The sequence below is a fragment of the Solanum lycopersicum genome, chromosome 2 (genome assembly GCF_036512215.1).
Source record: "Solanum lycopersicum chromosome 2, SLM_r2.1".
Classification (NCBI taxonomy): domain Eukaryota; kingdom Viridiplantae; phylum Streptophyta; class Magnoliopsida; order Solanales; family Solanaceae; genus Solanum; species Solanum lycopersicum.
In genome coordinates this window covers 51,527,478-51,591,290 of record NC_090801.1, presented here as the reverse complement: position 1 = coordinate 51,591,290, position 63,813 = coordinate 51,527,478, and the positions used below count along the sequence as shown (strand labels likewise).

General features: G+C 31.7%; 5 protein-coding genes across 5 annotated transcripts; 2 read left to right on the top strand and 3 right to left on the bottom strand.

The window, feature by feature from the left end:
• Nucleotides 1–6,411: 6,411 nt before the first annotated feature.
• LOC138342311 (mannan endo-1,4-beta-mannosidase 1) lies at nucleotides 6,412–8,116 on the bottom strand. The gene is made up of 5 exons (XM_069294646.1): nucleotides 7,767–8,116; nucleotides 7,451–7,645; nucleotides 7,259–7,381; nucleotides 6,976–7,178; nucleotides 6,412–6,905 (listed from the first exon to the last, which is right to left on the bottom strand). Exons 1-5 carry the CDS (start codon nucleotides 8,082–8,084, stop codon nucleotides 6,551–6,553), a joined length of 1,194 nt encoding a protein of 397 aa, XP_069150747.1. The 5' UTR covers nucleotides 8,085–8,116; the 3' UTR covers nucleotides 6,412–6,550.
• A 17,833-nt stretch (nucleotides 8,117–25,949) lies between these two features.
• MAN1 (mannan endo-1,4-beta-mannosidase 1) lies at nucleotides 25,950–27,483 on the bottom strand. Its single transcript, NM_001247646.1, has 5 exons — nucleotides 27,166–27,483; nucleotides 26,850–27,044; nucleotides 26,658–26,780; nucleotides 26,375–26,577; nucleotides 25,950–26,304 (listed from the first exon to the last, which is right to left on the bottom strand). The coding sequence occupies exons 1-5, from the start codon at nucleotides 27,481–27,483 to the stop codon at nucleotides 25,950–25,952; spliced, it is 1,194 nt and encodes a 397-aa protein (NP_001234575.1).
• Nucleotides 27,484–34,828: 7,345 nt separating this feature from the next.
• On the top strand, nucleotides 34,829–36,639 carry LOC101252250 (protein C2-DOMAIN ABA-RELATED 2-like). The gene is made up of 3 exons (XM_004233427.5): nucleotides 34,829–35,470; nucleotides 35,962–36,057; nucleotides 36,206–36,639. Exons 1-3 carry the CDS (start codon nucleotides 35,360–35,362, stop codon nucleotides 36,497–36,499), a joined length of 501 nt encoding a protein of 166 aa, XP_004233475.1. The 5' UTR covers nucleotides 34,829–35,359; the 3' UTR covers nucleotides 36,500–36,639.
• Nucleotides 36,640–41,976: 5,337 nt separating this feature from the next.
• On the top strand, nucleotides 41,977–45,177 carry LOC101251949 (protein C2-DOMAIN ABA-RELATED 1). The gene is made up of 3 exons (XM_004233426.5): nucleotides 41,977–42,155; nucleotides 42,460–42,555; nucleotides 44,504–45,177. The coding sequence occupies exons 1-3, from the start codon at nucleotides 42,045–42,047 to the stop codon at nucleotides 44,795–44,797; spliced, it is 501 nt and encodes a 166-aa protein (XP_004233474.1). The 5' UTR covers nucleotides 41,977–42,044; the 3' UTR covers nucleotides 44,798–45,177.
• A 10,965-nt stretch (nucleotides 45,178–56,142) lies between these two features.
• LOC101252553 (probable calcium-binding protein CML18) lies at nucleotides 56,143–56,902 on the bottom strand. The gene has a single exon (XM_004233428.5). It carries the CDS (start codon nucleotides 56,728–56,730, stop codon nucleotides 56,293–56,295), a length of 438 nt encoding a protein of 145 aa, XP_004233476.1. The 5' UTR covers nucleotides 56,731–56,902; the 3' UTR covers nucleotides 56,143–56,292.
• Between the last annotated feature and the right edge of the window lie 6,911 nt (nucleotides 56,903–63,813).

Sequence of the window (63,813 nt, the reverse complement as noted above, 5' to 3'; positions counted from 1 at the left end):
ATTCTCCCATCAGAGTGCTAGAATGGATGCCAATTACAATGATTTGAATCGTGACAAAAAATCACTTCATAAATAAATATTTTAAAATTAAATTATTACTAAAATAAATGTCAATATTCTTTTCTAAATAAATTAAAAATCATATATTGATATTAAAAGAGTAATATTATATTATACCAAATATATTTACTTAGTGAATATAATTATTTATGGTCCATCGATTAAATAGATAACTTACCAAAAAAAAAAAATTTGGTTCACTTTTTTTTTTTGGTGGCATAGGGTGACAAACATCTCTGGCAATGGAAAGGTGACAAAGTAACGACAAGAATGCCAAAGTCCCTACCAAAGTTATCGGTGGGTATGGGCTGGCAAAATTCCTTTGGTTTTCTTCTAACAAAGTTCACATGACTTAATTTACTAATTTAGAACATCAATCAAAAAAACAAAATACACCCAATAAGAGAGAGATCATAGTGTAAATTATATATAACATAGAGCAAGTTCAATTTGTTGTAACACGATAAAGTATTTTGTAATTTATGGTGTGATCAGGATATAATTATATCTCTGTATAATAAACCTAATGTAGGTCAAATTTTTATAAAATCAGGCAAATAACGAGAATTTATTGTTATTATGAGACCTAATGATCCAACAACCAATTAGAAATTGCACCAAATTAGGCATTAGCAATGTTACTTTAAATCATAGTACATGGTACTAGTTTTTTTTTTTTTTTAAAAATAAAATTTAGTTGCCTTTTTACTTAATAGGCTACATAAAGATTGATATGGCCAGCTCGTTCATTAAATTTTGTGCACTTTTAAGCCAAGAGATTTAGGACAATGGAAAAAGCTTGTCCATCAAAAGTTCAAACAGTGCGTATAAGTAGGTCAGCTGAGGTTGAAATTATTTTAAAGCTATTATGGTCTGGCATCATTAATTCATCTTACTTATTGAATATTTAGTAGAATCAGTACAATAATCGTTTGGCGCAAGAAGATAGAAATAAATAGTAATAGGATGAGAAAATAATAATGGGATAAAATTTTTGTATCTTGTTTGGTTGTCATGTTGAGATAATTTATCTCACTATTTATATCAAAGTGATGAGAGAAGTAATCTCATATGCATGATGGAATAAGTTATTCTAATATTGCAGAATAACTTATGTTGGGATAACTTGTTCCCAACTAAACGACAATAATCAAGCACACGTTTGAATTATTTTTTTGTGAGTTTAGTATTTAACTATTAAGTATTTTGTATTTTTATTTGAACTATATATCAAGAAAAATCAATATATTAATATACACTTTAACTATCAATTGTTCAGTGTTTCTTCATGAACTATCACAATTGTTCATGTAGGGAAATGGAACAAACTGATTGTTACGTTGAAGTATGTTTTAACATATAAGTTATGATAGTTCAAGTAAAGAAAAAAACTGACAATTAGAATATGAAATTCGTGAAAATAAATAATTTAAATGTATTTTTGAGCATTAAATCATACTTACTAGCTACTACTATAAAATTAAGGAGATGACAAAATAATAAAAAGCCATAAACTTGTCGCTCATAAAACTAAGGACTATAAATTTCTCAACTAGAAATGATTTTTCCCGTAAACATATAATTACCATAAACTAGAACAGACCCAACTAATAGCAAACCAACAAATTAAGATCTAAGTTTGAGTCTTGAAAATAATATTAACGGTACATGATAGGAAATGTTTTATCTTTTAAGTGAAACTTTATGTCAAATCAAATATCGAATAGCCAAAATTTTAGAAATAAGCATAATTTAATTAATTTTTATTTCATCAAAATCCTTAGCTTTTCTATTAAAAGAAAAAAAGAACGCAAATAACTCGAGGTTGGGATGATTAATAATTATTAGTGCCCAGGACCACTTGAATATCTGTAATAGGTATTATTTATTTATATTAATTAAAATAATAAATAGTAACAAAGACAACACCAAAATTTGCCACACATTATTTATGTTTATTGGTGATTGGTCTATACAGCATATACGATGCTTTAGTTGGTGAAATCACACACATGAATGTTTAATGATACTCGTAAATCTCACTAATCAACTCTTAGAACCATAACAGCAATTGTACGTGACAAATTAAGAGTTTCTAAATAATTCAATGTGTAAATCAATTATAATCTATAGTTGGTGTCAATTATTAACATGTGCTAGATCTATTATAACCATAAATCGGCCAGCATAATTGTGATTTGTGCAGTTAGTTACACATCCATTCAGATATACAATAAGTTCTGAATTGACACAACTCTAAAATATAACCAAACTTCAATTTTAATTATCTGCTTAAAATTCTCATTTTCCTTTTTTTTTTTGGTAATGAAACTATGAAATCGTAAATATGTGTTGAGACATAATTAATTTTCCTCATAGAATCAGACAAAGGTTTTGAAATCAAATACCACTGTAACTTATATCAAAATTTTTGAAAAAAGTTAAGTCTACATGCCTAAATACAATTATTTAATAATAAAAGTGTGTTCTCCACTTTAATAATATGTCATTTAACGTAAATTTATGTAAATTAAATAAATAGGCACATGTATATATATATATATTTATTTAGCTCTATACAAATTTAATTTACCTTTAAAATTGAATAACGATAAATATTGAATGAGACCAAGTTATATGACACAGTTATAACGCAAACAATGAAAGAGGGAAATTCGTTAGGCCCACGTAAAAGTGGTGCGGATAAATTTGCTACCAGTTGCAAACATGTACTACATATTCTATCCCACTACCCTCACTCCACAAACACATTATAGTGAGAGAGAAACTCCAAAACAAACTTTCATCCAACTCTCTTTTAATCCATGGGGACGACTGATTCGATTTACCGCCGGCCGGCGTCTCAATTTTACAGCTGTATGTCGCCATCGTGTATTCCGGTGCACGACGAATACTCGCGCATAAATGAGTGTCGCCGGCGAGATAGCAGCTGCCGGAGAACGTGGAGAAGATTGTTGAAGAAATTGGTGAATGAAGGGAAGAATGTGTACGGAAAGAAGACTTTAACATTTCATTATGATGCAGTTAGTTACTCGCAGAACTTCGATGAAGGATGTAAAACTGATGATTATCCTCCTCCACGTCATCATCAAGTTTACAGAATTAATGTACAGAAATAAATGCAGTTTCTTTTTTTTTTTTAAACTCAAGTGAGCATAAAATTAATTAGTATGTGTATAGTATCCTTCAACAATATAATGCAAGCTTTGGCTGAATCTACATCTTCTTTTCCTTTTCGAGTTTCTGTCAGAGTGGATAAAAGTATCACATTTATTAGAAATGGACGGCGATTTTCTTATATGAATCTGAATTTTTTTTTTCTGCTGAGCTAATTTTTATTCGAATCATAAGCAGCATCAATTGTAGATCTAGAATTCAGAGATCATTAGTTGAATGATAAATCAAATACTTCTAATTATGTTTGATATATTTTAAAATTATGAGTTCAGAATTTATAAATTGTGAGGTTAGGTACATAAATCAGGAGCTACAATTTGTGAAGTGTGGAATGTAATTCATTTTGACTTCAGATAATGATAATTAAAAAAAAGAAGTCCATTTTAACTAGTGTTATCCCTCCGCCGGAAATAATAGTGACAAACATAATTTATTTTAAAATAATTTAATAAAAGAAAATCATCAACTGTTATTATTGAAATATTTTATAAAATATTTAATATTTTTATTCAGGACTATTTTTTTTTAGTGTTTCAATTAGTAAAAGTATAAAATTTGGAAAGCATTCCAGAAACTAGCCTACTGTCACGTGCAAGCAAACATTCTAGAAAACAATATAATGTGAAAACATGTATGTAATAATTTGACTATCACTATCAAAAAACAATTTTTACCCATAATAATTAACGAAAAATGTTAAAATCATTATCACGTTTAATTAATTATCATTAGGTTTCATACAAAATAGTTAACTACCTAATAATGAGCTTAGTGAATTGTTTTAGATATAATAATAGCTCATTGTATGTATACGAAAATGTCTGAGAATAGTTTCTTCATCATTATCATAAAAATTAGTTGGAGTAATTATAACAACAAAATAATGGTTGTTTTGGCCACATTATTCAGTAGTCGCTTTTACTCTAAGTTTTTCCTTATTGATTTTTAAAGTCACATCTCACAAAAGTAAATAGAAGTGTATGATAATTAAAAATCTGCTTTTCATTCCAAGCACATCTCTTAATATAACGAATTTCTTATATTTGAAAAAAGCAAGATTCATAGTTATTGATAGTATTGACATGAGGCAAATTAGTTTGGTGATTTTTTGCCGAAGATATTTTTTTAAATCTTTTTATGTATTTATATATGTGAAACTCAAGTTTTTGAACTGGTAAGATGAGTGGCAGAGTCGGAATACATGTCAAAACTTGTTAAATATACAAATTAAATAACATCACATTTTAAGTTTGTGTCTGAGATTTTGTGTCACATATATAAGTCACCAAAATTTTCATCATAAATTAGAGTATAGTTTGTATCGATGGTGATATATAATATTTAGATAATGTATAATATGAGCTCACTTTGTTACTACATGAGCCCTGACAACAACAGTGCAACGCAACATTAATCATATAGCCTTTAATTTGTTGGACTTTTCTGTTATGTTGCTGATTCGTTCAAACCTATAAGTCATTTCCCTTTATTTTTGGCATTGAATTTCACCTGTAAAAGGTAAAAAAAACAGTTAACGCGTTAGATAAGTTAATAATGATATTTTTTTGGCATATTGATCGATTGCACAAAAGCTGGATAGTATTCTATTGTAACAAAACACCAGAATTGACACTTCCTCATGGAAAACATTCATCATACGATACGAACAGACATTCTGAAGTTAAATCAAATGTATAAAAGAAACAAATATTGTGTTGTAGATTGTAAACTAAGGAGACAGACTTACCAAGAGTTAGTTCCAAATTTTGTTGATACATTAGACTCCCCTGATTGAGTTGAACATAAATTGGAATATATACTTGTTATCTATCCTTTTTCAGATCCCTCTTTTATGTTTTATCTATACTTGTTTCTGAGCTGATCGAAGACGCTCTATCGATTTCTACAGGGAATTAAGTCTGTTACTATGATTTATTCAGCACATTGGATGTGTGGACTGCTAATCTAGTCCCTGACTTTAGAATGATCTTGTTTAAACTGTACATGTATTTTCTTGTATACATATTTATGGATCGAGCTGAAAGTAATATGTAAGAGTTGAACTTATAAGTGTTGCATACCTTAAGTTCTGATACTGGGTTGTGCAATTGCTGATATTCGACTTTCCTATTATTGTATCGTTCAACAATTGATTACATACTGCCATTTAAAACACAGAAAGAAAAAAAATGTGATCAGTAGTACTATTTACATTTCATGTACACATCTCCAGCAGTTGAAAGTAACAACAATCTCAAGAGGCTAGTTACACTATTAATTTAAAATCTAAGTTTATGATTCGTAGAATGCATGCGTTCACTATCAGTCAATGGACACAACAAGAATAGTGCAGGAGAGTAAATAATAAGGACAACACAACACAAGCAGTTTACGTGGAAACCTTCTTGCACAAGAGAGTAAAACCAAGATCTGTCACAGAAGATTTTCAACTGTTTCCACTAATCTCTACAAGGAAAAGTGAAACACAGTTACAACCAAAGTGAGGAAAAATTATTAATCTCACAACTAAGTAATAACTCTATTACTTAATGAGCCTAAGCAAATACCAAACTACCCACTAAGTTATCCGTCACATATTAAGACTTCTCTAAACGGATACCGCACCGCCCACTAAACCTCCTAACTCTTAGATGACTTAGAATTTGGACTAAGCAACAAACAATGCTGCCCACTAATCCAGTTAGCCTTGAGTAATTTAGATTTTTACAACAGAAACAAATATTTGAATCCTTTATAGATACATTTTCAATGTAAGCACAGAAAATGTAATCCTATGACAACTAGATGGCTTGCAGCTCTGTCATGTTAGGTTGCTTTTGAGGATGATTCTTCTTGAAAGTGAGTCTTCGCAAGTGTTCTTGAGAATTTTCAAGGTGCAAAAACTAAAGTTGTGCCTATTGGACATAATCTTTGTGAATAATAGTCGTAACCTTCGAGGTCATACCATTGACCGAAGTTTTGTCATAGTTTGAGACTGTGCACCAATCAATTGTACTTTTTACCGCCTGACATTTGTTTATAAATAACAATGACAAATAATAAAGACAAAAGGAACTACATCGTAGAGCAACTGATGCAAATATTATTAACATTATTGTTAAACAAAAGGCCATAAAACATAACTTTCTTTTTGAAATAATTTATTCAATTACATTCTTGAGTTTAATCAACTTCAACATGTTTGGTGATACTATTATTGATGGATTTAGGATCACTCAAATCCACTTATAAATTGATAATTTCATAATGATGTTTTCACTTAATTCACTCATCAATTCAAAGAACGAGCCAAAGCTGTCATGACATGAGCTTGGTCAGAAATAATTTGTGTAGTTGAAGGGGTTTGTCCCAAAACAATGCAATAGCCATCATCATAATTCTCCATTCCATGTGCCATTAGTTGCCAAACTAAACTTCCTGCCATTGTTCCACCTTCTTTTGCCAAATTGTACACATTTCTATATACACTACTCATAAATATATCTCTTGATCCTTGACCTCTACTAGACTTTCCAAATTCAGCAAGCACTAGAGGTTTCTTTAATATATTTCTTGCATCTTCCCAATGACTTGTTATCCACTTTTCCATCCACACCAACTGTGCATCATCGCTTTGTCCAGACACCCTATAAAGAAACATATATTTAGACCAATATATAATGGAAACAATATGTGATTCTTTAAAATAGAGATTACCATTGGTCAGTGTATGCATGGATAGTAGCAAAATCAATTTCATTGATAAGATGATTACTAATGAAATCTGTTCCAACTTGATAACCAGGATTAACTGACTTCCTTTCAGGAATTGAATCACCATAAAATCCCTCCATTCCAACCTCTAACAAGTGTTTGTTGTCTAATGACTTCACAAAACTTGCCATTTCTTGAACCCAACCCTATTAGTCAAAAACGTCAATCATATATAAATCGATATTTTTAAAATTTAATTAATTAAACTTGAATAATTGGGGCTTACATTAACAGTTTTTCCTGAATAGTCAGCTTGATCGCGAGGCTCATTCATGAGTTCCCATGCCATAATTGTCGGATCATCTTTGTAAGCAACTTTAGTAATACTATTCAACCTTGTAACCACTTTCTGTAACAATTTCATAATATCATTAAACTGTGAAAAAAGTTTGTTTATAATTAATTACCCCATATATACCTCAATGTGGTTCTTCAAGTATTTTTTGAGCATAGGATGAGTATAGAATTCATCGTCATTACTAATCTGAGCTCCTGCATTTCGTGCCCACCAAACATATTGAGCTTTTCCTCCAAAGTCGTTCCATTGATTCACAAAGCTCAAGATTAAACGAATACCATATTTCTTAGCTTCCGCGATTACAAAATCCAAACCCTAAATTTAGAAACAAGTATATCAAATTAAGGGACTCACATGCATGCATGCGTAACAACGCTACAATGTAAAAATCATTTCTACTATAATAATAATAATAATAATAATAATAAAGCTCTACCTGAAAAACACGTTCATCATAAATACCAGGTGATATTTGTAATGCTCTATCACCTCCATCACTAAAAGCCCAAGTACGACAAACAGAAAGACCAGCAACAGAAGCATCTTTAAGAACTTCAGTGACTTTGTACCTCTCAGTAGGGTCAGCAGCAACATGCATCAACCAATATGAGTTGAAACCATTGAATAGAAAAGGAGATCCATTGAGTTCAAAATGAGAATCCTTAACTCCTATAAACCCCGAATTTGCTTCACAAACAAGAGCTAGGAACAAGAGAAAGAGCCCACAAATGCAACTTCTTCTTGCATAAGACATTTTGTAATTTGTATAGTGAATTATAGAAATAATATGTTACATGTCACCTTTTATAGTGTCTTGAAGATAAGGAAATTTACTAAAAATAGCAAAACTTGCAAAAACTAAAAAAAATTTCCTAGTGGATATAATTGGATATAGAAAAAATTGTTTTTGTTGTTAAAAGGTATGATGGGATGTTGATAGTTGATAGAAAAATTAAGGCAGTTATTTAGTTTAAGATAGAAAGATAGGTCTGTTGAAAGAATTATAGGGTAAATGCAAAAGAGAAATATGAAAACATTAATTGATTGGTTTTTAAGGTTTGTTGAGAACCAGATTTGATGATGAAATAATATGGAAACGTGTACTCATATTATTAATATATTTAATGCAATGAACTCTTCCATAAATTTTAATTTCAAATACAAATATTACCTCTATATTATTGACTCATAATACTTATTACATAGTTTACAAATACATAAATTTTACTTTTAAAAAATTGAAGATTTCATGCATGATTTTTCGATTAAACTTTAACTGTTTGACTCTCAAAACATTAAAAGTGTCGTATAAATTGGGATAGAGGGAGTAGTAATAATGAAATACCGAACCTCATATATTAAATATCAATTAGTTTGATTCATGAAAAACAGGTTGATTTTTTAAACTTATTTTCTAGTCCCTAATTACTTGTTCATTTTTTCTTTTTAGTTTTTTCTAATTATTTGTCTATTTTGACAAATTAAGAAATGACAATTTTTTTTGCCTATTACACCCTCAATCAATTACAAAAACAATTACAAATACAAAGCAGGCACACTTAAAAAGTAGTAATATTGGAATATGGAACCACATATACTGAAAGAATAATTGTATAGAATGACAAACTAATTATGCAAAATAAATATAGTAGCTATCTTTTGATTTATTTGTGTTTCATAGCAATCACTCTCCCTCTCGCGTTCGCATCCTGTCGCTGGCCTCTCTTGCTTTATACAATAGAATTGTATTAATTGTGTTTTTGTTTGTATAAAGCAAGAAAAAAATTATATATATACATATGCAAATACATATATCTCCATCTTATACACTTATAATTATGCAATACAAATATTTCCCTGCCCAAGTCTCTTTTGCCTTTCTCTCTTTCTTGTTTTGTACAAATTCAAATTGTATATAATTTCTTTCTTTCTTGTTTTATACAATTCAATTCAATTATATAATCCCTGCCCAAGTCTCTTTTGCCTTTCTCTCTTTCTCGTTTTATACAATTTGATTCAATTGTATACAAATTTAAATTTTGTCACGACCCAAATCGGGCCGCGACTGGCACCCACACTTACCCTCCTGTGTGAGCGAACCAACCAATCTAAACCTTAACATTTCAATATAATATCAACGGAAAATAATGCCGAAGACTTAAACTCATTAATAAAATCAATAACTATTATTATCCCCAAGATTTGGAAGTCATCATCACAAGAACATCTATGATCAAAGTACTAAACTAAGAGTATTCTAAAAAGCTAAAACAAGTAAAAGCTAGTCCATGCCGGAACTTCAAGGCATCAAGACGTGAAGAGGAAAATCCAGTCCAAGCTAGAAGCATTAGCTCACCCTGATATCCGGAATAATGAAGACTGGCTAGAGTTGCGGTTGAGTTGAAGATAATGACACGTTTGCTGCACTCCACAAATAACAAAGAAGAAAACATAAAAGTAGGGGGGGTCAGTACAAACACAAGTACTAAGTAGGTATTATCGGCCAACTCAAAATAGAAAACAGTATATACCAAGTAATATCATAAAATCAACTATGATACTCAACATGTAGCATTTACAATTACCATAACCCTTGGTTACAACACCAAGCTCATCAATGAGGAATCACGCCTCCTCATCATACTCATTTGGGATTTAGGTTCATTAGATTGAGTATATTAACATCTTTCAAAATTCATTATCTTTATTCCTCTCGTGTTGGTACGTGACACTCTGCTCCTCAATATACTATCCTGGTGTCGGAACGTGACATTCCGATTCTCATTCTATCCTGGTATCAAAACGTGGCACCCGATCCATATACTATCCTGGTGTCGGAACGTGACACTCCGATCCTCATTCTATCCTGGTACCGGAACGTGGCACCCGATCCATATTCTATCCTGGTGTCGGAACGTGACACTCCGATCCTCATTCCATCCTGGTGTCGGAACGTGACACTCCAATCCTCATTCTATCCTGGTACCGGAACGTGACACTCGATCCATATTCTATTCTGGTGTCGGAACGTGACACTCCGATCCTCATTCTATCCTGGTACCGGAACGTGGCACCCGATCCATATTCTATCCTGGTGTCGGAACGTGACACTCCGATCCTCATATACTATCATGGTACCGGAACGTGGCACCCGATCCCCTAATCTCCTTCTATCAATTCATTCAAGCCTTCTTTCTTACCAAGGCATCATCAATCTCATTATTTTAGTTCATCACACCTTCTTTTATACCAAGGCCTCATCATTAACAAAGAGATTAGGGTTTTTCAAGATTTGGGATTCAATAACTTCATCATGCTTATATAATCACAATTATATAATTACATTCATGCAAGCATACAAGTAAGCACATAGCAGGGTTTACAATATTATCAATACATATCATTCGCTATTAAGAGTTTACTACGAATATCGTAAGAGAAACCATAACCTGCCTCCACCGGAGATTAGTGATCAAGCAAGCAATTTCCCCAAGATTTGTTCTTCGTTTTCTCTCTTCCTCGTTCAACTTTCTCTCTCTTTCTCTTGTTCTTTCTATTTTCTTTATTCAAACCCTCTTACTTTTACCCTAATTAGTATATAATTAAGAATAAAAGATGGCAATAATAACCCACTAATTAACTTAAGGTTACTTCTTTTAACCCCCAAGTAATTGAGTTATTAATATAAACCCACGAAATATATAATTATAGCAAGAAATAGTCCAAAACGCCCCTTTAAAACTTAACCAGAAATCCGACTCCGACTGAGATTACGCAACCTGTGACGGCCCGTCGCACCTGCGACGGTCCGTCATGCAGGTTCGTCAAAGACTCAATTTCCTTAAGGAGTCTGTGACGGTCCGTCGTACCTACGACGGTCCGTCCTGCACTTCCGTCACGACGTTCAGAGAATCGTTCCCTGTACCAAATTCTCAAGAGTTGAAGTGTTTTGAAACGATAGACCACGACGGTTCGTCGTGCCTATGACGGTCCGTCCTGCAGGTCCGTCACAGAGTTCAGAGAGTCGATTTCAGCACCCAAATTTCAGAATTTCTAAGTGTTTTGGGACGAGACACCCTCGACGGTCCGTCGCGCCCATGACGTTCCGTCGTGGGTTCCGTCGTCTCAGCCTGTTTTTCCAGAAATAAAATCTGCTGCTCAAAACGACTAAACAGGTCGTTACATTAGATACCTATTTACCCATCGTTCGTCCCCGAACGATCACAAGAAGGAAAATAAGGGCGAAAAGGAGTACCTGAATCTGTGAACAGGTGTGGATATCTTTCTTGTATATCAACTTTCTTCTCCCAAGTGGCTTCTTCAACGGATCGATTCTTCCATTGAACTTTGATGGATGCAATCTCCCTTGATCTCAACTTGCGAATTTCTCTATCTAGAATAGCAACAGGCTCCTCCTCATAGGACAAATTCTCATCCAGCAAAACTGAATCCCAACGGATAATGTAGTTTCCATCCCCATGGTATCTTTTCAACATCGACACATGAAACACCGGATGCACTCCGGACAGCCCTGGAGGCAAGGCTAATTCATACGCCACCTCCCCTACTCGCTTAAGTACTTCAAATGGTCCAATATACCTTGGACTTAGCTTACCCCTTTTACCAAACCGCATCACCCCTTTCATTGGCGAAACTTTCAACAAGACTTGTTCACCCTCCATGAACTCTAAGTCTCTAACCTTTCGATCTGCATATTCTTTTTGCCTACTTTACGCCGCTAGAAGCTTTTCTTGGATAGATCTCACTTTCTCCATCGAATCCCTCAAAAGATCAGTACCCCAAGGTCTAACCTCGAATGCATCAAACCAACCAATGGGAGACCTACATCTCCTACCATACAATGCTTCAAATGGAGCCATATCAATGCTTGAGTGATAGCTATTATTGTATGAAAACTCTGCTAAGGGTAAGAAATTATCCCAATAGCCACCAAACTCTATCACACACGCACGAAGCATATCCTCCAACACTTGAATCGTTCGCTCAGACTGACCATCGGTCTGAGGATGGAACGCGGTACTAAGGTCCAACCTAGTACCCAATTCGGCATGCAATGTTTTCCAAAACTTAGAAGTAAACTGCGTACCTCTATCTGATATGATGGATAGTGGAACCCCATGCAATCGGACGATTTCTGAGATATAGATCTTGGCTAACTTCTCGGCATTGTAAGTCACCTTGACTGGAATAAAATGAGCAGACTTAGTTAACCTATCAACAATCACCCAAATAGAGTCGTACTTACCCATCGTCTTTGGAAGACCAACCACGAAGTCCATTGCGATTCTCTCCCATTTCCATTCCGGAATGGGCATTCTCTGAAGTGTTCCTCCGGGCCTTTGGTGTTCATACTTTACTTGTTGACAGTTCGGACATTTGGCAATAAAATCCACAATATCACGCTTCATTCTACTCCACCAAAAGTGTTGCTTTAGGTCACGGTACATCTTGGTTGCACCCGGATGTATAGAATACCTTGAACTATGAGCCTCTGTTAGAATAGTGTTGATCAAATCATCGATGCGGGGTACACATACCCTTCCCTTAATCCTCAAAACACCTTCCTCATCGATTTGTGCTTCCTTAGCCTCTCCTCGCAATACCTTATCTTGGATTCTGCGCAGTTTCTCATCATCAAACTGTCTTCCCTTAATCTTGTCAAGAAAGGAAGATCTTGCCTCCACACAAGCCAACAATCCTCCCTTCTCATTTACTTCTAATCTCATCAAGTCGTTAGCTAGAGTCTGAACCTCTCTAGCCAATGGACGTCTAGAAGCTTGCAAGTGAGCTAGACTTCCCATGCTTCCCGCCTTTCTACTTAAAGCATCCGCTACAACATTCGCCTTCCCCGGATGATATAAAATGGTGATGTTGTAGTCCTTCAGTAGTTCCATCCATCTCCTCTGTCTCAAGTTCAAATCTTTCTGAGTAAAGACATACTGTAGGCTACGATGATCCGTATAGACCTCACACTTAACCCCATATAGATAGTGTCTCCATTGCTTTAAGGCAAACACTACCGCGGCCAATTCTAAATCATGAGTTGGATAGTTACGTTCATGTACTTTTAATTGTCTTGAAGCATAAGTAATCACATTCTTCTCTTGCATTAGCACTGCACCCAAACCCGAATAGGATGCATCACAATAGACAATGAAATTCTTACCTTCCACTGGCAAGGTGAGAATTGGTGCAGTAGTCAACAGAGTCTTGGGCTTCTGAAAGCTTTCCTCAGACTCATCCGACCATACAAATGGGACATTTTGCTTAGTCAAGTTCATCAGTTGGGAAGCAATAGAAGAGAATCCCTTGACAAATCGGCGGTAGTAGCTAGCTAACCCAACAAAGCTCCTTATTTCTGACACATTAGTAGGTCTTACCCAATTCTTCACTGTCTCAATCTTAGAAGGATCTACCATCACCCCATCCTTCGAAACCACATGCCCCAAGAAGGACACCGCATCTAGCCAAAACTCACACTTGGAGAATTTGGCATAAAGCTTTTTCTCCCTCAACATTTCCAATACCATCCTCAAATGCTCTTCATGTTCCTTCTTGCTCTTTGAGTATACCAATATGTCATCAATGAATACGATCACAAAGAGATCCAGATATGGCTTAAAAATCCCGTTCATCAAGCTCATGAACGCAGCTGGGGCATTCGTAAGGCCAAAAGACATCACTACAAATTCGTAATGCCCATACCTAGTTCTAAAAGCAGTCTTTGGCACATCCGTTGCCCGTATTTTCAATTGATGATAACCGGATCTTAAGTCAATCTTAGATAAGACACAAGCACCTTGTAACTGATCGAACAAGTCATCAATTCGAGGAAGAGGATACTTGTTCTTTATGGTTACCTTGTTTAGTTGTCTGTTGTCTATGCACATTCGAAAACTCCCATCCTTCTTCTTCACAAACAAAACCGGAGCATCCCAAGGAGATGCACTTGGTCTAATGAAGCCTTTGTTCAACAACTCTTGAAGTTGGACTTTTAACTCTCTTAACTCCGCGGGAGCCATTCTATAAGGGGGTATAGAAATGGGATGAGTACCCGGTTCAAGATCAATACAGAAGTCAATATCTCTATCTGGTGGCATACCAGGAAGATCTGCAGGGAACACATCCAGAAACTCACGAACCACCGAAACTGACTCAATCGAAGGTACTTGGGTAGTGTCATCCTTGAGATGTGCCAAGAAAGCTAAACACCCTTTACTAACCATTTTCTTAGCACGAAGAAAGGAGATGATACGCGCCGGTTTGGAAGTGTAGTCACCCTCCCACACTAACGGATCTGTCCCAGGCTTGGCTAACGTCACCGTTTTAGCATTACAATCCAAGATCGCAAATTGCGGAGAAAGCCAAGTCATACCCAGAATTACATCAAAATCACCCATTTCTAAGATAACCAAATCTACATAAGTGTTGCTCCCCATAAAGTTCACCAAACAAGACCTATATACCTTCTCAACTACCACAGACTCACCCACCAGAGTAGAAACACGAATAGGCATATCAAGCAATTCACAATGTAAATCAATACCATTAGCAAATGCGGAAGATACATATGAAAATGTAGAGCCAGGGTCAAACAATACAAAAGCCATGCAATCACAAACTAGAAGATTACCTGTGATGACAACATCAGATGTCTCCGCCTCCGATCTCCCAGGGAAAGCACAACAATGGGCCCTTTCGTTTGTTTGTCCATTGCCCCAACCATGTTGTGATGTAGTGGCTCCAGTTTCCCCATCACCCCCGCCATTTTGGTGACCACCATTACCTCGACTACCGCGTCCTCCAAAATGACGACCTCTTCCATAACCACCCCTACCTCTAACATTTGGAGGTCTGTAACTCTGTTTTGGACAATACCTCTTAATGTGTCCAGTCTCCCCACATCCATAACACTCTCGGGGTTCAAGCATAGGTCTCTCAGAGAAGTGTTGACCGGTCTGAGGTGGACCCCCAACTACAGTCTGTAGTGAAGACTGAATGGGTCGAACTGAGTAACCTCTGAAACCCTGTCCTCTAGAGTACGAACCATTAAACTCACCTCCCTTTCGAAACCTCTTTGATGTCGGTGCCATGGTGAATTCATCTGGCTTCACTCCTTCCACTTCTACCACGAAATCTACCACTTCTTGGAAGGATTTTACCGTAGCCGCTACTTGTAAGGCTGAAATCCGCAACTCTGACCTCAACCCCTTCACAAAACGGCGAATCCGCTTTTTTGGACTGAAACAAAGTTGGGTGGCATATCTGGATAGTGCACGAAACTTAGCCTCATACGCATTGACCGACATCCTACCTTGCTCTAGGCTCAAGAACTTATCCCTTTTCTTATCCCTCAAAGTCTGGGGGATATACTTCTCCATAAACAAGCTAGAGAATGAGGCCCAAGTCATAGGTGGTGCCTCGGTTGGTTGACACTCAACATGTGACCGCCACCACATTTTGGCGTTCCCTTGAAACTGATAACTCACGAACTCAACACCAAACCGTTCTACGATACCCATCTTGTGTAGTAGCTCGTGACAGTCAACAAGAAAATCATAAGCATCGTCAGATTCAACACCCTTGAAGACTGGAGGTTTCAATTTCAAGAACTTACTGAAAAGTTCATGTTGATCATTTGTCATTATAGGCCCAGTAGTCAGACGTGGAAACGTGCCTATTTCCAATGGAACATCCATGTGGGGAGCCGCAGTAGCCGTATATTGTACCTCCGGAGCCTGAGGTGCTGGTGCAGAAAATATTAGAGGTGTCTGGCCTTGATCAGATAACCCGCTAAGATAAGCAAGAACGTGATTGATCATCTCTGGGGTAGGTTGGGGTGGCAATTCCTCATTTTGCGCTCGTTCATTTTCCCCATCCTCCCCTTCTGTCGGTGGAGGAGTCACTGCCCTAGTATCAGATGGGCTAGGTGCTTGTCCTCTCCCCCTAGAGAACGTCCTCCCACGACCTCTTCCACGGCCTCTTGCCGCTACTCTTCCTCTAGCTACAGCCCCAGTGGCTGGCTCAGACGCACCCTGTTCCGCCGGTGCTGGTGTTGGCGCGGTTTTTGCTCTAGTTCTAACCATCTGCAAAATAGAGTGAAGATGGTCAGATACCAATTTGTATCACCTAGATACCAATTGGACCCAAGTAATAGCACGAAAGAAAGAAAGAAAGAATGGAATTTTCCTAATGTCTTATAGCCTCTCATAGAAAAGTAAAGGCGTCCCCATACCGTTCCTTAAGACTCTACTAGACTCGTTCTTGTGTGATGAGACCAACGAACCTAATGCTCTGATACCAAGTTTGTCACGACCCAAATCGGGTTGCGACTGGCACCCACACTTACCCTCCTGTGTGAGCGAACCAACTAATCTAAACCTTAACATTTCAATATAATATCAATGGAAAATAATGCGAAAGACTTAAACTCATTAATAAAATCAATAACTATTATTATCCCCAAGATCTGGAAGTCATCATCACAAGAACATGTATGATCAAAGTACTAAACTAAGAGTATTCTAAAAAGCTAAAACAAGTAAAAACTAGTCCATGCCGGAACTTCAAGGCATCAAGACGTGAAGAGGAAAATCCAGTCCAAGCTAGAAGCATTAGCTCACCCTGATATCCGGAATAATGAAGACTGGCTAGAGTTACGGTTGAGTTGAAGATGATGGCACGTTTGCTGCACTCCACAAATAACAAAGAAGAAAACATAAAAGTAGGGGGGGTCAGTACAAACACAAGTACTGAGTAGGTATCATCGACCAACTCAAAATAGAAAACAGTATATACCAAGTAATATCATAAAATCAACTATGATACTCAACATGTAGCATTTATAATTACCATAACCCTTGGTTACAACACCAAGCTCATCAATGAGGACTCACGCTTCCTCATCATACTCATTTGGGATTTAGGTTCATTACATTGAGTATATTAACATCTTTCAAGATTCATTATCTTTATTCCTCTCGTGTCGGTACGTGACACTCCGCTCCTCAATATACTATCCTGGTGTCGGAACGTGACACTCCGATCCTCATTCTATCCTGGTACCGGAACGTGGCACCCGATCCATATACTATCCTGGTGTCGGAACGTGACACTCCGATCCTCATTCTATCCTGGTACCGGAACATGGCACCCGATCCATATTCTATCCTGGTGTCGGAACGTGACACTCCGATCCTCATTCTATCCTGGTGTCAGAATGTGACACTCCGATCCTCATTCTATCCTGGTATCGGAACGTGGCACCCGATCCATATTCTATCCTGGTGTCGGAACGTGACACTCCGATCCTCATTCTATTTTGGTGTCGGAACGTGACACTCTGATCCTCATTCTATCCTGGTACCGGAACGTGGCACCCGATCCATATTCTATCCTGGTGTCGAAACGTGACACTCTGATCCTCATTTACTATCCTGGTACCGGAACGTGACACCCGATCCCCTAATCTCCTTCTATCAATTCATTCAAGCCTTCTTTCTTACCAAGGCATCATCAATCTCATTATTTTAGTTCATCACGCCTTCTTTTATACCAAGGCCTCATCATTAACAAAGAGATTAGGGTTTTTCAAGATTTGGGATTCAATAACTTCATCATGCTTATATAATCACAATTATATAATTACATTCATGCAAGCATACAAGTAAGCACATAGCAGGGTTTACAATATTATCAATACATATCATTCGCTATTAAGAGTTTACTACGAATATCGTAAGAGAAACCATAACCTACCTCCACCGAAGATTAGTGATCAAGCAAGCAATTTCCCCAAGATTTGTTCTTCGTTTTCTCTCTTCCTCGTTCAACTTTCTCTCTCTTTCTCTTGTTCTTTCTATTTTCTTTATTCAAACCCTCTTTCTTTTACCCTAATTAGTATATAATTAAGAATAAAAGATGGCAATAATAACCCACTAATTAACTTAAGGTTACTTCTTTTAACCCCCAAGTAATTGAGTTATTAATATAAACCCACGAAATATATAATTATAGCAAGAAATAGTCCAAAACGCCCCTTTAAAACTTAACCAGAAATCCGACTCCGACTGAGATTACGCAACCTGTGACGGCCCGTCGCACCTGCGACGGTCCGTCATGCAGGTTCGTCAGAGACTCAATTTCCTTAAGGAGTCTGTGACGGCCCGTCGTACCTACGACGGTCCGTCCTGCACTTCCGTCACGATGTTCAGAGAATCGTTCCCTATACCAAATTCTCAAGAGTTGAAGTGTTTTGAAACGGTGGACCACGACGGTTCGTCGTGCCTGTGACGGTCCGTCCTGCAGGTCCGTCACAGAGTTCAGAGAGTCGATTTCAGCACCCAAATTTCAGAATTTCTAAGTGTTTTGGACGAGACACCCTCGACGGTCCGTCGCGCCCATGACGTTCTGTCGTGGGTTCCGTCGTCTCAGCCTGTTTTTCCAGAAATAAAATCTGCTGTTCAAAACGACTAAACAGGTCGTTACATTTATACAGATATACAAACACATAAAATGGAATTGAGAGGCTAACAACAATTTAAACTAATGAGAGACTAACAACAATTCGTACGAATGGCTTGCCAACGAAATTATATAAGTATAAAGTAGAACCAACGAATTATACAATTGCTTCTCTGTATATATATATAGTGAAAAAGACATAACTTTCAGTTGTATATGTATAGCGAATTATACATATATATGTTTGCTATGGAGCGCAATTATGTAAACTTTGCTATAACAAACAAATTTGAATTTTGTGTTTGCTATAGGTGAAAGTTACCCTATATAAAATTATCAATTAGTTTGATTCGTGGAAAACAAATGATTTTTTAACCCTATTTACTAGTCTCTAATTACTTTTCAATTTTTTCCTTTTTAGTTGTTTCTAATTACTTGTCTATTCTGACAAATCAAGAAATGATAAAAAAGTTTTACCTATTATACCCTCAATTAATTACTTTGAAAAAGGTAGAATTTTTGAAAATCTTAATTTTTAATTTATCAATTTTGTAATTAATAGGGGTAAAATAATAAACTTACTAAGTCAATAATTATTTTCTTAATAGGTGTGGAATTCAAAAGTGAGCAAGTAATTAGCGATAGAGAGAGTAGTATTTGGTAAGAAAGCAAAAAAAAAATTGTTATCTCAAAAATATATCAGGGTGTTGGTGGGTGGGAAAGATGCTATAAAAATAGAATGTTACTTGCATGTTTGGCCATGCGATATGGTATCATGATCCAAAATCATGATATGGTATCATAATATGAAATTAGGAGATGAAATTGAAGTGGACATGCGATATGAAATTTTGGTGTTGTATATTTTCTCATAAACATAAAAATAAAAAATCGTATAATAAATTATTACCAAGTTATTTGTTCTCCACTTAAGTAATTGTTTCATCAATATATTTGAGTAAAAATGAAATACCTATCACGGGCTCTTCAAGATTTTTTTACTCAACAATTGTGAAGTGAGAGTTAAAGTGACTATATATTAGTGAGAATCAGGGGCGACTTAACGTGATTGGGGGCCTAGATCGAAATTTTAAATCGGGGCCTAAAATATAAACAAACTTTATATACGTATTTATTCAAAATTTATTTTTCTTAGACTATTTAGATAAAGATAATTAGTTATTTAATATTATTTTTTCAGTTATTAGTTTTAGGTAAGATTTTATCAACTCAACAATGAAAAACATCCTTCCAGTGAAACAATTATTATATGAATTGTTAACATAATTTTATAAGTAATAAGCTGATAAATATTAAATATAGATAAGAGTTAGAACCATAAAATTTGACGCAAGAAGTTGATGACTTGATATATCCCATTTTAATATGTTTTGAGTAATGTTTGAAACTAAAATTTAAAAAGAAATAAAAAAAAAATTTAACTCACTTTATTCAACACTCTTCACTATTAATTTTCATTTTTAACAAAGTACAAAAGATGTTAAAGTGGGTAAAATATTATTTATTTTAAAAAATTATACTTTTTATCTAAATTGTCAATTTTTGGAGAATATTACATCACATCTCATGATATGGAATCATTAAACGGAATCAGCGTAAAATCGCATGTCCAAACGCTGATTCCATCTCGCGGTACCATGTTGTGATACGGTATCACATGGCCAAATACCTACTTTTAGGACTTGTTTTTATTAAAGTCATTTACCTCATTTTAATGGAACTTATTTTCTTAGAGAAAATATTTTTCAAAAATTTTATTCAATGTGTTATGCCGTATTTTTATATATTTGTAGAAAAATTAATTTTTGAAATGTTCTAAGTATAAAACAATTTGTGAAACATACTTAGAAATGAGTCTCCACTTAATTTTTTAAAGAAATTCAGAAAACATAATTTAAAAAGATTTTAACAGATTACATCTTAATTTAGAGAAAATAGGTAAGAAGTTCTTATTTATTCTTCAAGAAGGATTTTTAAGGCATCTAAAGCGCCCGATAACATGCGATTATCGTACGACTTGGTTAAATATTTTTTAAAATTATTTTTTAGGAAACATGATTCAATATACACAAAATAATTTATAATATTCGATTATATTGCAAGAATAGTTAAAAGAATAATTTTCTTTTAATTTTTAAGAAAATTAGACCTTAATTGAAACAATTTGAATTGATTAGAATTTTAACAAAAACCAAATTTATTAGAATTACTCTACTCATTTTTAAAATAATAATTCAAACCAGTTATGTTAATTTTTGCAAAAAACCATTTTAGATTAATTGAAGGATAAATTTTTTGACTAAATACATTTAATGAAAAGCATGAGTTGATAAAAGAAAATAGGAATTACATTAAAATAAACTAGCATAAAGAATATAGTTCATCTTTTGGAGATTTTGATCGGGTTACTTAAAGTTAAGGTTAAATAAAAACAAATAAATATCACAATTAAATAATTGGAAAAGGGCCTAAAATATTCTTAAAGTATTGGAAATGGTACAAAATTACTCTTCATCCACCTGTTGGCATTGGAAATGGTACAAAATTACTCTTCATCCACCTGTTGGCTCCAAAATACCCTTCTCACCCACCTAATGGGTCCAAAATACCCTTGTCATCCACCTTTTGGTTCAGAATTGACCACTTATTTAACGGTTTTATATTTAAACTATTTAAATATTTTTTTTAAATACGTGGCGCTCAACTATTTGTTATAATTTAACTTATTAATATAATTTATAAATCAATTCACTACCACCCATTATTAATTAAACCCCTCTAAATTAATAAATCCGTCACATTATTAATGCAACAACATATTAGCTACTACCAATTGAGTGTTTTTAAAAATTTGAGGCGAAAATATCTATAGAAGTAAATTATCATACATTCAAGTGTCTAAATAAAATTACCGATAAACTTAAAAGTCTGACTATGTTTATCTTAATTATTCTACATCTCAATTATGTGATGTTACTTCATAGTTAACTTTTATTTAAATAACATATTAAAGGTTTTAAAACAAATAATAAATATTTATAAAATTATATTTTAAAAAAATGCATGAATTAATTCGGGATGTATTACTTCTTTACCTTTAATCATAAATTTCTCATTCAATCTTGAAAAAAGTGTCCTCCTAAATAAGCGGCTCAACCTATATTTAATTGGGGCTTCGATTCAGACTCGAATAATTTTGAATGTTATTTTCAGAAATCTTTAATTTCATCGTGTTTTAGTAGTGTTTATGATGATTTTGATATTATAATGGAATTATTAATTTGGCTTCGATTCGGACTCGAATAATTTGTCTCTTTCTCATTTTATACTATACGATTCAATTATATAATCCCTGCCCAAGTCTCTTTTGCCTTTCTCTCTTTCTGGGTTTATACAAATTCAAATTGTATACAATTTCTGTCTTTCTCGTTTTTTACAATTCGATTCAATTGTGTATAAATTCAAATTTTATAATAATATACAAACACATACAATTGAATTGAGAGGCTAACAACGATTTATACTAATGAGAGACTAACAACAATTTGTACAAATGTCCTTCCAACGAAATTATATAAATATGAAAAAGAACCAACGAATTATACAATTGCTTCGCTGTATATATGTATAACGAAATAGGCATAACTTTCAGTTGTATATGTATAGTAAATTATTCATATATATGTTTGCTATGGAGCGCAATTATGCAAACTTTGTTATAACATACAATATGAATTTTGTGTTTGCTATATGTGAAAGTTATCCTATATTAAATTATCAATTAGTTTGATTCGTCGAAAACAAATTGATTTTTTAAACCTATTTTCTAGTTTCTAATTACTTTTCAATTTTTCCTTTTTAGTTGTCTTTAATTACTTGTCAATTCTGACAAATCAAGAAATGATAGAAAAAGTTTTACCTATCATACCCTCAATTAATTACTTTGAAAAAGGTAGAACTTTTTGAAAATCTTAATTTTTAATTTATCAATTTCATAATTAATAGGGGTAAAATAATAAACTCACTATGTCAATAATTATTTTCTTAATAGGTGTGATATTCAAAAGTGAGCAAGTAATTAACGATAGAGAGAGTAGCATTTGGTAAGAAACCAAAAAAAAATTGTTATCTCAAAAATATATCAGGGTGTTGGGTGGGTGGGAAAGATGTAATAAACATAGAATGTTACTTGTCTGTTTGGCCATGCGATTGGTATCATGATCCAGAATCATGATATGGTATCATGATATGGAATTATGAGATGAAATTGATTTTTTTTAAATATGCGATATGAAATTTTGGTGTTGTATATTTTTTCATAAACATAAAAATAAAAAATTGTATAATAAATTATTACAAAGTTATTTGTTCTCCTCTTTATTAATTGTTTCATCAATATATTTGAGTAAAATTAAATACCTTTCACAGGATTTTCAAGATTTTATTACTCAACAATCGTGAAGTGAGAGTTAAAGTGACTATATATTAGTGAGAATCAGGGGCGGCTTAACGTGATTGGGAGCCTAAATCGAAATTTTAAATCGGGGCCTAAAATAATAACAAACTTTATATATGTATTTATTCAAAATTTATTTTTCTTAGACTATTTAGATAAAGATAATTAGTTATTTAATAATATTTTCACAATTTATTAGTTTTAGGTAAGATTTTATTAACTCAACAATGAAAAACATCCTTTCAGTGAGAAAATTATTATATGAATTGTTAACATAATTTTATAAGTAATAAGTTAACAAATATTAAATATAGATAAAAGTTAGAATCATAAAATTTGACGCAAGAAGTTGATGACTTGATATATCCCATTTTAATATGCTTTGAGTAATGCTTGAAACTAAATTTAAAAAGAAATAAAATAGAATTTATAACTCACTTTATTCAACACTTTTTCACTATTAATTTTTATTTTTAACAAAGTACAAAAGATGTTAAAGTGGGTAAAATATTATATATCTTTAAAAATTATACTTTTTTTTATCTAAATAATATATTTTTGTATAAATTTTTTAACTCATAATTTATTCTTGATAAAATTTGGAGGCCCCTAAAATTTGGGGGCCTAAGGCAAAGGCCTTATTTGGCAATGCATAGAGCCGACACTGGTGAGAATAATAAATTTTATGTTGGTTATAATAATAAATTTTAAAAAGTAATGATGTGATTATAAATTTTATTTACATGTGAAATAAATGGTTAGTAAATATAAATGTGAGGTTGTTTAATTTTAGCAAAATCTAAATTCGTGGATCAATTTTTCTATTAAAATAACTCAAATCATGATATGGTATTTTTATATGATTTCATATGATGATTTTTGGATAATATCACATCACATCTCATGATATGAAATCATTGGATGAAATCAGCGTAAAATCGCATGTCCAAATTCTATCTCGCGGTACCATGTTGTGATACGATATCACATGGCCAAATAACTACTTTTAGGACTTGTTTTTGCTACTTTAGCTAAGAAAGTCATTTACCTCATTTTAATGGAACTTGTTTTCTTAGAGAAAATATTTTTCAAAAAATTTATTCAATGTGTTCTGCGTATTTTTATCTATTTGTAGAAAAAAATACTTTTTTGAAATGTTCTAAGTATAAAACAATTTGTGAAACATACTTAGAAAAGAGTCTCCACTTAATTTTTTAAAGAAATTTAGTAAACTTAATTTAAAAAGATTTTAACAGATTAAATCTTAATAAATTTAGAGAAAATAGGTAAGAGGCTCTTATTTACGCTTCAAGAAGGTTTTTAAGACATTTGAAGCGCCTGCTAACATGCGATTATCCTACGACTTGGTTAAATATTTTTTTTTTGATTATTTTTTAGGAAACATGATTCGATATACACAGAATAATTTATAATATTCAATTATATTGAGAGAATAGTTAAAAGAATAATTTTTTTAATTTTTAAGAAAATTAGACCTTAATTGAAACAATTTGAATTGAAATGCAAGTGATTAGAATTTTAACAGAAATCAAATTTATTAGAATTACTCTACTCATTTTTAAAATAATAATTCAAACCAATTAGGTTAATTTGAGCATAAAAACCATTTTGGATTAATTGAAGGATAAATTTTTTGACTAAATACATTTAATGAAAAGCATGAGTTGATAAAAAAACGGAATTACATTAAAATAAACTAACATACAAAATATAGTTCATCTTTTGGGGATTTTGATCAGGCTATTTAAAGTTAAGGTTAAATAAAAACAAATTAATATCACAATTAAATAATTTATGAGTAAGAAAGAAAAGAAGGATTTGAGACCTTTCTTGAGCCTGCTGCAACCAAATTTGGTTTCAGGCCTATTTCTGCCACTGAAACCTGTGTATACACAAGGTGTATACTGATGCATACACTAAGCTATCCCTCAGATAATTTAGATTTTTTTAAGCGGATATCACATCGCCCACTAAATCACCTAGTTCCTAGATGACTTAGAATTTGGACTAGCAGCAAACAATGCTGCCCACTAAATAAGTTAGCCTTGATTGATTTAGACTTTTACAACAGAAACAAATATCTGAATCCTTTATAGATCAGGAATACATTTTCAATGTAAGCACAAAAAATATAATCCTAAGACAACTAGACGGCTTGCAGCTCTGTCATGTTATGTTGCTTTTGAGGATGATTCTTCTTGAAAGTGAGTCTTCGCAAGTGTTCTTGAGAATTTTCAAGGTGCAAAAACTAAAGTTGTGCCTATTGGACATAATCTTTGTGAATAATAGTCGTAACCTTCGAGGTCATACCATTGACCGAAGTTTTGTCATAGTTTGAGACTGTGCACCAATCAATTGTACTTTTTACCGCCTGACATTTGTTTATAAATAACAATGACAAATAATAAAGACAAAAGGAACTACATCGTAGAGCAACTGATGCAAATATTATTAACATTATTGTTAAACAAAAGGCCATAAAACATAACTTTCTTTTTGAAATAATTTATTCAATTACATTCTTGAGTTTAATCAACTTCAACATGTTTGGTGATACTATTATTGATGGATTTAGGATCACTCAAATCCACTTATAAATTGATAATTTCATAATGATGTTTTCACTTAATTCACTCATCAATTCAAAGAACGAGCCAAAGCTGTCATGACATGAGCTTGGTCAGAAATAATTTGTGTAGTTGAAGGGGTTTGTCCCAAAACAATGCAATAGCCATCATCATAATTCTCCATTCCATGTGCCATTAGTTGCCAAACTAAACTTCCTGCCATTGTTCCACCTTCTTTTGCCAAATTGTACACATTTCTATATACACTACTCATAAATATATCTCTTGATCCTTGACCTCTACTAGACTTTCCAAATTCAGCAAGCACTAGAGGTTTCTTTAATATATTTCTTGCATCTTCCCAATGACTTGTTATCCACTTTTCCATCCACACCAACTGTGCATCATCGCTTTGTCCAGACACCCTATAAAGAAACATATATTTAGACCAATATATAATGGAAACAATATGTGATTCTTTAAAATAGAGATTACCATTGGTCAGTGTATGCATGGATAGTAGCAAAATCAATTTCATTGATAAGATGATTACTAATGAAATCTGTTCCAACTTGATAACCAGGATTAACTGACTTCCTTTCAGGAATTGAATCACCATAAAATCCCTCCATTCCAACCTCTAACAAGTGTTTGTTGTCTAATGACTTCACAAAACTTGCCATTTCTTGAACCCAACCCTATTAGTCAAAAACGTCAATCATATATAAATCGATATTTTTAAAATTTAATTAATTAAACTTGAATAATTGGGGCTTACATTAACAGTTTTTCCTGAATAGTCAGCTTGATCGCGAGGCTCATTCATGAGTTCCCATGCCATAATTGTCGGATCATCTTTGTAAGCAACTTTAGTAATACTATTCAACCTTGTAACCACTTTCTGTAACAATTTCATAATATCATTAAACTGTGAAAAAAGTTTGTTTATAATTAATTACCCCATATATACCTCAATGTGGTTCTTCAAGTATTTTTTGAGCATAGGATGAGTATAGAATTCATCGTCATTACTAATCTGAGCTCCTGCATTTCGTGCCCACCAAACATATTGAGCTTTTCCTCCAAAGTCGTTCCATTGATTCACAAAGCTCAAGATTAAACGAATACCATATTTCTTAGCTTCCGCGATTACAAAATCCAAACCCTAAATTTAGAAACAAGTATATCAAATTAAGGGACTCACATGCATGCATGCGTAACAACGCTACAATGTAAAAATCATTTCTACTATAATAATAATAATAATAATAATAATAAAGCTCTACCTGAAAAACACGTTCATCATAAATACCAGGTGATATTTGTAATGCTCTATCACCTCCATCACTAAAAGCCCAAGTACGACAAACAGAAAGACCAGCAACAGAAGCATCTTTAAGAACTTCAGTGACTTTGTACCTCTCAGTAGGGTCAGCAGCAACATGCATCAACCAATATGAGTTGAAACCATTGAATAGAAAAGGAGATCCATTGAGTTCAAAATGAGAATCCTTAACTCCTATAAACCCCGAATTTGCTTCACAAACAAGAGCTAGGAACAAGAGAAAGAGCCCACAAATGCAACTTCTTCTTGCATAAGACATTTTGTAATTTGTATAGTGAATTATAGAAATAATATGTTACATGTCACCTTTTATAGTGTCTTGAAGATAAGGAAATTTACTAAAAATAGCAAAACTTGCAAAAACTAAAAAAAATTTCCTAGTGGATATAATTGGATATAGAAAAAATTGTTTTTGTTGTTAAAAGGTATGATGGGATGTTGATAGTTGATAGAAAAATTAAGGCAGTTATTTAGTTTAAGATAGAAAGATAGGTCTGTTGAAAGAATTATAGGGTAAATGCAAAAGAGAAATATGAAAACATTAATTGATTGGTTTTTAAGGTTTGTTGAGAACCAGATTTGATGATGAAATAATATGGAAACGTGTACTCATATTATTAATATATTTAATGCAATGAACTCTTCCATAAATTTTAATTTCAAATACAAATATTACCTCTATTATTGATTCATATCACTTATTACATAGTTTACAAATCCATAAATTTTATTTTTATAAAGGCCAAAGTCATATCCGGCCACTCAAACTTGTCCCGATTATTCATTTAGACACCTCAACTAGACGTACTATCTATTGAACACTTCAACCATTGTGAATTTGAACCATTTGAACATTTTTTCGAGAATAAACAAAAAAAGAGAACGTGTGAAATACACTCGCGCTGACATGTCAATTTGACCAATCAAATAATGACATGTGTTATTTTTTAATCCAAAAAATTATTTAAACATTATATTATAAAGTTAAAAAAATAAAAAATATTTTAAAGTAAAAAAAAATGAAAAAAAAAAAGTAAAACCTAAACACTCACTTCCCTGCCTTCAACTGGAACAAAACATATATTTCCTTTAACTCCATTAATGGCGACTCCCTCCCCCCTGTACAGTTCTATCTTTAATCCGACAATTTTTTTTTCATCAGCTTTTTTTATTAATTATAACTTTTTACTTTATCTCGTTTTTTAGGTAGAGAAAGATGGGGAAAAGAATCTGTTCGAAAAATTTATAAATGAAACAAAATGCTAAGAATTTTGAAACCATTAAAATGGTGGGGAAAGAAGATAACCACTGATACTAAGAATTTTGAAATCATTAGAATGATGGGGAAGAAGATAAAAGCAAGAATGATTTAGATTCTAAAATGTGCTCATAGTGGAGAGGAATTGTTGGTTATTAGTATACCTGATACAATTATGACTCGCACCTTGCAGATGTTCTCAAACTTAAGAGCTCAGATTTTGTCTTCACAGGTATGGCCAACAAATTTTTGTTAGGGATAATCTATTTTGTCTGTTTCTATATTGTTGGTTTATTTGGTATCACTGTCACGAATAGTCTTTCTTCTGGCTACTACTAGTGTATGGGTATGGGGTGGGGTGGGGTGGTGGGGTTGATAGAAATAGGGAAGAAGAAGAAGACAATTGTTCTTCTTCTTTTTTGTTAATTTTTTTAAAAAAAATTAACTTAGGGATATAAATTAAGAGAAAAAAAAGAAAAATATTATTTTTAATAAATTAACGCGCTTAAGGAAAGTGAATTACACGTTTTTTGTCATGTCAGCATTTTGTGTCTAATAGGAATGACTTTTGAAGAAATAAAGTGTTCAATTGGCACAACGATTAGTTGAGGTGTCTAAATGAATTATGCGGACAACTTTGAGTGGCTGGAGATGACTTAGGCCTTTTATAAAATTGAAGATTTCATGCATAATTTTTCGATCAAACTTCAACTGTTTGACTTTCAAAACATTAAAGGTGTCGTATAAATTGGATAGAGGGAGTAGTAATAATGAAATACCGAACCTCATATATTAAATTATCAATTAGTTTGATTCTTGAAAAACGGGTTGATTTTTTAAACTTATTTTCTAGTCCCTAATTACTTGTTCATTTTTTTCTTTTTAGTTTTTTCTAATTATTTGTCTATTTTGACGAATTAAGAAATGACAAAACTTTTTTGCCTATTATACCCTCAATTAATTACTTTGAAAAAGGTAGAACTTCTTGAAAATCTTAAGTTTTTAATTCATCCACTTCACAATTAATAGGGATAAAATGATAAAATCACTATATCAATAATTATTCTCGTAATAGGTGTGTCAATTCAAAAGTGGATCAATAATAAGAAATAGAAAACATAGTATTCGGTAAAAAAGAAAAAGAAATTGTTATCTCAAAAATATATATTGTAACCTAACAAAACACTATAGGGGTGAGAAGGAGTGGGATGTGGAGCCTCAGGAGTGGTGGGGGAGGGATAGTTAAGAGGTAGGTCAGGGTGTTGGGTGGGTGGGAAAGATACAATAAGCATAAAGTGTTACTTATAAAACTTATTTTTTCTACTTTAGCTAAGAAAGTCATTTACCTTGTTTCAAAGAAACTTGTTTTCTTATAGAAAATGTTTTTAAAAAATATTGTTCAACGAAACATAGTTACAAACCCAAATAAATAATAAAAGCTAAATGGAAAAATAAGAAACTATTTTCCAAATATAATGATTCCTTCGTTTCAACACACTATTTAATTTTTTATAACGCTCAATCCACGATGGATTGTTCCATGCTTCATTTATGCAATTAAATGAATCAAGATATATAGCTCAAGTTCAAAGACAATGAAAGAGTAAATAAGTGGTAATATGTTTGCCTTACCATCGGGGTTGGAGCTTAATTAGTAGCCCCGCGCAAGTTTAATCGAATTCAGTAGATTTTGTTGAAATAGTAAATTTATGTTAATAAATTCTTTAAATATATATAAATATTAAATTTAGAAATCAGTTATTATCAATTAAAGTTAACAATTCATAAAATTGAAATTTTAATTTCGCCTTCGTGTGTCGCTATAATAATTATATTATAATCAATCTTGAGGATGTTGATCTCTTTATCCTTTAAAGATTTTACTTCATGGACTATCTTAATATATAACTTAGAGCAAAGGTGTAACTTCATTTCTTAATGGGAAAAGGGTCAAATATGCCCCTAAACTATTTGAAAAGGTTTAGATATACCCTCCGTTTAAAATTTGGTCCATTTATATCCTCGCCGTCCAACTTTTGGTCTATATATGCCCTTTTGGGCGTTAGTTGGTCAACTCGGAATATCCAACTCATTTTACTTTTATTTAAATGCCAAATGTATATTCCACGTCACTTTTATGTATTATCCCTTGACATTTATATTCAAGGGAAAAGGGTCAAATATGCCCCTAAACTATTCGAAAGGTCTAGATATACCCCCGTTTAAAGTTTGGTCCATTTATACCCTCGCGTCCAACTTTTGGTCTACATATGCCCTTATGGGTGTTAGTTGGTCAACTCAAAATATCCAACTCAATTTACTTTTCTTTAAATGCCAAATGGGATTTCACATCATTTATATATATTATCACTTGACATTTATATTAAAAGAGAAAGGGGTCACTTATGCCCTAACTATCCGACCCAATTTTAAAACACATATACGACCGTCTTTTAAATGGTTCAATTATGCCCCTAATCCGACTCATATATGTGTGAATTATTTTGTTATTTACATCATCATCGCCTGCTGCAGCTTGCAGTTGTGTCTGTAACGTTGTTGCGGTGAATTCCTCTGCTCTAGCACTTGCCTGCCAGATTTGCGCTTCCATCTCTGCGTTGCGCCTAAACGCTCTTCAAACCTCGACTTCCTTTTCCTTTAGTTGTCGAGCCATTGATTCCTCGGCAGTTCCAATCAGAGCACGATAGTGTTCGCCATTTAAATGGTTCAATTATGCCCTAATCCGACCCATATAGGGTATTTAAAAAAAAAGGGTCAGGTTGTATAGATTACTTAAAAGACGGGTCATATATGTGTTTTAAAATTAGGTCGGATAGTTAGGGGCATAACAGACCCCTTTCTCTTTTAATATAAATGTCAAGTAATAATATATAAAAATAATGTAGAAAATCCATTTGACATTTAAATAAAAGTAAAATGAGTTGGATATCTCGAATTGACCAACTAACATCCATAAGGGCATATATAGACCAAAAGTTTGGACGCGAGGGTATAAATTGACCAAACTTTAAACGGGGGTATATCTAGACCTTTTGAATAGTTTAGGGGCATATTTGACCCTTTTCTCTTGAATATAAATGTTAAGTGATAATAATAAAAATGACGTGGAAAATCCATTTGGCATTTAAATAAAAGTAAAATGAGTTGGATATTCCGAGTTGGCCAACTAACGCTCAAAAGGGCATATGTAGACCAAAAGTTGAACGGCGAGGGTATAAATGGACCAATCTTTAAACGGAGGGTATATCTAAACCTTTTCAAATTGTTTAGGGGCATATTTGACCCTTCTCCCTTTCTTAATTAAGTCCATCAAGTAAGCATTATGCATGTTCGATTACTACACCGATCCAGACCACTCCACCCCCTCATGAGCCTTATCATAATTAACAGGATGTTGACATATAATCTGTTAGGCTTTTAGGCTTTTTTTTCAATTAACAAATGTTTACGTCTTTATATTAAAAACTACTATAACATTAATTACTTTTTTAGTCACACTTTGTTTATTTTTATAGTCGCATAAAGCACAAACAAATTTCACTACTTCAACAGGCGAAACCACAATTTTATAAAGATGATTTCAAGTGTTAATAACTGGGTTGTAGACCTAGTATTTCTACTGATTGCTTTGTTATCTTAATATTTTTTTCTCTTTTGTATTTATTATTATTATTATTATTTAATAATCATATTTCATCTTTTATTCTATCTTTTCATAGTAGCTATATCCCACACCTTATTTTTTCTTGTAGTTTTATCATTCATTTAAATTATAAATATGTGACATTATATAATTATAAAAAACGATACAATCAATTATAATATTATATTTATTAAAATGATATAATATAATATAATATAATACGATACATCAAGAAAGAACGTTGACTGTGTAGCAACCATATTGGGCTCAGGTTCAATAAAGCCTGTTCAAGTAAAGTTGGATGTCCTGTCAAGCCCAACTTAGCTTATACAACTATTCCAATCACTCATATTTTGCTAATAAAAGGAAAAGATTGAACCTGTAACAAACAAAAACAATTAAGCTCATCAAATTTTGCATTTATTTGTTGTGTAGATATATCTTAAAATTAATCAAATTAACGAGTTTTTGTCATTCGATTGTCCAACTGATTAATTAATACTTTATGACGTACCCTATTTTATTCGATCAAATAGTTGATTGCCTAAGCACGAATAGTCATAAATAAAAATGCAACTCTAGAAAGGAACTTGGTTTCAAAATAACTGACCCTGATTCTTCTTTTGCATTATTCTCAAAATATTTATGGATCGAGTTTGATTTATTGCTATAGGTAGACTCATATATTTTAGTTACCTCAATTTTAGAACTTCGTATTATATTATTCGAAACTTTAAACATTCTCTTCTTAACTAATGAGTGGTTGTTAAAGTGTTCCACAATAGTTAAAGAGAATAAATTAAGTTACATCAAGTTTGAATTAAATTGATATAAAGTTAAAGTTTTGTTTGATATATTTATCAATATTTTAAGTTTGTATTTTTTTTTTATAATTATAAAAATTTTACGATCTGTAAAAAACTATCATAGTTCTCTAATTCTCACATAATTTTGTCATATGAACAATTCATACATCATAAAGATATTAGATTATCTTAAGATGCCATATTGATAAATCACACATATCTTTATATTCTTTTTATAATATCCGTGATTAGAAATTTTTAAGTACACAAATTTTATAATATTACTAAAAAGAATCACTATATTTCCATTAAAATGTTTTGTTGGAAATTGTAATTGACTCTTTCCACGAATATTTTGAATGAATCGGTGAAAAAATAAAAGGAGAATAGTGTTATCACATAGAAAAATATAGGAAATTTTCCTCTATTTTAATAAGAATATGTTTCCTATAACGTGTTTTTTCAGTGAGCTAATTCAATGAAAAATGAGTGAAAAAAATTGTATTTCATATCACAATCTCTCAGTTATTCGCGGTGGAAAAACTTTTATTTTAGTGCTGTTAAAGATTCACTAGTCAAAAATAGTAGTAACTAGAGATCTCTAGTAACTAGTTATTCTTTAATGTTATATTTGTCTCAATTTATATGTCTAACTTTCATTTTTCAATTGATTGAATAGATGACAAGTTTTTATATTTAGTAACAATTTAACTTGAAATATTTATTTCCTTTTAATGAAATGATTTTTTCTCATACAAACATTTATAACTTATTTTACACCACAAATTTTAAAAGTGAGTTTTTTTTCTAAATTTCGTGTCAAGTCAAACTAAACACATACTAAAAGAAGAGAACATATTTTTTTTCACATAGTACAAATAATCTCTTCACGGCTCACGCCAAACTCAATGTCTTTTTTCTAGAGTTTTTTTTACCAAATATAAATATAATCCAAATTTTACATTAAAAAGTTGAAAAATCATAATTAAAATTTTTTAGATTTGAATATTGATTAGAGAAAAAATATAAAGAAACATTTGAAGTTGTCTCAAATTTTGAAAAGGATATCTAAACTATACAAGTGTCTTATTGCCCCCTAAACAATCCTGAACTGATATCATTATATCAGTTTTTGTCCACCCGACATGAAGAGTGTATGCACTTCTTCAAGAGCATGAACAAACTTAAAAAAACAAATATAATTTTATTTTTACAAATACTTTGCTATAAAATATATTTTTAAGTTTTCTATTATTTTAAGTTTTTCTCCTTATTATGTTATTCTTTTTCTTTCTTCCTTCTTCTGCGAAAATTTATTGTCATCTTCATTGAAACTTCTCATTTTGCCCAACTCCACCTCTTTACTAATATTAGCTTAACTCTTCAATTTTAAATTATATCTAAATATTTTATTAGATTTTAAACAATTTGATAAACCCATTAGATTTCAAGATGATTAGCAGGTATTATTTAGTTTTTTTATTAAAAAATCCAAATTTCAATTAAACTTTTCCAACTTTTGGTGAGTTCTGATTTTTTTCAAAATTATCATTTCTAGATTTAAAGTTATATAACTATGAGATAAATTAATTGATGATACCTTAATTTTAATTTTTCTTGAAAAAATAATTAGTTTTGTTATTAATAACTCAACAAGGTCTAGAAATTATATAATTTTGAAAATAAAGAAATTTGATTGAAAAAGAAGATAAAAGAAAGAAAATGGAGGTGCTCAACTTAACGTGAAGGTGGAGTAAGGTGAGAGTGGGAGGTGAAGAAAAACAAAGAAAGAAAGATAAAGGAGGGAGGGGTAATCTGAAAGTAGGGATGGAAGATGAAGTACAATTCAAAATCAAATTAAAATTACTAAAAAAGAAAAGAGAGAAATAAAGAAAAAACCTAAAATAAAAAAAAATTATATTTCAAATTAAATTAACACGAGTCACACATTGATTGGTGTGTGATAAGTTTACCATCTAAAATCTGGAATTGATCGAAATATGATGTAATAATGTATGTTCGAAATTGTTTAGGAGGTAATAAGACGATTGCATAATTAACGTATCTTTTTAAACGTTCGACATAACTTCAAATATCACTGTATGTCTTTTGTCTAATTCATTATTATAAATCTTTAAAATTACGATTTGAAATTCTAACTTCAAATAGCATGTCCAATTATGTCAACTTTAAAGTTAAGTTATGTCCAAATGAATTTTCTAAAACTCACGTGTAGACAAACCAAAGATCAAATTAATATATAATAGAGATACAGCAGCATATATTATACCCATCTAACTTTAATAGTACTAACATTGTAGATGTTTTCTCAACATCAATATCCTTTCCTTTCTCATATTTTCACCAATACAATTTTCTGTCTCGCAATAATTGTGTGTTGTTTTGAATGGAAAATCATTTGGGTCTTTTGAGAATTCGTATTATCAGAGGAATTAATTTGGCCATTAGAGACTTGAGAAGCAGTGATCCTTATGTTGTTGTTAGAATGGGCAAACAGGTAATTTCTCCCCTACTCTTTCTGTTTCACCTTTTTTTTTCTCTCCCTCTTAGTATTAAATTGGAACATAAATTTGTCTCTGTCCTCAAAATACCCTTCTTTGACCATTTTGTGTGCTGAAAATTGCGTACGGCAAACGCTGTTTATTATCAAGTCAAAATTTTGTAAAGCAAGACGATAAAGCCCAGACTTGTTTGTTTTACCTCTATTTTTGTTGTGAGTCGGAAAATTATAAATAAATTTTAGTTGTTCTAAAAAGATAAAAATGAAGTTATAATCGAGCGAGTTTTAAATTAAAAAATCAAAATTAAGTGATTTTCTATGAAAAAAAAATAGTCCGTTGAGGGTGACCTTAAGAATAATTTAAGATGAACGTCAACAATTCAAGTGATTTTCAGTATGTTAACAAAAATAAATGGAGCGGAGCTTCAAATTGTAGTGTTATTTTAGACGGTGTTCACTAATTTTGTGTTTGATATTATTGGAATCAGAAATTGAAGACTCGAGTGGTGAAGAAGAATGTTAATCCTGAATGGAATGAAGACTTAACGTTAGGTGTTGCTCAACCTATTCTCCCAATCAAGCTGGTAACTTCCTTCAATTTGTTTGATTACGAAATTAAATATACTTTGCTTTACCAAGAGGAAATTAAACAATAAGACACGTAAAACAGAGCCTTTGAAGGTAAATTATGCTTTCAGTTTCAACTAAGATGAAAATGATCATGATCTGCAGCAAGTTTATGACAAGGATACATTTTCTCGCGATGATAAAATGGGCGATGCAGAACTTGACATTGTACCATTTATAGATGCAGTAAGGATGACGCGCTATAAGAACATCCCCAATGGAGTAATAATTTCGAGAATAATGCCTAACCGGCAGAATTGCTATTCAGAAGAAAGCTGTATTGTGTATGAAAATGGCAAGGTTGTTCAAAACGCGTTTCTTAGATTGAGGAATGTTGAGCGTGGTGAGATACAACTACAGTTGCAGTGGATACACATTCCTGGTTCCAAGAATCTATAACTATTTCTATCCCAGCTAATTGTGGCCATTATGCTTCTGTTTCTTTGTTTCTTTTGAATTTCTAATGGCCGGCCTTGTAAAGAAAGCTAGATATTTTGTATTTGTTGATATCATAAATTATTGATGTTCAATTAAATGAACTTGTCCTGTTTCTGTTGTTGCTTACATGCTGACAACAAAATCTAATTACATAAGCCATTGAGATAGCGTATTATATTTATCTCATCACAATTTTTAGCTATAAAATGTATTCAAATGCTATATTCAAATTGATTAGGTTCAATCAAATTTAGACAGGTCATTATGGGTTAAGACGATAACACGTCGAGACACAATTCAATTCAAATTTGCTTCGGTTAAAAGGGGTTGGATAAGATGAGTTAAGTAACAGGTCATATAATGGGTCAAGACTCAGCCCAGTTCAAGTTTTACTATCTTAGTTATTTCATCTGTTATTTTAAGCTATTTTAATACGAATTCTTATTTTTTATTTATTATGACTATATATAAAAATATTTTGTCAAAATTTATCATAAAACAATTTGGATTACATATCAACCCAATATTTAATGAATTGAAGTGAGTTAAGCTAATAAATGAACGTATCAATAATAAACTTAAATTTGAACTAAATTGAATGGATTGAATTTGATTTTGCGACCCATAGACCAGCTTTACTCTGTCTCTATCATAAGTTGGTCCAAAATGCGGGGAAGTTAATCCCAATAATAATTTCAGCAAATGATGAAGATGCGAAGGTTATTGTTCTGTTTCCACTCTGGCAAAAAACAGACGAGAGCCTAATTACTCCATTTGCAAGAAATTTTATTACAATCTTAAAATCATCACTAAATACAAAAGCTGGTGACAGATATTGAAATCCTTTATCTTTTAGTAGGATGTTTGCTACTCTTTTCGTTATAAAATAAGTGGTGTTTGTAGTTTGAACATATGAGTAAAATTCAAAAAATTTCAAACTTGTAATTCATCATTTAATTACTGGTATTTCTCGTGCAATTTATATTTTAATAACTATACACCTGATTGAGTATATTTCTGTAACGACCTGTTAGTCGTTTTGAATAGTAGAGTTTATTTCTGGTAATAACTGTGTGGGTCGACGGATTCCACGACGGACCATCGAGGGGGTCTCGTTCCAAAACACTTAGATTCTGAAAATTTGGGTACTGAGATCGACTCTCTGAACTTCGCGACGGAAGAGCAGGACGGACCGTCGTAGGCACGACGGACCGTCACAGACTCTTTAATGAATTTGAGTCTCTGAACTCTGTGACGACTCAGCAAGACGGACCGTCGCTGGCACGACGGACCATCACAGGCTGCGTAACCCTGACTGGGTCGGATTTCTGTTAAATGTTTTAAGGGGTGTTTTGGACTATTCGTGCTTATGATTATAAAGTTAGTGGGTTAATGTTAATAATTCAATTACTTGGGGGTTAAAGGTGATAACCTTGAAATAAATAGTGGGTTACTTTTACCATCTTTTATACTTAATTATATGGTAATTAGGGTAAAAGAAAAAGAGTTGGAAGAAGAAAAAGAAGAGAGAAACGAGCGAGGGAAAGAGAAGAACGCAGAGGAAAGCAAAGGTTTTGGGGGATAGCTTGCTTGATCACAATTCTTCGGTGGAGGTAGGTTATGGTTTATGCTATTCCATAGTAAACTCTTAATAGCGAATGATATGTATTGGGTTGTATTGTAAAAGTCTTCTATATGCTTAATTGTGTGTTTGCATGATGTGATTATAGATAATTGTGATAAAATAAGCATGATAAGGCTGTTGAATCTTAAACCTTAAAAACCTCTTTGTTAATGATGATGCCTTGGTATAGAAGAAGACTTGATGAACTAAAAAGAATGAGGTTAGTGGATCGGGTGTCACATTCCGACACCAGGATAGTAATAGTGGATCGGGTGTCACGTTCCGACACCAGGATAGTATTAATGGATCGGGTGTCACGTTCCGACACCAGGATAGTAATAGTGGATCGAGTGTCACGTTCCGACAGCAGGATAGTATTAATGGATCAGGTGTCACGTTCCGACACCAGGATAGTATTAATGGATCGGGTGTCACGTTCCGACACCAGGATAGTATTAATGGATAGGGTGTCACGTTCCGACACCAGGATAGTAGAGGATCGGAGTGTCACGTTCCGACACCAGGATAGTATGAGGAGGATGGGAGTGTCACGTTCCGACAACAGGATAGTAAAAAGAATGAATCTTGAATTATGCTAATATACTCAATTTAATGAACCTGTTTCCCAAATGAGTATGGTGTGGAGGCTTGAGTCCTCATAGATGTGTTTGGGTTGTGCCCAATGGTTATGGTACTTGTTGTTGTCACCTGTTAAGTGTTATGGTTGATTTTATGTTATTATTCGATATATATTGTTTTCTATTTTGAGTTGGCTGATGATATCTACTCAGTACTTGTGCTTGTACTGACCCCTACTTGTATGTTTTCTCTTTGTTATTTGTGGAGTGCAGCAAACGTACCGTCGTCTTCAACTCAACCGCAACTCTAGCCAGACTTCAGCATAATCAGATTTCAAGGTGAGCTATTGTTCCTAGCTCGGACTGGATTCTTTCCCTCGCGTCTTGATGTCTTGAAGTTCGGACATGGACCATCTCTTTTACTTATTTTAGCTTCTTAGATACTCTTAGCTTTAGTAATTTGAGGATAGATGTTCTTGTGATGATGACTTCCAGATTTTGGGGAATGATAAGTATTGAATTTTAGAAGTTATTAATTGATTTCGTTAATGAGTTTTAAGTCTTCCGCATTATATTCTGTTTATTATGGTTGAAATGTTAGGGTTTAGATTGGTTGGTTCGCTCACATAGGAGGGTAAGTGTGGGTGTCACTCGCGGCTCGTTTTGGGTCGTGACAATCTCATTATCACAAGTCAATTAAATAAAAAATATATAGCGCACTGGTAGAAAAAAACACAAATTTGCAATGACATGTTAAAATTGGTCTCGGATCTAATTTAAAAAAAAAAATTAATGGGAAGATGATTTCTTAAGTCTTATAAAAAGATTACTTATCTCATTAACTATTGAGACTTTTTCATTTCTTTAATATCTCACTTCACAGTCTATCATTAGTCATCAATACGAGACTTTTTTATTCTTCAATACTTCACATCACTCTCAGGCAACATTTGACATGTGATGAGATGGGTCCTATTTTAATATCATATTGAACTTGATCCTGAGCCTACCTCATACTTAAAAAACTAGCTCAAAAGGAGAAAAATTATTAGAGACATAAAAATAATTATTTTCTAATAAATATAAGCTATAATTCAAATCAAGTTAAATCTTGGGTTCTTTATTTTACACTCCATTATATAACATGCAATTACTAATGCCTGTTTGGATGAGCTTCTACAATATACTTATTTATAAGTCATAAGTTAAAAGTCATAAAGTAGAAGGTACATACTTTTGACTTATCTTTCAACTTTTATGATTTAAAAACAAATGCTTACAACACTTTTTAACCTTTTCAAACACCTTCAAAATTAAAAATTAAAAATATTTAAAAAATTAATTAATTCAACCGAATACTAGTTAAGAACAACGAGAAAACTGCCTTCTGTCTGTTGCCATGAAATGTATAGGTAGGAATTGTTTTATGCTTGGAAAGCCCGTTGCGCGCTCTCAATCCCCTTTTTACACTCTACTATATAACATGCAATTATAAATTTCTGTTTGGATGAGCTTCTACAATATACTCATTTATAAGTCATAAGTTAAAAGTCATAAGTAGAAGGTACATTAATTTTGACTTATCTCTTAACTTTTATGATTTAAAAACGAATATTTAAAACACTTTTTAACCTTTTCAAACTCCTTTAAAATTAAAAAAAAAATATTTAAAAAATCAATTAATTCAATCGAATAGTATGTTAGGTGTGTACATATATATATAGTGTGTATTTGACTGCTATCTGACTATATATGCATGGATCAGGAGTACTCTATCCATACACAAGATTGTGATGTCTGAACTCACATTTTGCTAGTGGATATATGTACCCCAGTGGCAACGACTTGACTTTTGAGTACTGTTAGGGAAAACTATATATCGTCCATCTATCTTTCTATGATTTTCTGATTTATAATGACATCATAAACATTTTGATCCTTTCGTTTGTCCACGTCTCAAGGTTTCTTTAATTGCAACATAGTGGTCCCTTTTCTATTTGTAGTATGTATATGTTCAAAAGGGTAATTGTTCAAACCCCCTATCATTTTTTATCGTTACGATTTCACAATCCTATTTAACATATTATCATCGAATTCTTAGCAATAAGATAATAATTCAAGTAGTTAATATATTGAGTTACTATGACGACGTTATTAATAAAATAGTTAAAGTACACCTTAATTAACTTGAATACCATCTTTATTAAGGAAAAAAAAAGTTGAAACGAAAAATAATGATGAAGTAAGGAATTTAAAAAAAAAGGAAAAAGGGTAGGAAAGAGAGGGTCTCAATTTAAAGAGACCCTATTTAGTCCTCTCATTAAAATTGTGTTTGTTGAAGAGACAGTAACAAAGGAAACATTGCATGTTAAATTTGTGTCACATATTGATTGATGCGATGCTAACTGTCTTTTTTGCGCTATTCTCATATACTTATGAGTTTGACTTGGATTTATTGGTATTTTTTTAATATAATATGTTGGTGTTGATACAAGACAATTTTAGAGTCAGTTTTGAGGTGAATCTCAGGACGAAGCATAGTGAAATCATAAGAAATTTGGAGTTAGAAATATCATGAGATATAAACCCTATCATTTGGACGTATGCTTAGGTGAGACGCGTTTTTCTTTTGAGGCGTAAATAGAAAGAACTTTTCCTAATTAAAAATGTTAATAAGTTCTTACACTAATTCCCAAAACATAAAAAACAATTTGTTATTGTTCAGACGAACCTAATAATATATTTATAGACCTTATATATTAACTTGTTAACTTCCGAACAAAATTGATTGATGTCTTAATAGTAAGGAAGAGATGGTATAAATACTTTTTCATACTAGGATTTTGAACCCCATCATATCAAGAAAAGATTAATTTTTTAAAAAGGAAACTCATATTTAGTGAAACTAAACATTCATTAGGATTTGACTTATTTTAGATACTTTTAAATTAAAATAATTTGAAAGTGTTTGAGTAAAATTAAAAAATATTTGTAAACACTTATTTTAAAGTTAAATAAACAAAAATAAACCAAAGTCAATAACTAAAAAATCCTAAATTATAACTTTTGACTTATAAGCGATAAACCAAAAGTCAATTCAAACGGGCCCTAACTCGTAAACAATGAGGGGTAAGGTTCTAGATGTTTCTTGACATTCCTTTCTGGGGTAGAATTTCAATTTTTCTAACTTGCAATTCTGTGGACCCCATCCCCTGCCTATACCCTTCTAAGGTTTTAAATTTAACTACTATAAAGCTACCCACTTTTGCAAAATAAAAAATCACTACAAGTTTTAAAGGTTTGAATGGAGAATCAGTTGGGTCTTCTCAGAGTTCGTATAATCAGAGGCATCAATTTGGCCATTAGAGACTTAAGAAGCAGTGATCCATATGTTGTTGTTACCATGGGCAAACAGGTAATTTCCCCCCCTTTTCTTCTTCTTCACTCTTTCAGTTTCACCTCATTTCTGTTCTTCTTTATTCAAAATTCCGTAACCTCAGATTTCTCTGTGTTAATTTTAATTATAAAATCAAAATTCTGTAGTTTTCAGGAACTGAGAAAACAAAGCTTGTTTATCGTATCTCTCGTTTTGTTATGTGTGCGAGATTTATGTAATTGTTGACTATCTTCAGTTTATACAACAAAAATTTATCATACGAATTGTTGTGGGAGTTGCTGAATTGTTTTGTTAATTTTGTGTTTGCTATTATTGGAATCAGAAATTGAAGACTCGAGTGGTGAAGAAGAATGTTAATCCCGAATGGAATGAAGACTTAACGCTATGTATTACTGAACCAATTCTCCCAATCAAGCTGGTAATTTAATTTTCTTCATGTTGTTTCATTATGAAATTAATTTAATTATTCTTTTGATTAATCAAGAGAAAATTAAACAATAATACACGTTTAGAAAACAGCCTAATACCGTAACAATTCAGTCTTCGAAGGTAAATTATGCCTTTCAAGTTCAACTTCCTTCTTCTAATCTAATTATAAAATAAATTCATTTTCATCAACGGTGTGTTTGGTACAAACGAAAATGTTTTCCTAGAAATTGTTTTTCTCTAAAATAATTAGATATTTGATTTATTTTGTCATGTTTGATTGGTGAGTATAAAATATTTTAATGTTTCGTTTTTGACTGAATTTTTGAGAAATATTTTTTATTTTTATTAAAGTAGAAAATAATTTTTCAAGTTGATTTTTCTTAAAAAACAAACTGATATTTTTTCGGTAGTGAGGGTTGGGGCTGGGGTAGTTCGCGGGTAAGGATGAAAAAATTAATATTTGAAGTTTAATTATTTTTTTTTAAAAAAACAATATTAATTTTTTTGGTTGATAGGGGGCTAGTGGGGTTGGAGGTCGAGGGTATGGGCGAAAAAATGAAATTTTGAAGTTAAAAATATGTTTTAAAAAATAAACTTCAAACTTTTTTAGGGATAGAGGCGCTGGTAGGGGGGCCTTGTAGGGGTGGGTGGGCTGGGGGTTCGTAGGGTGGGGTGGGGTAGGAGAGAGGTTGGTAGAGAGTTTTGGAAAATATAAATTGCTTAAGTTTCGAAGAGAAGTCATTTACTTAAATTTGAGGAAAATTAGTTTATTTGGAAAACATTTTCGAAAATATTGGATCCACTTAAACATAAAAAAATTGAAGAATATTTTTCGGAAAAGTTTTTCCTCCTTACCAAACACACCCCAAGTGTCGCTATGTTTAGGGATATAACCTGATTTGACCCGTCCATTTATCAACTCTTGACTATTTGATCCGCCTTAATTCAATCTTCGTATTTGGCATCCTACTTGATTTATAATTTAATTCAGTAGCTTATATGACTTGTTTTCAATTAATAAAGGGAAAAGGGTATGATATACCCCTCAACTTTGTCATTTAGAATTGATATACCCCTCGTTATAAAAATGGCTCATATATACCCCTACTTGTAAACAAATGGCCAATATATACCCTTTTCCTCTAACGGAAATGAAAAAAATAATAATTTTAATCTAAAATTTTATTATTTTTTTCTAAAAAATATAATCCCATATGAGTAAATTTAATCCTTGTCAAACATATTTTTTTTGACTTTTTTTTTGTTTTAATGACTAATTTATAATTATTATTTTGATAATCAAATTTATTTATGTTTCACTAATATTCTTGTAAAACTTATTATAGATGACCAAATTTTTTCTTCGAATACGAAATTAAATTACAATACACAAAAAAAAATAGTTTAAATTTTTTTTCTTTAAACTAAGGAATGAAAGAAAAAACAAAATAAGAATAAGAAACTCAAATAATTATAATAAAAGAAGTCAAAAAATAATTTATGTATGAAAAAAATTAAAATATACCTTGAACTTTGATAAAAGAATCATATATACCCCTAAATAATTTTTTTAAAAAATTAGAAGTAACAAATATAAATTTAAAACTAATTTTTTAATTTCCGTTAAATGAAGGGTATATGTGAGCCATTTTGTAACGGCAGGGGTATATGTGAGCCGTTTGTATAACGGTAAGGACATATATGAGTCACTTTTAATTTCCGTTAAATGAAGGGTATATGTGAGCCATTTTGTAACGGCAGGGGTATATGTGAGCCGTTTGTATAACGGTAAGGACATATATGAGTCACTTTTATAACGAGGGTATATCAGCTCTAAATGACAAAGTTGAGGGTTATATCAGTAGCTTATATGACTTGTTTTCAATTAATAAAACCAGTGTGTGATCTTTATTGTGTTTCTATTGCTGTCATTGCAGCAAGTTTATGACAAGGATACATTTTCTTACGATGATAAAATGGGGGACGCAGAACTTGACATCGTACCATTTATAGATGCAGTAACGATGACGCGCTTTAAGAACATCCCCAATGGAGTCATAATTTCGAGAATAATGCCTAGCCGGCAGAATTGCTATTCAGAAGAAAGTCGTATTGTGTATGAAGATGGCAAGGTTGTTCAAAACGCGTTTCTTAGGTTGAGGAATGTTGAGTGTGGTGAAATAGAGCTTCAGTTGCAATGGATAGACGTTCCTAGTTCCAAGAATCTATAGCAGCTTATATTGTGAGAAAAGCTAGATTCTTTAGTTACCTATATGAAAATATTAAAACGAACTTATCCTTTTGTTGTTGTTGTAAACACGGCTGGCCAAAGTTGTTGGACTTTGAGGCTAAACCACATAAAGACCCAAGAATTAGATAGCCCAGTACTTGTTTTGTTTGGGATCCAGGTTTAGTACACTCTAAATGGTATTATGAAGAAACGGTCTTTTCCTCCCATCTTCTTCTTCTTGAGTCTTAACTTCCCATTCCCATTTTTATGGCTATCTTTAGTTACTTGCATTTCAGTACTTTTTGTGATTCTAAGTGTTGTTATTATAATGGTTGAATGACCTAAAAGATTAATTTTATATTTGGCTTCATTTGTGTTGAATCTTTGTACTTATTACTTTGCCAATTAAACTCTTAAACTCATAAGAATACAATATTTTAAGTCCTTTTCTCCTTCGGTCAATGTGAGTCTAGTGGTTACAGTTACACATAAAATTTCACATCGTCTTTTACTGCCATATGTGAAATTAAATGCTAAAAAAATAATCAAATACATCAATTCTTTAATATCTTGAACTTTTCAAATAGTCATCTTCTTTATATTTGGTCATAAATTGAGAATTAGATTCATACTCATTAGATCAAATTCTTCTTGATTTAGCTTGTAAATTCATCTACAAGTTTACCAACATAAACTCAAATGAATCCCAATCAAAATTTTTGATTAATTTTACAAATTCACCACACCCATTTATTATTTTTAAAGCTTTTTCAAGTTTATCAATGGAATTCTAAAATTTTCAATTGTCACAATCCTTCAAATTAACGACATTATCTTCTTGTTGAAACCATATAATAAAAGAATGGTACTAAAAATTTTCAAACCTAAAAAATGAAAATTTTAGAAGAAGTTGAGGCTATTAATTTGTATAAAAAAAAGAAGAAGAGGAGGAGAAGAGTGAATGTGGGAACGGAGAAAGAAGAAAGTTGAGGGTTGTGGTGAGGGGTAGAGGAGAGAGGGCTGATGGAGAACAAGAAAGGGTGGTGAGTGGGTGGACGAGGATTGGAGAAGATGAATTTTATATTTTAATTTTGTTAAATTGATTTTTTTAATGTAAAATATTGTTTTAACTCGCTTTGAAGCGCGTGTAATCACACGTATTTTCAACCCACTAATATTAATGTCACATAAGTTTGGTTGATGGTCAGATGATTAGAATATTGTGTTCGATGAGTTTAAGGGTTTGATATGCACAATATTGAGTAGGAGGGTCCAACTGACAAACGAAGTGGTCGCCTAGGTCATTCTGTTGATTATAATTTGATTATCAATGACTATAATGCTTATGTATCTATACTGAGAATTCAGATTTGTCTCACTTACATGTTGACAACAAAATTTGCGTCTGATAATCTGATCACACAAATCTATTGTATTTCTGTGTTATTTTTGACTTTTCAGTTTTCACTAGTGTTTGATATCCACTTTGAAGAGAGTGTGTTGCATGTCCAATAAGGAGAGAACACTTCTATATCATGACTTTATTATTTTTTAGCACTGAAACATCGAAATCTTTAGTTAAAGATAGAGATGTACCATTTATCACACCAAACCATAGGTGCTTCCAAAATGTATTGGAAGTTGGTCTAAAATGTGGCTTTCAATAGTTCTTTCAGCAGTATGTAAAGATCATTGTTCTGTCAAAGAATAGACCTGGAGGATTTGGATTTGAGCCAAAAAGCAATGCAAGCTACTAGTTTTGGAAAATTGCAATTTGTGAATACTCCTTTCACCTAATTTGCTCATTCTTCTACCTTTTGGATCAGAAAATGTTATTAGAAATACTCAAATATAGGACTAGATAAACCAGCAAAATTTTGGACTAATGAAAGGTTTTCTTGATATTACAAGTATGATCTTTCATTGTTACTTGAATGTAGGCTCAGTCAAGAGAGTTAGAGATTCGGATAATCACACAATTTTAGATAATTTGTCACTCACCCCAACTCATATAAATTGAGTTCGAAGTTAGAAGGGTAATTTTTTTCTTTCGAAAAATATAAACGGCGTATTAAATTTTTATTTTATCAAAAGAGCTAAATCGTTCCTGACGGAGCGATTCTAGTGACAATTATTGAGCTCTTAATTTTTTTTCAAAGATCATTGCCTCTGCAACGTTTTTCTCAAAAAATATTATTTTTAGAAAACCAAAATAGAGCAGCCTTTTATAAAATAAAAAATAGAAATTAAAATTGAAATTGCTGCATCGCAAGCGATTTGCTTTAAATCCCTTTCTTTTTAAACCATGACCGTCACTTGATTTTTTTAAAAAAAGTTTTTTTAAAAAAAAATTGGCAGCAATTCTCTAAAAAAATTCAATGATATCGCTGCTTGAATTTTTTTTTAAAAATAAATAATAAAAAAACACATCATTTATTATCATATTTTTTTCAAAGTTTTCTATCATTTCAAAAAGTATCAAAAATTCCTTTTTTGAATAAAGATCCGATCAAGTATAATTAGGTCAAATAATGTTAAATGGTGTTATAGATTCATGCCATGTATACTATATAATAATTTATGGTTAAGATTCATTTAAATTATATACTCATTTTAATAATAAAATTAAATTATATACTCATCGTAATAATAAATTTAAATTATATACTCATCTTAATAATACAAACAACAAAGTTGTCAACTATTTTTATTTTTTAAAAAACTATCACATAAAGCAATAAGTGTACCTAAGATTGACGTGTGCGGATCGAGAGTTGACAATAAGACTCAATTGATAATGCAAATACTTTCAATCAGGTATAATAAATTTTCTTTTTTCAATCTTAATTTTTTCTAAAAAAATATTAGCTTGAGTATATACTTAATTGCTTTATTCGTCAGTTTTAAAAGATAAAAATAGTTGACAACTTTGTTGTTTTAATTATTAAGATGAATATCTCAACCATAAATAATCATATAATACACATGACATTAATCTATAAGGTCATTGAACATTACTTGAGCTAATTATATTTGACCGGACCTCATCATTTTTTTTCTGGATACATTAATTTGGAATGTCCTATCCATGATTTTCCTTCTTTTTTTTTTCATTCCACAAATCTCTCCACAGTTACTTTCATTAATCTATTTTTGAATTTCAATTTTTTTCTCTTTCCAATAAATGATTTCAAGTTATGCAAGAGGTAGATTTCTTTCCACCACTTCAATTTTCAATTTCTTTTATTTGTTTTTTTATTGTTTTCATCTTAAAAATTACTGAATCGTTTACCCCCGATCTTTTTATGGAACAGAGGTGGAAAATCTTTGCAATGCACATAGTTCATCCTGGAATGCATTTGAAGTGGTTGTAGAAATTTCTGATGGCGGTCTTGATAGACTTCATTCGTTGGTTCGATCTTTCAGTTTTTTGGGCTTACTTTTGATTCTTAAATTAGTTTTTTTTAGTGTTACCATTGATGTGATACATCACTTTCACAACCCGAGTCTACATCCTGGACGTGGTCGGCACTCGAAGTCCATTGCTGGTCCCCGAGCGAACCCTCATCCTAGCTGACTACAAGCGGAATACTAACTTAACCATATAAAAGCTTAAAACTGATATAAAATTCAATAAACTCAACTTTACAAGACTTTAACTTAAATGAACAACTTTGAATAAAAATAATATGTTCAACTAGCCATAAAATAGACAACTTTAGTCTTTTAAATTTTATTAAAATAAATGAACAATACAAACTTCTTAACTAAACTGACTATCTTTGAAGCCTCTAACTGACAAGGATGGAAGTCGGGACAAGACCCACGACCTTCTAACTAAACTGAAAAGTAAATAAAATCCTCCGAAAGCAAGGAGGCTCACCATAGCTAACTCAAACTCTCAGATGTATCAACGAAGCTTCTGTTGATGATCCTGAATACATGTGTCTGCATCATGAGAAAATGCAGGTCAAATGTCTCAGTACCTCTTCTCGAACTTAAAATTCAAAGAATACTCAAAGTACTCGACTTACTCAACTCATCATACTCAAGGATAAGATACTCAACTCAGAGATTAAATACTAAATTCAAGGATATGATATACTTGACTATGGATACTCAACTCAATATAAAGCAATAATACACATGCTATATATAAAAAGCTTTATAAAACAGTAAAAGAAACTTAGTTCGTTAAAGAAAATACAATAACAAATTAAACTTTACATATATAAGAAGGTAATATAGTTTCTGTAGGAGATTCTCTAATCGATAACCACCACTATGAGTCTAAGTAATGATACAACGTCTCGCCCACACTTTCAAAACTTTCATATATTTTGTCATCGCATAAATCTCCTTAACTTAGTAGATCCACTAGCTTAACTTACGTGATCATCTAAAAAGTATGACTAATTAATACCCATAATGACTACATGGTTTCATGGAGACTTGAGTTAATATGAACTCTCATCTCCACATCGTGCTCAATACTACTCTCAAAATATATTTTAGCTCATGTGTCTTTAAAACAACTTCCTTCTTTGGGTTGAGATAATTGCTCAACACTTAACTTTAGAATGCTCTCTTGGAATCAATGTTCCCTTTTCTTACTCAAAACTATTTTGGAAATCTTAGTTTCCTCTTTTAACATAAATGTGAAAATATTTATAAATATTTAGGCAATACTTAGTCACCATATACTTCTTTGAAGAACAGAACTTCAACTTTACTCTTTCTCATTCAAGTCTTTAAAACAAGTTTTAAAATAATTTGTAAAAGAACTTCATAAAAAGGGTTCATGTCGAATTATAAACATGAACGACTCAATTCAAGGTTTTCAATAACCATGCATAAAACTCAATACATGAACTCCAAAACTCAAAAAAGTCAATGATACTACTTATCTCAAGAATGCTTGATTCGGAGGGTTCATGCAGAATTATGGGCATGAACTACTTAACTCAATGACTCAAGCTCGGCTCAGAGGGTTCATGCGGAAGTATAGACATGAACTACTTAACTCAATGATTTAACGGGTAACATGTAATAGTTGCATGATTAGGAATATAATCCCAAAAGGAATAAGGAACTCAATATTTAAGACTTGAAATTTGGAGATACTAATCCTCTCAATGATACTCAATTTATGGAGTTCATGTGGAAATTATGGGTATGAGCAACTCGACTCGAAAGTCTATGTAACTAGATGGAACTCATGTATACAGATCTTCTCATTCTCGTACTTACTTTCTCAAAACTAAGTCCAAATCACTGATGGATCTCAAAGACTTCACATTTGAACTTAAAGACTTTCTTGAACTCTACTCTTAACTCTCTCTTAATGTGAATTATGAATTCAAGAGTTATGGTTCATGATATGAAAGATATAGGTGATATTGTAGACTCACCAATACATTCTTTTTACTCTCATACTCACTTATTTGAGTCTTGAAACAAGTTACTAGAAGTTGTAAAAGGCTCCTCAAAAGGACTCGAAGAGACTCTCTTAAAAGGTGCGGAAGAACTCTCAAAACTTAATCTTAACTTTAGATTGAAACAGAATTATTATTTCAAGGTTATGATTCATGTTATGAATGATTTTCAAGTGTTTAGAAGTAATTCAAAGTGTTTACAATCGAAAGGTGTGAAGATGAACTTTAAATGAGCTCAAACAGAGTAATCGGGGCAAACTGGATGAGGCAGGCGACCCTAGGGCTGTGGGTGACGCAGGGCGCCAACCCCTGGAGTACAGAAGGGTTTGGGGCGCTCTGGCAAGCGCGTCGCACAAATCCCCAACCCAGAAAACCTGCTAAACATACTTGCTCGTTTTCTCACCCTAACTCGTCTAAACTCGAACGGTTTCTACGGTTTATTTTCAATCACTTTGATTCAATTACTTAACTTAATTACACTCTAATATACTTAAAACAACATTCAAATTACTTAATTTCATCTCAATAATCCAACTACACAATATTTAGAATGAACCTCAATCATCAAGAACTTAAATCCTTAAACTTTAAGAATGAAATTCCACTGAAAAATAACATGATTGGTGTGTGGGTGAACTAACACAACACTATGGAAGCTTACATACCTCTTAGGGATTAAACCCATGGTGAAAATCCGCAACTAAACTCAAGAATGTCGACGAACATCTTCATCCTTTCCTCTTTTCTCTTCTTGCCTCTTCTTGAACACTCAACTGAAATTCTAAGTGTACATTAGGATTATAAAACTGAACCTAAAAAGGATTAGACCCTTAAAATATTACTAAAAATAAATTAAATCTGATTGGGTAAGAAAATGACCAAAATACCCCTCATATTTTCGGCTAACTTTTCTTAACTAGACATCCTAACTTCAAAAGGTCATATCTCACTCATCCGAACTCAAAATCAACAAACTCGTCGGCTTTAAAAAGATAATTGAAAGAGCTTTTCTATGGTATCTTGTAGCACACCTAACTCATTATGTGCTAGGAGTTATGGTCGTCTGAAGTTGACTCAAAAGTCATACTTAACTTAACTTGCAAAATTTCAGATTTGCTATTTCCAATTTAATTCTTTTTGGAACTCAAGATGCTAAATCTAGTGAACTGACCTAAATAGTTAAGAAAATTTTTAATTCCTTGGTGAAATCTCACTCAATACGATAAACGGCTCAAGTCTTAGTTCGAAAAAATTTCTGGGGTGTTACAATATCCTGTTCATATTTAAGGTACGTAACTCTGATTTTGTTGAATCTTCTATTAGTGTTTATCATATTTAATATAAGTGTACTTAATACATAAACTTTGTGTTATGTATTACACACAAAAAATTATGCTATTTAAACAATTACATGTATCATATTTTCTTTTAAAAATAAAATATAGTATTTCTCAAACAAAATAAGATACATAAATAATAATGTATCATGGACTAACTTTTTAGGCATGATATATAAATTCAAAGTCATACTAAATATATCAAATACACAAAAAATACCAAATAATAATAAGGGAAAACTTACATAAATATACTATAAAAAATATGTACCACTTATAGCAATAATTTTTTTTTTTCACTTGATCGCTTTTAATACATTTATAATACACTTTTAATTCATATTACAAAGAACAATTTATTATTCACATATTATACAAGTTTTATTGATGGAAAATACATTTATCACACATTTTAATACACTTATAATATAATGTGTCAACTTCTTACCAAAAAACATAATATATTTTTAAAAACAGTTATAATACATATATATTGCATACTGAATTCACTTTTAATACATATTAGATATTTAACATAGTATTGCTATAAATGGTAATAAATAAGAAGTATCCTAAAATCCGTAATTATTTATTAAAAGCACTCGTCCAAGTAATTTTTCCACAATAATGTATCATCTCAAACCTAAAATCTTATGCGCAACACTTTCTTATTTAATGTATCTAGTAGAAATACAACACTAGTCAATTTAAATTGAAAGGATCTTCGTGATGTATATTCTCAAAATTTATGATAACTTTGAATCAAAAGTGAACAGATTCAATGAATTAGGAGAATAATTTTGAAACTCAAAATTTTCAACAATTTTGAATCAATTTGAAAGGATCTTGATAAATTTGAAGATTCACAAAAGAATTTATTTGTCCAACAACAATTTCATTACTTTTGTGTCATTCATAACTCATCTCGCTTATTCAAAATTTCAATAATTTTTTAAAAATAAAATCTAAAAGATTTCTTCATTGAATAGGTCATGTATAATACAAATTTCAATGTATATACCTTGAAACTGGTCAAAATCCACCCTTGCCAATTTTGATCACAAAAACGTTATTTGTGACTTTTGTTATTATCGACAATTGGGAAAGTGGAAGCTCAAATTCTTTGAGTATCTTTGTCGTCTTTCTGTTGGAACTTGCCACATATATTACAAGCAGTGTTTTTCCATCAAACACAACAAATCAAGACAGGTGCAAGGCATGGTCAATTTGGTCACCATGCATCGCGAAAATTTATTTTAACATAAGTTCTTACCTAGTCTTAAAAGATACATCATAGCTATTGTTTTCGGCCTTTTTCAATCTATTACAATTTGGGTGAAAATTGAAAGAAAAAATTTGAGTTGTTTGAAGCGAGACAAATTTGAGAGAAAAAAAAATTAAATTTTAAATTGAAGATGGGTGGAAGTGAAAGAGAATTGAGAAAAGAAAATTTTAATTTTAATTTCACGGATCTTTTAATTTGGGAGATATACAAATCAATCAGATTAGCCTGATTTGGGAAGTGACATCAATTTTATATTCTCTTTCCTTTAAAAATGTAACTGGTTTTGTTTTGATGTATCAAATTTAAATTTTAAAAGTGTAACTGATTTTGTTTTAATGTATCAAATTTGATTTTTAAAAGTGTAACTGATTTTATTTTAATGTATCCACCTTTTTAATTATGTATCCGGATATCACTAATTTTTGAGGGATTTTTGTTAATTGAAAAAAAATAGGGACATAATTTAGTTTAAATCCTTATATTTTTTATAAGTTATACTAAATTAATTGACTGGTCGGATATATAGTTTCTTTAGCCCAATATTAGATATCTTTTTGGAAAAATTACGCGATTGAGCAAACTTATATTACTTAATTATTCATTATAGATATAGTTTGCTATAATTACTACTCATGGCTAAAATTATACCTTAATTATGTGACTGATTTCGAGTTTGTATATTAGTCACATTTGTATATGGATAACTCACCAGAATATATAAATACATGTATAAATTTAAGGAATCCCATAGTGTAATTCAATAATTACATTCTGTCCCGATAAGTTTAATAATTACAAAAAATCCCTTAAAATTGCTGAGCCGTGATACTTTAGAAAGTTATGATACATGGTAAATGATACATAGTAACTTAAAACTGTTAAGAAAAAATAGGGGATAAAAACGGTAAATTTAAAGCTGTTACTAAAACAGCTTAATTTGTGGTAACAGATCATTAATCGGCATTAAATCAGCACTTAATTGGATATTAATTTCATAATTTGAAAATCAAAGATTGTATCAGTTATTTAGAAAACAATTGGAGCTGCCGAAATTTTTTTGTTGTTGCAGTGGGTTTTTGAAGATGAATACTTCGATTTTGATGAGATATTCCGGAATTTGGGTGAACGAATTGCAGTATGAAAATTACAAAATTGATGGAATCGTTGTTGGTGATTCAATTTCGTTTTCTAATCTCAAAGCAGCAATTGCGGCCGAGTTGGACATTGATGTATCAAGGAAAGAAATTGAAATTCGATACATTGTAGAAGGTAACTCCTGTCCGATGAAACTTAAGAACGATATGAGTGTTAAACTATATTTTGAACTGAAAAAAAACGAGCCTGGATTTTCAATATATCCATTATGTATTGACACAATTGAGAAGAATAGCGGTACTGTACATAACTTTGATGGAAGAAGTGGAGAAATAACGTGTGTAGAAGGCACAACAAATGATACACAGGCTTTGGCAATAGTTGAAAATAGCTTAATGATACATGGTTTCAGTTTTCAGAATTTCATACTATATGAAAAACATGTGATACATGTCTATAACATGTATCATTGAATTAAATAAAACATTATAACATGTGATACATGTCTAATACATGTATCATAAACAGCGACTAAACAACATACACAAAGAATCTATATGTATCATCAACTATATCTGATGAAGCATTTATTAAACTTAATGAATGATACATTATAACAAGTTTCAAAACATGTATGAGTAAATCAACTAAACAACTAATACCTTACTGATACATGATATCATACAGGAATTCATACTACATGCAGAACATGTGATACATAGCTACTACATGTATCATTACATTGACTAAACAATGTACACACAGATTCAACATGTATCATCAAGCACAGATTATACTTTACTACACTTATATTACTATGAAGTAATAGAATAATTAACAAAAACGAAAAAGAGAAGAATATACGAATTGATGATGGATTAACTATAAAAAGGGTCTGGGTTCTTACGATTCAATATTAGGAAGAAATAGTCGAATATGGATTAAGAATAAAAAGAAGAAAATAGAAAAATCTGTTGGGTTGAGAAGATTCAAAGTTATGAAGAAATAGTGGGATGAAGACGATTAAGGAAAAAAAAGAAGTGAAATGTGACTTTGGTAAGAACAAAACGGTAGAATGCAGTGGAAGTTACCCTGCTTCCATATTTTTTGAATTTTGAAATTCAAAATTTGTTCTTTTATTTAAATTTAATTAAATTTAATAATTCAAAATTAAAAAGCTGATTAAAAGGTTGAATGTTTAAATGGAAAAAATTTAAAATTCAAAAACTGATTTAAGAGGTTGAGTGTTTTAATGGAGAAAAAATAGTCATTAAAATTGGTAAATGTGTATTATAGGAGAGAGTGTAATGTATCTAAAAACTTACACTAAAATAAAAAAATAGGGAATTATGTAATATTTAAAAAAAGTAGGGAAAATTGAAGAATATAAAAATTATATATGTGTATTTAAGTTATTTTTCCTTTATACAAATGCATATATATAATATACAACTATTTAACCAATATACATATATAGTTCACCTCTATCCACTCTCGCGTTCGCCTCTCTCCCTATCTCGCTCGCCTCTCTCCCAATATTGCTTGCTTTTTATACAAGTACACATGTATAATATACAATTATCTAACCATTATAAATATACACAATTCACATCTCCCACTGTATGCCCCTCTCACCAGTCACCTCTCTCCTACGAATTGTAATTGTCAAATTATATCTATGGAGAGTGATTAGGCTAGATTTTAGTGGCTATATGTGAAAGTTTTCTTTTCTGGAAAAATTACATGTAGGCGAAAAAGGTGACGATTTTGTTGTTGTTTAGAGAATTTTGATAAAATATTTTTTTCTATGTTATTAAGTTATTTAAATTGATTTGCAAAAAATTTTCAAAAGTTTAATTTTATATATTTTCTTAACAATATAAAATTATATATAATATGATTTGCGTGTAAAAGTTCACACCTAACACTAATCATGGTTTAAGATATGGAAGTGGGCAATTGACATGATATTTGTAAAATAGTCCCTATTGAATATCGACCACAATAACCCAACAGAAGCATCTAGCCAATGTGCACCACTCCAACACCTAAACCTACCCAAAAAACCTACCAAAATGAATGATGCAAACACTCTAAATCAACCAACAAAAGAATGAGCAGCAACACAATAAGAAATATTCAAAGCGCATCACTAAATAATGAAAAGCAAACAGATCTACTACGCAATTTGGCGTTTTTGAATCAAGGATGATTGATATTCGATTATTCAACTTTTAGTAAATCGAATTCCTATTAACACTTTCACCCACATATGAAAATCAGTCAAACGAAACGAACACATTTAACTACTAATCAGTTTAATTATTCAATTAAACACCTACCATTAAGCTCTAGTCATCATCTTCTTAAACTCCTCAAAATTAACACTACCGTCGCCGTCGTCATCAACGGAACTGATCATACGCCGGCAATCCTTAAGCGAACACTTCTCTCCAATGCCTTTCATAACGGAGTGCAACTCCGACGCCGAAATCTTCCCGTTCTTATCCTTATCATACAAATCAAAGGCGTCACGGAGATCCTTACTGTTAGATCCTTCAACCGGACAGTGAAACGCAGCGAATTCTTCCAAATCGATGAAACCATCACCGTCGGTATCAACCTCCAGCATCATTCGCTTCGCCTCGTCCGGCGTCGTTTTAGTGCCGAGAGCATTCAAAACTCCGTCGAGCTCCGATAGAGAGATTTTTCCGTCGCCGTTGGTGTCGTATTTTCGAAATACTTTCTCGACTTCCTTCATCCTCGGCGTAAGCTTTGCCATGATAGGGGAGATTAATTTTTTAGCTTGTTAGTTAACTGGGGGTGTATTGTGGGAATTTATAGCGGAGGATCACGCGGTTTAACGCGGAAGAAGGGGAATCGGGTATAATGGCCCTCCCTGTCACGCGGATTACTCCACTTTTAGTTGCCATCACAATTGGCATGCAACTACAACTCTACTGCCTAAATTAACCTACCAAAATAATTTATGGGATACATTTCAAATTTTAAAATTATTTTAAAAATTTGATATATTATATAGGCACAATACATATATTAAATCATACTTTAAATTTTAACTTTGACCTCAAATTTGTATAGTGCATAAATAGACACTTTAACTATCCTATCTTTCAATAAATAAACACGCGATTTTTGGAGCCAAAATGCGTGAAATGCAAACACTTCCACGTGTATTAGTGAGCCAATCAGTGGCTGCCAATTGATTAAACATTTTACATGTCTTTTTTTAAAAAAACATATCTTACACGTCATTTTGAAACTAAAAAAAATTAAAATTAGTTTTTTTTAATTAATATAAAAGAGATTCATTAAGGGTAGAATTGTCATTTCAACATTTTTTTCCTTTATGGGGCTCGAAAATTACCCCTCACTCGCGTAGAATGCGTGCATTTCACGCATTTTGCCAGGTAAAAATCGCGTGTTTTTATTGAAAGATGAGATAGTTAAAGTGTCTATTTGTGCACTATGAAAGTTTGAGGTCAAAGTTAAAATTTGAAACCAAGTTTAAGGTCCAATATATGTATTATGCCTATTATATATAGTGATGATAAAAAATTAATAATTTAATAATAGTTATTATATTAAAAAATAATTAAGTCTGAGTAAGAATTAAGCTATGTTGCATTTTAAACTCATTTATAGCTAAATAACTTTTGACTTGAACTAATAGCTCATTTATTTATTAACTTAATTAATTTAAATTTATCGAAATTTAATTTAATCGGTCAATTTGATACCTGTACTCCCACCACACGTAGGTGCAAACTGATTATCAAACGCAAAGTACATAATTCGTATAGTTCTATAGGAAACCACTTTACTTTTAAAAGTTTACTTAGACAATTATTACACTGAAAAGATTATTGATGATAGCGTGAGATTTCTTTTTCTCTTTTGGTTCCAAAAATAATACAATCTCAGATATGCTAAACAAATCCCAAGTTGACACGATGAAAAATGGTAACATATTTAATATATATTACTAGCTAAATGATTAGTTATTGCCACATTTTCCTTTGTTTTGTCTCTCCTTTTCCCAACTTGCCACCCTTTGCTTACGTTTGTAAAATGTAACACTACAACTCAAAATTTAGAAGAGTACAAGCAAAGATGGGAATAACTTCTTGGAGAAGTGGAAGTAAAGTGGGTGATTGAAGATCTCTTTAAAGCATGATATTGATATACTGAAGCTTTTGAAATCGAAATAAATTTAAGAATGACTCGCAAAATCTGAGTAATCTTCTGAACTGGTAAATATTTTCTTTATATTATCGATTAACGCATTAAAAAATAACGAGTAATAAACATAAGGAGTTAATGATTGAGGAGTACCTGTCAAGGCATGGATTCAGTTAATTGTTGGGGGACAAATTAAAAGAAAACAAGTGATCTGCTTTTGTTGCCCCTCACAATAATGGGACTTCACATGCTAAAGTCTACACAGTTATCTACTAATTTATTTCGCCAGATCACCATTACTCTTTATGCTTTCACTTCACGTTTACACATCTTTTGGAAGAAAATGCTACCACTAATTTTATTTTATTTTTTTATAATTAAAAGGAGAATTTAAAATTTTTAGAATATGTGTGATAAAGAGAGAGAAAAAATATGTTAATTAATGAAAATTAATCCTTAATTCTTTTGGTAAACAATTTAATCTTCAATTAAATTTATCATTTATCCTTATTATAGCATGAGTATTTAAATTTCTAGTTTTACGAAGAAATTACGAGTTTATGTGCCCATTTTTAAGCTATAATTATAATTGATGGGCCAAAAAGTAAATTTAACAAGAGTACTCGTGAAAAACATAAACCGAAAGTAGTGCAAATTTAAACTCGTGAATTGTGATACTTCCGTAATTTTTTTTAAAAAAGAATAATATTAATATACTTTGCTTCTAAACCTTAAAAGAGTCGATAATTTGAGTAAAAGACACTTTAAATGGTTAAATTTATGAATTATATTACTTGAAGGACTAGCCTCACCTTTAGGCCTTCTTTTTATTTAAAATCATGTACACAATATAAGGGACTAGACTTTTAATTAGTTTAATATGTCACCTCTACTACCAGAGGAACAAATTACTCATACTGAAAGCTAGAGTTGTGAGCTTCTAAGTAAACATGAATTATGTTATACACTATAATAAAAGAAATATTTAGTAGTAATAAAAAAAAATAGCATCAATATTGCTTCCGTAACAATATTCAATAATATTATTACATTCAGAGTCAGTAAAATTTTTAACAATATTTATATAAAATATTGAATTGATTATAAATATTTTATTTTTCTTGTTACTAAATAAATATAACGATAATTATATCATTGCGGTAAAATTGATTATTTGTTGCAGAGATACTTCTGTTTGAAGCAAAGAGAAGGTTTATCACTATTTACTAAGATTTCGTTTTTTGAAGAACTGACATTAGAAATTTGAGAAATTAGTGCATGTGCTTGGATTTTAGAATTATTCAATTATTTATGTTAAAGAATGACAAAAGTCCCACATCGGTGATTAATAAGATGGGTGGACTCCTTATAAGGCTTAGGCAATCCTCCTCCCTTTGAGCTAGCTTTTGGGGTGTGAGTTAGGCCTAAGACCTAAATTTTACAATTTAAAATGTTTTTCTAAAGCAAAAGGCTACATTGGACTGCAATTTTTTTTATACACTAGTTTAAGTTTGTTTTTAATTTTTGAAAGCAAAATTTTGTAATTGATTTAGTTTTCTAACCAGTAACTGTTACAGTTTTTATCAACTAGAAAATAGCTTTCCCACATTTTGAAACCAGATATAGCCTTTTAGTATAAAAAAATGTGCATCTTTGCTTTCAACTTTTGCCCACATAGCTATAAAATTATAAACATATGTAACAATCAGAACTAAGTGTGCGAGTTCATGAATTCGGATAAATTTGTAGATTTTGTATTTAAATTTAAAAATTATATAGATACGTATATTAATCTGTGAGTGCTCACCATCCGTAGAGACTAAATCAATGAGATTATAGCTAATATAGCAAGAGGCTAATTTCGTCTACCTCCTTAATTAATCTTGAATTCAACCTTCTATGGTTTAGTTGATAAATTCTTACTTTTTAAATATTTATTTAGGTAGTTTAAATTAAAATAAAAATCTTAATCTTTAGAACTTATAAAATTGTTCCAACTTATTTTCTTAGTGAATTGAATAATTAAAGATATCTTAGTTTTATGCGATACTCAAAATTAAATTATATTTATAGGTGTCACTTATCTTTTTTAGTTAAATATGGCACAATAAGAACCACAGAATTAATTAATGGGACTTTCTATTATGTAAATAATTTCAAATAATTAATTTAAATTATTTTTACTCTAATAAATTACAAATCATTCTACTAGAAAGTCGTAATTGCACTCCTCTATTTATACTTCAAAATTTCATATTAAACACTTATGCAAATTAAAAGAACTAGAAAGAGTAATAATAAAAATCTAGACAAATTGGTTAAGTTGAGTTGAGTTGAGTTTTTGGTTAACTTCAAACGAACTTAACTCCTACCTCAGGATGAGTTAGGTGTACTTCCAGGTATGGTTGGAAATCTCTTGGAATAATTTTTTCAACGCCGTCAAGTTTGCGTGATTTCGAGTTCTTACGAGTGAGATATGCCCTTTGAAAGTTGGGATATTTAAACAAGAAATGTCCAATCCAAATTTTTAAAGGGTTTTTTAGTCTTTTCCATACCCTATTATTTTAAGTCTTTTTTGGTGAATTAATTAAGCATCAAAACTAAGTTGATTCAGTTTAGACAATTGGAACTTTATGCTAGGATTTTCGGAGAAAGAACACAAGAGGAGAAAAGACAAAGTTCATCGTTTTTGAAGATTTAGCTTGTGGATTTCGACAAGGTTTGATCGCTAAAGATGTATGTAGTCTTTCATAGTGTTGGCTTCATTCACTCATGCACCAATCACGTTTATTTTAGTGAAGTTTGTTCTATCAAGTTGAAAGTTTATGAATCTTGAATGTTGTTCTTGAAATTGACTTTCGTTCTTGAGTTAGGTTGAGATTGAGGAGATCCTTGAAGTTAAAATGTTGTTTCCTTGATTTGTTTGAGTTAGATTCGTGTGTATATGTACTGGGCATCTAAATTTAAAAAGAACTTGAGAAAAATAGTCGAGTTTAGGGTAAATAGGGATGGAAAACGAAGAAGAAAAAATCCGGGCAAGGAACAGGTAGCAGGTCCGCGTGTTCCTCAGATTTCACTAAATTGTTTTCGTAGAGCGGAGTGGTCACAGACCATTATGCCTCAAAAGTTATTTTTGCGACCAAAACTTAATACACATCCGTGTCGCGGACTAGTGTTTCAACAGTGATTTCTTGATCGTTTCTCATGATTAAATTATCTTAAATCAATTCTATACATCGTGAGATCTTTCCTATCACAAAGCACAATCCTTGAATCCATAATTCAATTCAAGGAATGTTAAGTTAAGAGTCAAGTTAAGAGAAGTTCATAAAATTTTCAAAAGTCTTTTAAAAATATTTTAATTTTGTTTTAAGACTTAAGTTTTGAGTTCAGTAAAGAGTATAGTCGAAGTTCATTTCTTCAAAAGTATATTGGAATCATTTATTCCCGAAGAGTTTAAAATGTTTTCACATTTAAACAAGTAAGGGAACTTTGATTACAAAAAAAAGCCTTTAAGCTAGTTTTTTTTTTTTTACAGTAAAGAGTCGTTGAGCTAGTTTTACAGTAAAGAGTCTTTGAGCTAGTTTTTTTCAGTATAGAGTAAATGCTTTCAAAATTAAACAAGAGAGGAAACTGAGATTCCCAAGATAGACTTTGAGTTAAGTTTTGAGCAATTATCTCAAACCACAGAAAGAAATTGTGTTTTTAAACATAAAGAGCTAGTATATTTTGAAAGTAGTATTGAACACCGATATGGGGGAGATTAGAAAACTCCGAACCTCCATAAACCATGTAGCCTCCATGGGTATAAAAGGATCATACTTTTTAGATGATTCCTTTAGTGCTTCTTAGCATAGACTAGTGGATCCACATAGTAGTTCAATATTTATACTCATGGCAAGATATAGGATAACCCTGGCAGTGTGAGACAAAACGTTATATCATCATGATAGCTCTTAAGTGACGGTTGTCAGTTAAAGAAACTCTCACAACAGTATTTTATTTTTTTATATACCAGCAGAATTATTTGTATTTTTATATTAGAAACAGAGTTCATATTGTAGCTTTGCCTATCTATAGAGTTATATTAGTATGTATAAATACATAGAGTTTAAAATCATATTTTAAAACTTTTATTTATACTGCATTTATTTACATTACTTTATATTAAAATCAGTTCAGTTATGTTGAGTTGAGTTGAGCAAAGTTAGTGTTTGTCTTATATTCTTTTCAAGCTTAAGTTATGTTTAGCATTCCAACTCGCAGACTCGTACATTCAATGTACTGATGCCAATTTGCCTGTATTGTCTTATGATGCAGACGCACGTAACTAGGATCAATATACAGCGCATCGTTGATCGAGTGAGCAGTACAAAGTATATTGGTGAGCCTCTTTGCATTTATGAGGACTCCTTTTTTGTTGCTTTTCATTTTATTTTCCGTCCATTATGATGTTGTGGGGATTGTACCAGCATCCATCTTAGTTGTTTTGGAGGCTTCATAGACAATCATATAGTTAGTTATGAGTTTTTTAACTTTGTATTTAAGATGTTTTGTTATGATACTTGAGTAGCCATTTTGGATAGTTTGAATGCTTTATTTAAAGACATTCTAAGATTTTTCATAAGTTCTTTATTTGAGTTTATCTCTAAAGTTTAAGTCTTACTCTGAATAAGTTAGTCAGGTCAAGGCTTCGCTTGGGACAAACAACGGTCTTCGAGTGTCAGTCCTGCACAGGGTGTAGGGTCAGAGCGTGACACTTATCAATAAATTAAATTATTGACGAATATAATTCAATGATGAAATTTACTTTAAAGCACTGATTAACTTATTTCAAGTGTCGGATTCACTTGCAAAGTTGGACATGATGAAAAGTTATAAGCTTCTCAAAAAGGCATATCATCAATCTCTATATCGAGACATGAATTTCATCAACTAACTTAATTATTATTTCATTAATATATATTATCATCGTACAATCTATCAGGCATATTGACCTATCTCCAAATATCACCTTTTAATGGATCAAAACAATAATTAATACATGCAAATCTTAATAGTTATATTAATATAAAAAATATAAGTATATTTAATAGTTTAGAGAATATGATTTTGTTCGTCGCTCTAAAGTTGGTAAAACCTACTTTCAGCTTAGTATTTTATTTCTTGGAAGTGTTTGGCAAATATAAAATAACTCGAAATAAGTTAGAAAGTGTTTAACAAAAAATAGCTTAAATTAAGTTAAAAATAAAAAATAGTCCTCTTCCTACTTTTTATGTTTGATTTAAAAGTTACTTTTTATGTCAATCCAAACGAACTTTTAAACTATTATCCTTAATTAATGGTAAAATAACTAGTCTAAGAGATGTTTTGACGGGAATTGGTTAGCATGTTTGGGAAGATGTCCAAATATTGCTATTTTTTTATTTGCGAAGTTCATTTGATAAATATAATCTTTACTTTAAAAAAATAATCAATGTTGGATAATTTATCTATTAATTAAGGGGAATTTTCACATATAGCCACTTAAAAATAGCTCAATTATTCTCCAAAATTATAATTTGATGATTACAATTCGTAGTTACATGTTATATGGTGGAGAGAGACGAGAGAGACTGGAAGAGAGAGGAGAGAGGCGAGAGAGAGAAGAAAAGAGTGGGAG

Bases quoted from the DNA above. Each gene is read 5' to 3' on its own strand.
- LOC138342311 (XM_069294646.1), bottom strand. From the start codon at position 8,084: ATGTCTTATGCAAGAAGAAGTTGCATTTGTGGGCTCTTTCTCTTGTTC. The intron at 7,382-7,450 runs GTATATATGGGG...AAATTGTTACAG, and splicing joins ACTTGAAGAACCACATTGAG to AAAGTGGTTACAAGGTTGAA. The intron at 6,906-6,975 runs GTAATCTCTATT...GTTTCTTTATAG, and splicing joins CATGCATACACTGACCAATG to GGTGTCTGGACAAAGCGATG.
- LOC101251949 (XM_004233426.5), top strand. From the start codon at position 42,045: ATGGAGAATCAGTTGGGTCTTCTCAGAGTTCGTATAATCAGAGGCATC. The intron at 42,156-42,459 runs GTAATTTCCCCC...TATTGGAATCAG, and splicing joins TTGTTACCATGGGCAAACAG to AAATTGAAGACTCGAGTGGT. The intron at 42,556-44,503 runs GTAATTTAATTT...CTGTCATTGCAG, and splicing joins CAATTCTCCCAATCAAGCTG to CAAGTTTATGACAAGGATAC.
- MAN1 (NM_001247646.1), bottom strand. From the start codon at position 27,483: ATGTCTTATGCAAGAAGAAGTTGCATTTGTGGGCTCTTTCTCTTGTTC. The intron at 26,578-26,657 runs GTAAGCCCCAAT...TTTGACTAATAG, and splicing joins ATTCAGGAAAAACTGTTAAT to GGTTGGGTTCAAGAAATGGC. The intron at 26,305-26,374 runs GTAATCTCTATT...GTTTCTTTATAG, and splicing joins CATGCATACACTGACCAATG to GGTGTCTGGACAAAGCGATG.
- LOC101252250 (XM_004233427.5), top strand. From the start codon at position 35,360: ATGGAAAATCATTTGGGTCTTTTGAGAATTCGTATTATCAGAGGAATT. The intron at 35,471-35,961 runs GTAATTTCTCCC...TATTGGAATCAG, and splicing joins TTGTTAGAATGGGCAAACAG to AAATTGAAGACTCGAGTGGT. The intron at 36,058-36,205 runs GTAACTTCCTTC...CATGATCTGCAG, and splicing joins CTATTCTCCCAATCAAGCTG to CAAGTTTATGACAAGGATAC.
- LOC101252553 (XM_004233428.5), bottom strand. From the start codon at position 56,730: ATGGCAAAGCTTACGCCGAGGATGAAGGAAGTCGAGAAAGTATTTCGA.